This window comes from Lactuca saligna, chromosome 7, assembly GCF_052625555.1.
Source record: "Lactuca saligna cultivar CGN05327 chromosome 7, ASM5262555v1, whole genome shotgun sequence".
NCBI classification, from domain to species: Eukaryota; Viridiplantae; Streptophyta; class Magnoliopsida; order Asterales; family Asteraceae; genus Lactuca; species Lactuca saligna.
In genome coordinates, this window is record NC_136423.1 from 175,852,141 (window position 1) to 175,924,229 (window position 72,089).

General features: G+C 37.7%; 3 protein-coding genes and 1 pseudogene across 3 annotated transcripts; 1 reads left to right on the plus strand and 3 right to left on the minus strand.

Annotated features, from left to right (window-relative positions):
* The first annotated feature begins 15,989 nt into the window (after nt 1–15,989).
* On the plus strand, nt 15,990–17,993 carry LOC145005243 (Ribosomal protein L7Ae/L30e/S12e/Gadd45 family protein). The gene is made up of 7 exons (XM_078964304.1): nt 15,990–16,262; nt 16,538–16,650; nt 16,804–16,851; nt 16,990–17,047; nt 17,133–17,255; nt 17,518–17,685; nt 17,787–17,993. Exons 2-7 carry the CDS (start codon nt 16,571–16,573, stop codon nt 17,853–17,855), a joined length of 546 nt encoding a protein of 181 aa, XP_078820430.1. The 5' UTR covers nt 15,990–16,262; nt 16,538–16,570; the 3' UTR covers nt 17,856–17,993.
* Nucleotides 17,994–18,004: 11 nt separating this feature from the next.
* LOC145005242 (organic cation/carnitine transporter 4-like) lies at nt 18,005–19,834 on the minus strand. Its single transcript, XM_078964302.1, has 2 exons — nt 19,279–19,834; nt 18,005–19,209 (listed from the first exon to the last, which is right to left on the minus strand). Exons 1-2 carry the CDS (start codon nt 19,685–19,687, stop codon nt 18,029–18,031), a joined length of 1,590 nt encoding a protein of 529 aa, XP_078820428.1. The 5' UTR covers nt 19,688–19,834; the 3' UTR covers nt 18,005–18,028.
* A 3,836-nt stretch (nt 19,835–23,670) lies between these two features.
* LOC145007470 (organic cation/carnitine transporter 4-like) lies at nt 23,671–28,571 on the minus strand (annotated as a pseudogene).
* A 2,986-nt stretch (nt 28,572–31,557) lies between these two features.
* LOC145004451 (chitin-inducible gibberellin-responsive protein 1-like) lies at nt 31,558–34,244 on the minus strand. Its single transcript, XM_078963376.1, has 2 exons — nt 34,087–34,244; nt 31,558–33,533 (listed from the first exon to the last, which is right to left on the minus strand). The coding sequence occupies exon 2, from the start codon at nt 33,486–33,488 to the stop codon at nt 32,046–32,048; it is 1,443 nt and encodes a 480-aa protein (XP_078819502.1). The 5' UTR covers nt 33,489–33,533; nt 34,087–34,244; the 3' UTR covers nt 31,558–32,045.
* Between the last annotated feature and the right edge of the window lie 37,845 nt (nt 34,245–72,089).

Sequence of the window (72,089 nt, forward strand, 5' to 3'; positions counted from 1 at the left end):
AGTTATAGAGGCTTAAATATGAAGGGAACCCTAAAAATGTCATAGGATTGGGCCTGATCAGCTGCCACGCTGTGGCTTTCCTTGGCCATCCCATGGTGATCCAAAAATCACGCGACCCATTTAACCATTGATATGTCATGGCCTCCCTTGGCCACACCGTGGCACATAGTTTCCTTCAAAACTTCATCTTAGGTCCTTACTACAATTAAGTTTAACCAATCTTGACACAGGTGTTACCACTCTCCCCATTTAAATTAGATTTCGTCCTCGAAATCACTCCTTACCACTTTCCAGACGCCCAAAAACCAGGATGATACTTCCACAACCATGATAGGGACTAAGAAGATGACTCATACATATAATAACTTCCCAAAACTATAATCGAACCCAACATTAGTAGGTCTCTCATACCCTGACGATGAACATATAATTGCCCTACTAGCGTTAACCACTGGAGAATAACCATGATTACTATGCCTGAAATTCGAAATCCCAAAACCTTGTCTGGCTCCTCGACAGATAGACCATTCAGAAACACTAACAATTCGACTCCACTTCACAATCCAAACTGAGCATAAACCTTTCCAACCCTAGACTATCTTGTTGTTTCCACTAAGAAACAAAATCCCTGATCATTCATCGTTGTTGAAAACCTTTCACTTGATAAAAAGGTGAATCCTAACATGAGTCTCCGACATTAGTACCACCTCTGTCTCATCTTGTTGTCCCATAATTACATGTTTGATATAGCCGAGACCTATCTAGTCTCATACTTACCTACCAATTAACCGATATACCAGATTACTAACGGGTTGCCGAGGTTGATAGCCTCACACAATCATACCACACGACTCCTGAACGAAGGTCTATCTGGCAAGAGTTGTCCTAGCTTACTTTCCATAATGGCTCCAATGGCCCTCCTAGTCCAACCAAGGATATCATAACAAACCATCACACCGTTGCAACAAAATCTACTTTGCTATAAATGAACGCTACAAGCCTAGCTGTTGTCTTATATCACAACCGGCCTCATACGAACTACAACCTTCCTTAATTCCACGAATATTGTGCCCTTCGCGCAGTTTCACAACCTGTCCTATCATGGTATAATCCTACCTATAGGAACTTATAATCCAAATCATGGTTTCATCACACCCTCACAGCTGTTCATGGACCAAGTGAATGCTACGGGCCACCCCACAATCTTACAGTACTACAATACTACCTGCCAACCTAGTGAATGCTACGGTCACCCCACTGTCTTACAACACCTCTATACTTCCATCCTAGTGAATGCTACAACCACCCCCACAATATTACAACACTTATATCCTGCCATCTTAGTGAATGCTACGACAACCCTCGCAGTCTTACAACACTTTTATCCTACCATCCTAGTGAATGCTACAACCACCTCTGTAGTCTTACAACACTTTTATCCTACCATCTTAGTGAATTCTATGGCCACCCCCACAGTCTTACAACACTTATATCCTTTCATACCCCAAACCCATGGTCTTACCGCTCATCTACCATACAAATAATAATCATACTGGGTCGAACCCGCATCCGACTATACCCCAACCAGGTGTATGGGTTATGCTTCGAACTCCAAATCCTTAATCAGATAAGAATAAGCAGAGAGGCTCAAACACAACTCTTAACTTGTTCCTAATCACATACCCACCATGCGTCACTATTGATGCGTAATAAAATCTGAATATCCATTCTTGTGCAACCCTTAGTCCAAACGATTCTCCCCCACTTGGATTCGATTACGCTCTCCCAATCTACAAAAATTGATGGATTTCCAATCCATCGCACAAACTTACAATTTAAATTAGCGACAACTAGATCTTACAGGAACTAACATTCGATTACTAGCCAATCTTAGCAATCATACACATTCCAAAACCATATCAATACTTCCCAAAATCTCAACGAGCTCCATAATCCCAATTACTTCCTATTGTATCTACTACAAGTCCTTGGCAACTTATCAGATGATGAAGAACAACATATCAAATATCAAAATGAGTACCCAACCGATTACATGACTTACTTGCACTTAAAGCAACCACTATGCGAACCTGGAACTGACCATTATATGAAGGTATGAACTCATAAATTATTGATCTTACACCCATGATCAAACAAATTACTCCTTGCCTAGAAACCAGGAAAACCCCTACATACCCTGCATTCAAACCTGACGTGCCCAGCTCACGTATTTCTTTAATTCTTGATGATACCACCAAAGATCAAATCGGTTGCTGATCTTTTCTTTCTTTAAGCTTGATTCGATGATGAGAGATGCCTCCCATATCGATTTGTCTGAAAAGCATATGTTTTCCACTATTTCTCTTGAACACGTTATGGATATAGTCAACAGATGCAAATCCAATGATGATGCTTCAAAGAAGATCTTCAACGACATGATTCTGTGGTACATCAACTTCCGTCATACTATTCTAGCTATGATACTGTAGCTGTTCAAAACAGTTCAGAAGAATATTCAGGTTGTGCCACATTAATCTCTCACCTCAGTTGACGCAAAGGGGGAGAATGTTGGGTTTAAGATGTTGCGTTATTGGGCCTTTAGTTCGATCCATGATAGTCATGGTTTGGGCCTGTCCAGTCGTGTTTAGTTTATTAAGGTTTAGTATAAATGGTGAATACATGCATCGTTCTTAGTACACTTCTCATTTATTACTTTCATTATTGTACTGTAACCCTATCACACCTCTACAGTAGAATTTATTTATTGAGCTTTCCTGAGGTGTGATAGATTAATCATTCAGCACTTGTTTGATTCATTGTCTGTTCACGTTTTATTTTCTTTCTTGATTTAATTGTTAAGAATCTATTCGATCTTAAAAGAGTTTTCGACTCATTAGACTTGTTACCTTCAAGATGATGCCAAGATGAAATAGAAATCAAATCCACAAGCTTCTTTTTGCTCCAAGCTCCTTGGACTTCAAGTTCTCTTCACAAAATATACCTTCCAAGCTTCTTAACACACAAAAATACATAGTAGGCACGATTAGGTTTTTCTGAGCTCAAGGGGGACGGTAAGGGAGGTGAGGGAGGCTAATGACCCTTTAAATAGGGTGTAAAACACTAGAAATTAGGGTTTCATTCCCTAGCTCCTACTCATCGAGTCGGGGTCCTCCAACTCGTCGAGTAGACCTCATAAATCATGTAGGCTGACTCATCTCGACACGACGAGTTACATCAGATGTTACATTCCCGGAAATCAGATGTTACATCAAGCGATGTAGTAACTACGTATTTATGTAATGATACTCTAACCCTTATTGGACATGTATTAGGGTAGGAATCCCTTAAACAATACTATCTATGTGATGTAGGCGATGATCCTTTGGAAAAGTCCTTAGCTACAAACATATAAGGAAATATGATGTAGATAATGATAGGTAAATGTGATGTAGGCTATGATCCTTAGGATAAATCCTTAGGGAATAATAAATAGAGAAAACGAGGATGGGTAATTTAGTTAATTGTTTTATAATTAAACAAATTGACTATATTATTGTGGGTTGAAAACGCTATGTACTTACCAGGTTTCTCAACCTGACCCACTCAGTTTATTTGTATCACAGGTATCAATGTGAAGATACATTACACCGAGAGATTAAAGGAGATGTAGATCATTAGTATAAATTAATGTAAGGCCTGTTTATGCTTATGTTTTGTATCAGTTATGAAATCCGAAGTTTTGAAAAGACATCAATATTGAACGTGTCTTCGGAAATGTTTAATGTTAATATTATCTCACATTGAAATAATATTTAGGGATCAATTCCACAACAAAAAAATACTCTGCTTTAAAATAAGCATAAATAAATTTTTTTAAATGACCGTAAATTTAGGGATGTCACAGTTTTCAAAAATGTTTACGTAAACTTGTATACCTTAATACACATATGATATAAAAAACACATAAAGTATGGGTGCCTAGAATCATCGAGTAGGCTTCTTTAATTGCATGAAATCTCCAAAATCCCATTCCCGGAAATCAGGATGTTACATCAAGTGATGTAGTAACTATGTATTCATGTAATGATACTCTAACCCTTAGTGAACATGTATTAGGGGAGTAATCCCTTAAACAATACTATCTATGCGATGATCCTTTGGAAAAGTCCTTAGCAACAAACATATAAGGAAATATGATGTAGATAATGATAGGTAAATGTGATGTAGGATATGATCCTTAGGATAATCCTTAGGGAATAATGAATAGAGAAAATGAGGATGGGTAATTTAGTTAATTGTTTTATAATTAAACAAATTAACTATATTATTGTGGGTTGAAGACCCTATGTACTTACCAGGTTTCTCAACCTGACCCACTCAGTTTATTTGTATCACAGGTATCAATGTGAAGATACATACACCGAGAGATTAAAGGAGATGTACATCATTAGTATAAATTAATGTAAGGTCTGTTTATGCTTATGTTTTGTATCAGTTATAAAATCCGAAGTTTTGAAAAGACATCAATATTGAACGTGTCTTTGGAAATGTTTAATGTTAATATTATCCCACATTGAAATAATATTTAGGGATCAATTCCACCACAAAAAATACTCTGCTTTAAAATAAGCATAAATATATTTTTTTTAAATGACCGTAAATTTAAGGATGTCATAGTTTTCAAAAAAATTTACGTAAACTTGTATACATTAATACACATAGGATATAAAAAACACATAAAGTATGGGAACCTAGAATCAGACCTTGGTCATTTAGCATGAAAGAGTAAAGGCAGCACTCTTAGTTAACTGAACTACAAGTCATTTTAGAAGATGATTACATTAAGTAATATAAATTAACGTTACTAACTATATAATTTGGTTAAAATTCAGGCTCTATTTTGTTTTTGAACACTTCACATCCCCCCCCCCCCCCCCCCGGGATCGGGGTTGCTAAGCAGCACTGAAAGTTGATGCTTCTTGGTGGTTTTCACTTCAATAGGAGAAATGTTTATAAAACGGAGATGAAAGTCATGAAGGGCCACATCGACAACCAAGTATGCATAAGGTTACTAACTAGAAGCCATTTCTTTAAAATCCTTCAAATTTAAAGTATTAAAATTCATAAAAGGTTAACGACACAACTTGTTTCCTGTTTACATGCTACGTCGATATAAAACTTTTAAATGCTTTTTAATTTATGTGATTGATGGAGTGATGAAAGATGAATGGCAAGAACTGAGGAGATGATTAATTTGTTTTCCTGGATTAGTGATAGCTTATTTTATTTCCTTATTTTTATTAGTTTATTTTAGATTTTTAGATATTTTTATCATTATTGCATTGTATTTTATTTATTTTCTTTATTGTGGGTCATACCGAAGACTTTTTATGTTACATGAGGTATTTTGTAGGGTTTTGGAGCTTGTTGCGGTTATGGTTGAGCTTGGAAATGGGCTTTGTGGGTTTCCAAGGCATTATTGGGCTTTGCGGATTCATTAAGGGAGATTTGGGCTTAAAAAGCTAAAGACTTGGATGAAGTGGGCTTGTGAAGATGGATCATGGATTGTTATTTTGGGCTTGGAGCATCCATATTTGAAGCTAAAAGATGATTGGTTAATTTGAATCATGTGGGATATGGATGGGACCAAGGGAATCTTTGGTAGTGGGATAGTTAGTGGAGGAAAAATGAGCCAATAGCATTCCAGCAGCACTTGCACGGGTGGAATTTCCATCGCGTGGGTACCTGCACAACTGCCCAATTTTAGGCATTTTGGTCATTTGGCTTACCATTTACCTTGGGGGTTGGATCTATCAGCTATCACTTCTATTTTACACCATTAGAGACCAGAAGAAGGTGATTTTGGAGCTTGAAACTCATTTCTTTTCATCTTTCCAAGTTATTGGTAGTTTCTTTATGCAATTAGACTTTTGTGATTGTTATTCTATTTCCATGAGTGGCTAAATCCTCTATTTTGGTAGACCTTGGCTAAAACCTTTGAATTTTTGTGGGTTTTTGAAGGATTTATGCTTATTTATCATTTATCTTATGTCTATGATTCTAGTTCATATTTCCTATGCTTGTTTAATGCTTTGATCATGAGCTTGGTACTTTAATAAGCAATTGTTAGTTTATTTCTTTGGTTTGGAATTGAATCATTGAATTTTACTTAGAACAAGGGCTTTATGATGGTAGAAATCATCTCTAGCTTATGAATCATAACTCGTTTATGGATGTGTAAGAATTAACATCCTATAGGAATTGCGGATTCCTTCATTCTGAAGGCTAATTAACTTATTGGGTTCAATTGCTTCAATTGGATCTTTGATTTTGATTAAGAAGGTTTGTTGTGGGCTTCCCCAACCTCCATACAACTTATGAGGAATCTTGGTATATCGTGCTTCATGATTGTTATAACCAATTTGGGATGAATGATAAGCTTCATATTAAATCTTAATGATAAACACACAAATGTTCATTGTGTTGAATTGCTTTGGTTTACCAATTCTCTCCAATATTTGAGCATCTCACTTTCTTGCTTAATTGCAAGTTTTTAGTTATTCAATTCTTTTAGTTTTCAAGCAATCATAACACCCCCCTTTAGTTTAATTGTAGTTAATTAGTTTATTTACAATAGTTCTTTTAGATTGCATTGGTGATTGAATACAACCGTTTCCCCGAAGATCGATACCCCCTTTTTACCATTATATTACGTTTTAATTGCAAACAAAGGGTGTAATTTTCTTGGTGGACTTGACATCCCACCAATTGGAGAATAATTTTCGAAAGAAAAAGATTTTTATTTTTTAGAACGTAAAAGCTTTTATGCCCATTTTCCCTTTTAAAAGCTTCATTTTACTTAGGGTCAAGAATTACTTGGTTTGGAACTTAAAAACCCAAAAACAAAATCAAATCGAAACCAATTTTAGACCAACCCATATTCAAATTTGATTTTTTGGTTTAGTCAGGGACCAAACCAAATTTTAAATCTGGTGTTTGGTTTGAGTTTTGGTATTGTGGAATTTAGAACATACCAAACCAAAAAACCAAATTACATTTATAAATCAATTAAAGATTGTCAAAATCGATGCAGGGTTGTTATTGATTATATGCTTGTTGTTGTGCATGCATACCTTTAGACATTCTCTGTGTTTGTTGTTACATACCTTATGTATGATATATGTGTTAATATTGTTGTGTGTTATGTTGATTTTATGTTGACCTTCAGACCTTTTATGTGTTTGTCATTACAAGACATTATGTAGTCTATAATCATATTAACTCTCTAAAAGAGCCTTTGTTGAGAGAAGGGAGACTCCAACATATATAACTACTTATATTACCATGTCGCATCGCACCGATGTGGGATGCATTAACACTCCCTCTTAGAGTCGGAGGCTCGATGATGATAGATATGGATGCGATGAGCCACAGGGGCAAGATGCCGACTCTAATACCAGGTAAATATTTGTGGAGTCGCATATTAACTCTTCAAAAGAGCCATTTTAGAGAGAATAGAGACTCCAACATATGTAACCACTTATATTACCGTGTCACACTGATGTGAGATACATTAACATAGTCATCTTGACTTTTTATGACTTACCAACTAAAAATTCTTATTCCTGCTCTTACAAATGTATATGGACAGATAAGTGGACATACTAAATGCTTGGTGACCGGATTCTGGTAGCAAATGTATGTGACATACTAAATGCAAGAAATAACTATGTATTTTCTTTGTTTTGTTTGTTATAACATTCTACTTTTATTTATTCTTATTATATCATTGTCCTTTAAGTATTCATGTGACTTTTGATGATTTTGTTTATTTAATTCTTTATAAATTTACATTATTTATCCTATATAAAAAAGTTGATAAATTTTTTTCTAAAACCCATAGATTTTATTAAAACAAAATTTTTAGCATGATTTTTACACCGCGCTCCCGAGTTAAGCAAAGAAAAGAAGAGAAGAGAAAAGAAAGTAAGGAGAGAAAAGAAAAGAAAAGAAAGGAAAAGAAATTTCTCTTTTGTGCTCCCGAGTTTGAGAGAAATGAAAGGAAAGTTAAACATTTTGTCATTTCTTTCTAAATACTCCCAAATCGAAAGGAAAGTTAAAAAGGAAAGTGATCATTCCATTTTCTTTCACTTCCTTCATTTAATGAAACTCGAGAGCACCAATATCTGTTACTTTCCTTTCAATTCCTCCAATTTCTTCTGTTTCCTTTTTTTCTCTTTTTAAGATGAACTCGTGAGCTCTTACCTTCCTCTCACTTCCTCCTGTTTCCTTTGTTTTCTCTTTTTCAGTTGGACTCGTGAGCCGGGCGTTAGACTCAACCCCTTTATCAATTTAGACCATCTCCAACTCACTCCCATCCCCCCCCCCCCAAAAAAATGGAGTAAAAAACAGGGTAAATAGTGTTTCATCTCTAAACCTACTCCATTTTTTACCCATTTTTATCCCCAAAAAGTATATTCTATTTTTCTAACTTATATAGATTGTCAATTATACCCCATTTTTATCCCCAAAAAGTATATTCCTAGTATAATCAGTGTATTGTTTTAAGTTAAAAATCAGAAACAATCGGAAACACTAAATGGTGTTCAGGTTTACTTAAGTCTCCCTACACATAACAAAGTTATAAATATACATATTAGTAATGCCTCAAGTTAAAATCCTACTTTCATTTCTTTCCATCACAAGTCATTGTATTTCGACAAATCTACCCACTTATAGCATTGTACTTTCAACATTTCGCTTATTATGACATTATACTTAGAAAAAACAGCCCAAATATGGCATTGGGAATCACTGTCTGTCATAACTAAAAGTATAAAGCTATAATAAACAAATTAATGAAAGTACATTATTATTTCACGCATAGAGGCTTACATAGACAATAGTGGCACCCCGATCCTTGAGGAAAATGACAACTTCAATGATTAACACAGAAAATAGCAATGTACTTTCAATGTTTTGTTTATTATAGTATCCAATTGTCAACTTGAATTAGACCAGATACGTTGATCATAGGTTTCCTTACTCCATGAGCCCTAGGATAACAATGAAAAGGGTAATATCGTAAATTCTTCTACATATAAAATATTTTGAAATGAAAGTAAGCATCTAATATAACTAACTTACATAGAATGCAATACCATAGAGTCGCATGAATGAGAAAAAGGTAATATCATTATTTGTGTTGGAATCGACACTTACGTACCAACAATGGAAATATGCAGATGCAGTGAGGCAATACATTGCAAAAGTAGTAGCCGATTAGACTAACAGTTAGTAAGTGGAGTGGTGTGTATGCTTTTAAAACTTTTATTTCTTGTATAATGTTTATGTGTTGTGATTGGCAGTTGCTACCAATAAAAAATTGGGTTTTGCTTTTGCTTTAGTTTGTTGTCTTTCGGTATTCCGTTAAATGTGGTATTCTTTTCATTAGGTCTTGGAACTTCCTTATCATAATAATTTATTAATTTATTGTCACATAATATACTAAAATAGAAGCATGAAAATTTAATTTACTTTACAGTATGTAGCTCGAGACTCTACATTCCAATATAATAGAATGGCATAGTTTCTTAGTAAAACAATGTACTTTCAGTTCTATTTTCCATTTGAATCCATTGCTAGATGTCATTTACCAATACTCATGTGGATTTGACGTTTGAATAATTAAATTTAACTAATTTAATCCATAACCCATTTATACCCACTTTAGTCATCTACCAACAACCGATAGTTTTATCAAATATTATATTAAATTATTACTTAAACTAATACTTTAAACCATATTAATGGGTATTCTTGTTATTAAACGTTTGTGTTGAGCTTTCACCTTTTTCTACTTATTAGGAAATCATACTTTAAAGCTCTATCCATTCAAAAACGACAAAATTATGAGCCCATTCAAACACCTAATAAAGTACTATTTACCTTTGTAGGCCCAAGTGTATTGGTCTTCAGCTTCAAACTCCAAGAAGCTGAAAATCTTGTCATAATCCCATATATACTTCTCAGAACACCTCCATTTTTACAAACATCAATGGCGTTAAATTTCGGTGGTGTAGACTAATCATCCATTGATACAACATGTCTAATAAAAGTAAGTTTGTCATAATCATCTAATAACAAAAATATTCTTCATTCAAACACAAAATCTCAATCCAACATCTATAAAATATGTATATTAAGAAATAAAAATTAGTTCACAAATTCATTGTAAGAAAACTATATGAGAGTAACTGTAAAGCCCCGTTTATTTATTAAATCAATAAATAAAATAATGAGCGAATAGTAGCCCTAAAATCGATAATTATATAGCAAGGTGTTGATCTTGAGGAGCTAATCATTATAATTTTAGAGATTTGGGGGTTAAAATGTAAGTTTCGAATTTATTTTGTAAGTAATTGAGAAGGAAGGGACCGCTTGTTATATTATTGGGATTTATTATGAAAATATTTATGAAGACAGGGGCTCCGTTGTAATTATTTGAATTTAATTTGAAAGGAAGAGAGGTGGAATGGCTGAATATGTCATAATTGAGATATTGGGGGTTTAAAGGGTAACTTCTAGACCGGCTTTGCAAAGAAATTCAAGAACGGAGGGTTGTTTGGTAAATATTATACTTACTTTGTAAGGAATTTTAAGACTGAGGGTTGAAAAGGTAAATTTCGGACTCTATTGGAAATGATTTTAGAATGGAGGGATCATAGTTGTTATTATGGGAGAATGTCTTGAAGGAACCGGGTGTAAAGCCATAACCCACCGGTCCCTTAACCCTAACCCTAAAGAAGTGGAGCCGCCATCCTCCCACCCTCATCCCCCACAACCTCCGACTGTCGCCGCCATAACCTCCCCTACCGCCTTCGGCGAAGTCCTTAACGGCTGGAGAAGCCCCACGAAGAGCGAAGGCAGAGCTATGACCGGTGGACATGAGTCGTGTGCGATCAGAATACTCACAGTGAGACTGCCTTTCATCTTCTTCATCCATTTTTCTATCTGTTTGGGGTCGTAACCATTGTTGGTCGCCATTTCAGTGGTTGTCTCTGCAATCCTCTGCTATGTCGCCGCTTGTGTTGTCGCTGCCATCGCGCTTAGCTGGAGAAGAACCGCCATGACCGGTCGAGTATGCTACTGGTGGGTTCGTTATTGCTGTTGCCGTGACTACTCTACCGCCGTCGAAACCATCGCTGCCACCGCCATACGCCATTATCGGGTGGTTGGTTTCTCGTTTCGAGCAAAGGATGTGATGGTGTGCGTGTTTTTGTTTATGGGAATGATTTGTTTGACCGGAAATCACAAGAGTCGCCGCTGCCACCACCGCGAGGTGGTGGCTGCCGCCAAGGACCACCGCTTGTGTGTGTTGGTATTAGTGTAGTGTGTGTGTTGTTTTAGGAATTCATTGTAAAAGTTGTAAGAGCCAAGAATAATAAAAGAAATTAAAAACCACCACCTTAGGGTGGTGGCTGCCGCCTCCTGCCGCCACTGGCCGCCGTGTCGGGTGGCGGTGCGCTTTGCCTCTTGTGATAGATTCGTTTGGGGTGCTAGAAACCCTAATGGGCTCAAAGGAGCTCTAATGGACCCAATAAAACTCATATGGGCTTAATAAGATTTTAGTGGGCTTATTTGGCCCAATAAAGCCCTAATTGTCATAAAAGGCCAATAAATTGATAAATAGGCTAATATTTCGATTGGAACACCCTAATGCCAATGAAAACCTAACTTTAAGAATTAATCGGGTCACACACACGAGAATTATTTAATAACTTGAGATATTAAATAATAATCATTGGCAAAGATTAATCTAAGCAATATTGGACTTAATGGATTAAGTCCTTAATGGATTAAGTAGGAAACTTAACCCTAATCATCATTTTATGTGAAACCCTAATTTCACTTGGGTTTATTGATGGGCCTTTCTTTTGGGCCTTGATGATTGGGTTATTAAATGGGCTATCCAAGATCAAGCAATTAGACTAGAATAATTTAATGGGCCTAGGGTAAGGCCCATGTAAGGGGTTGGGCCCAATTTGGAAAATTGGGCCATAGTTGGGCCTTAATGATTATATGATGTTGGGCCTCAGAATGAGACCATGTATAGGCCTATGCCCAATTTGGAAAATTAGGCCATGTGTTGGGCTTTGATTCATAATTGACTTTGGGCCTATGGATCGGACCTTGGGCTTGAATAAGCCAAGCAAGGGGTAACGTAGTAATTACCCAAAGAATGTACTTATGGTTATGTATTGGGACCCAATTATTAATTGGGTGTTATTTTGGTGTTGACAGTTCGGGAATCTGTTAGCCAGCAGTTGGGGTCAGGTCTGCGGGACTTCAGCAAGTGTGGGATTGTGTCTTCGGGACTTCAGCAATGTGAGGTGAGTTACCTTCCAGTAACGGTGGGTCTACGGCCACAATGCCGACCCACCAGTAGGAGTTGTATGTTAGATGATTGTCTTTGTGATATCATCTAGGTTTGCTACTACCTGATATGTTATATGTTGGCATGATATGTTATATGTGATAGTAGTAGAGTTCGGTTGTAAGGACCAAAGGGTAGGTCAGACACCCCAGATATGTCTGACAGTATGTAATGATATGTTTATATGCTGGCGTGATATGTTATATGTGATAGTGGTGGTAGGAGGGGAATAGTCCCCAAGTTCGGTCATTAGGATCGAAGGGTAGATCGGACACCCCAGATATGTCTGATAATTTGTTATGCTATGATATATGTGAAAGTAGCAGTAGGGGGTGAAATAGTCCCCGAGGATCGGTTGTTAGGACTGATGGGTGGTCAGCACCCCAGAATGGCTTGACATGGGTAGTCAGCACCCCAGAACGGCTTGACACAGGTAGGTCGGCACCCCAGAATGGCCGTACCGGGTAGGTCGGGCACCCCATAATTGCCCGACAGTATGTAGGATATGTGATTGAATGGTATGTGGTATGATGGGGGAACTCACTAAGCTTCGTGCTTACGGTTTTCAGTTTTGGTTTCAGGTATTTCATGTTTAAAGGAAAGGAGACGGCTTGATCGCAGCGCATCACACTATGTTTTCCGCACATGAGATCTTTGGGATTACACTCTGATATGGCTTTATGATAATATGTTTTGATTATTGACACTTTGGTTTCGACATGAGATATTAATATGAATGTTTTTATACAGATGGTTTTATATAATAATGTATTTAAAAATGAAATTTTTAGCCTTGAATTTTGGGATGTTACAGTAACTATATGGAATTATATTTTATTTTAAAAAAGATTTCATAAAATTGATGATGTTGAATTCAAAACTTAGATTGGTCTCTTCCTCCCAATCTAGATGAATTAAAAGCAAAAACCTGACAATTTGTGAATATGAGGCTTGTCCTTTTGGGACAACCTTTTTCTAAATAAAATGTTCATCTATCATATAGAAATGAAATTCCATTATTTTTTAATATTGAAGTATCATGTACAAAGACACATAATTACAACATTACTAAAAAAATCAGATGATATTTGATGCCTTCATAGTTTTTCTTCTCAATATCCATAGTCTTTTGTCTCGGCATCCAGATAAGAATCGGGTACCACCCATATGGAGTTTCATTGAAGTAATGGAATTGAATTGTTGTATATCTCTTGTGTTATGTCTTAAGGCCAGTTTCACCATCTAGGGTAACTGTCTACATAATATCTTGTATGGTTAGAAGGTATGATATGAAATATATAGTAGAAAGAAACAAAGAAATAAAAATAGAATGCCAATTTGTTTCTTTAATTTGAATAGAAACAAAGGGAAAGAATCAAAGCTTTCCAATGCTTTAAGGACTGAGACATAAACCTAGAATATTATTATTGTGATGACTGGGTGAGATCAAAGTATTGAAGCATAAATATGTGAAAGGAAAAATCTGGCATAATCAAATACTTACAGAGTAACTTACATGATGGGACAAACCTTTGTTTCTTCCATATCCCTCCACATATCTTGAGTTATGCCTAAAACAATTACCACCCCAATATGAAATATGACTATAGATTTTGTGCTTCCAATAACTGAGTACACCAACATTACCTGAAAAACCTGAGATAGTTCAAGGATAGAGTTCGTGGAGGCTGACTTGAAAGAAAAAAACATCGTCCAATTATCGTCGTGGCGGTGGCTGGGTCCGGTGGTGGTAATACTGAATATTGATTTTAGAGATCAAACCTAGAGATTAGGAACATCGCACAAAAAAAAAAAAAAACAGAAGGAAGAGCAATTGAACAGAAAATCAAAATCAAATGGAAACAACTTACAACATACCGAAATTCTAAACATTAACATAGCACAGGTGGTTGGTGGCGGCAATAATCTACTTCTTACTGATCATTAATCAAAATCCTGAAATAAGAATTTCAGAATATCACTTACCAGAAATTAGAGTAAAAGCAAAAAAAATATGAGATTTCTTTTTCCGGTTTCCACAAACCGCAGCAGACCAGCCACGAACCACTACAATTATTTGCAAGAGGATGAAGACTATTTTTGGCGTGATTATTGTGCATGATCGAGTCCAAAAAAATGTTTGAAAGTGGAACTGAAAATAGAAATTCAAAATGGAACAGAAAAACAATACGGAAGTCGATATCCTAACTTTTTGGTCGAGATGGTGTCATATACGTCATACCCAGAATTCGAAGTTCTTGATCGACTTGGTGTAAGAAACATTATACCTAGAATTCGAACGTGAAACCCACAATGTTGGGAAGGAAGAAATTCGAAATTGAAAACATAAAATCAAAAGGATATACAAACGACAGAGAACATACCGAGACTTCAAATTGCAACAGAGACGGTTGGAGGCGGCCATAAAGCATAGGCGTTTGGTGGAGACGGAAGTGGAAATCCTCAGTTCTTGATCGAGACTGTGTCTGAAACGTCAAACCCAAAATTCGGAATCCTAAATTTTGATCGAGAAGACATATAAGATGTCAAACCCACACAGTCGGAGAGGAAGAAAAGTAAGGAGTCCGAAGCAATTGTGAAATGCCAATGATGTTGAGAATTTTAGATTAGGGAAGGAGAATAGAAGCCAGAAGGATGAAATTTTGAATATGTGAAAAGTATTGTGTAAAATTTGAATATGTACGAATTTTTGTGTTAAAAGTATGAAATTGGTCAATCCTACTATTCATAAACAAGAGTCTTTTTAATATATATATATATATATATATATATATATATATATATATATATATATATATATATATATATATATATATATATATATATATCTTTACTATCTTATAAAAGAAATCTAACTATTTCTAAAAATAGATTGATTATAATAATATTATTTTTTTAAAACGTCTAAATGATGAAGCTGATAGTACAAGTAACCATTAATAAAATAATATTAAATTTTAACTACATTTTGAATTCAAATATTTATCATCAAATCTCCTTATATTTCTCAACAATTTGATATGGTTCCCTCAAATCCCGGATTCATTCAAATTTTGAACTCTTTTAGATATCCTTAAATTTAGCATGTTGATTCAAATATCCCTCCAATCGCATATACCTCTTTGTTCCCTCCTCTGCTATAAAGCCCACCGTCCAGGAACAAAAAATGACTTCATCTCCCAAATAACACCATAGTTTGATTATTTTGTCTTCGACATGTACTTTCTTTTGTAAAATAACATTTTTGTAGAGGAAACATATCACCGAAAGAATTTACACGCCCCGCCGCTTTGCACGGGTACACTGATAGTGTGTATATATATATATATATATATATATATATATATATATATATATATATATATATATAGTATTATAAGTATTAAATAATACATTTAATAGATAAAATAAATTAATAATGTGTAAATATATAAAAAAATATATTAAAATTAACAACTCAAAGTTTATTCGTATGGAAATGAATAATATAAAATCAAAGTTTATTCCTATGGAAATGAATAATATAAAATCAAAAGTTAGAAAATCAGAGTGGGTTTTAGGGTTTTCATTTTTCATAGTCGATCGAGCATTAATCCATCACGATTCCGACCTCCACACTCCACAGCAGTTACAATCGTCGGTTCCTCATTAGTCATTCCCGCACCCGCTGTAGTCTAGCAGCGCAAGGCTGCAATCAACGGCACCGCCGGTAGTCCAGCAGCGCGTACACCTCCAAATCGCCATTCCAGCAGTTCCAGCCGCGCCAGCTGCAATCGACAGTTCGACACTAGCCAAGAAATCATAGGTAATACTCTTTGACTTCATATACATTAGCAAACCTGACCAGCTTATGCAACTTCAGTTAACTTTGCTAATTGCTTCCATTGTTGAATGGAGCGAGTATTCGAGCTTAAAAGCACACATAATTCTGTCTTCTGATTATTGTATGCAAATTTCTGATCGTTCTTCACCTAATTGTTAACTACAACTATTTTACTGTGTGTGTGATTCTCGATCCTAAATTATAGTTTTTCTTTGAGTTTGTTTACTGAGTATAATTGTTTAACTGTTCTGTTGAAGGGGATTTACATCGAATTATTTGTTCAATGCAAAATGCGGATGAAAAACAGAAACAAAAGTTCAGTAGTATTGCCTCAGAAACTCTCTAACGACTCCATTCTTCAGCAGCCAAAGTAAATTTCCGTTTCTTCTGTGTTCGTTTTAGGGTTCAAGTAGTATTTCCGTTTCTTATATGCACACATCAATAACCTACTTTAAGCCAATTCTTGTTTTCCACCAATGTATTACTAACTAACTATGATTTCATTTGTCATGTGTTCATTTAGTTCTTATGAAGGTGAAAGTCTACTCCATCTTCTTAACTCAATTCAAAGGTAACAAATACATTGCATTACAATTTACAAATTATAATGAATTTAAAGTATAATACATTACAGTATATACTTTTATGCCCTCACCAAAATTTCTACATTCATACACACACTAAAACAACCTTATTGTGTTTGCACCAGAGAAATCAAGTTGGCTAGACGTTCAGATGAATCTTTACCTTACAAAATTTGGCTTAAGGTTTTATTTTTCTCTTTAAATCTAGTTTTATTTGATAAGTTGTTTCAACTTTGACTGATGATGTTTTGTATATGTTCTTTATTAGCAACAATTTTCAATTGGTGTCAATGATGTGACACGTGTGCTTGAACGGATCCCACCACTTCATGGATCTTTAAGTTCTCCCACAGAAAGTTCTAATGCTAAAATGTCTCCCCTTCATTTGCAGGTTATCTGGGACTTTAAAATTGTGTAACATTGTAAAATTTGTTTTTTTTGGCATGCAAGGGTAAAATGGTCATTTAGTCTCGTATTCAGTATAGAAAAGAAACATGCTACACTTTATCCAGGGCTTAATCTGAAAAAGAAAAGAAAAGAAACAACCCGTAAATGCTTTATGGACAATGGCTGTTCCCTTTTTGGACTGAAAATGACAATTTTACCCTTCTATGTAAAAATGATGCTAACGAAAAACTGAATACTAAAAACAGGCAATACTTATAGCAACAGACTGCAACCCTCGATCGCTTACAAAGCACCTACCTAGCCTGGCCTCTTCTAGGGGCGTTTCCGTCATTTTTGTTAAAGATAAGAAAGGGGGCTCTTTTAAATTAGGTGAAATTGTGAATCTTAAAACGGCTATGGCAATTGGAGTCAAGGTAATATTACTACAAAACTTGAATTAGTAGTACTCTTCTAGGGGTGTTTCCGTCATTTTCATTTTTGCTCTTTCTCTCATATATTGTTTTGCTTCTTTTAGGCCAGAGGAAATGCAGTTAACAAATCCATAGCCGAGATTTTGGGAGATAACGACGTTGTTGGGCCATAAAATCGAAGTTCAAGGAGATGTGTGATGTGTTCATAGTGTTGGCATAAACTTGAAAACATTTTTGTTAAGAGGGTGTAATTGAAACAATCATGGAACTTCAGGGGCTTGTTTAGTCTATATATATATTTTTTATATCAAGGACAATCTAGTAATTTTAATGCTTACAACTGTTTTCATGCAACCACCAATAGCCACTTATTCATGGTGTCATACAAGGGCTTATTTAATGTCTCCGGCAAGTATAATACAAGAATCCCTCCCACAATCCCACATGCCCCAAACACCATAAACGGAAAACCACCACCAACAACCACCACAAAAGGCACCAATATCGCACCTAACTGAATCATCTGGGTCCCACATCCAAGCGCGACATTTCTCACCACAGTTGGAAACAACTCCATTGCGTATATAAACATCAAATTAAAAGTCCCTGCCATCCCAAATATTCCCAAAACTCCACACAACATCGTAACCTCCTTCCAAATCCCTCTGCTTCCCAATATCCCCCCGATAATACAGAACACCCCACTGAACCACTGTGTTCCAATCCCAAGCGGCTTCCTCCCAAATCTATCAATCAAAATCGCAGTCAATAGATACGCTGGCATCTCCACAATAGCATTTAGTAACACAGCCAAATAGAGATTCGTTTTTAGGTTCACAACATTTAAATTCAATCCATAGTACACGATTGAGCATGTGAAGTCGACTCCCATCACAAGAAACAATCGTTTCCTCGTTAATGGTGACTTGATCACATCTATCACCGATCCCCTAACCACAGTTTCACTGGTTTCATTTCTGATAGTATTAGAAACTGTGTCATGGTCATGATCATGATCATGACTATTGCCTTCCTCGTTGAGGGCAATGTAGACATTTTTAGGGAGGTGTTTCCCATTGGATTTGGCTATACTATGCATTATCTTCATGGCTTGATCGGTTTTCCCTTGAATAAGGCACCAACGAGGGGATTCGGAGATGAAAGGGAGAATGAAAACGATGTAGAGGATGGAGGGTATGGAGGAGGCGATGTAGAGGGAACGCCATGAGTATCGGAATATGTAAGCTATGCCGGAGAGAAGGGCTATTCCGATTGAGAAGAAATAGAAGGTGGACATTCCGGCAATACCACGCTTGGTGGGACCTACTGGTTCGGTGGCTAGAACAAAAGCGCAGAGTCCGACTCCGCCAGTGCTGAATCCGGTGAGTACACGGAGGAGGACGTAGGTCCAGTAGTTGGGGGAGATGGATGTCAGTAGACCGAAAACAAAGCTCAAACTGCATACGATCGTCAACGACCCTTTTCTTCCCAGTTTTGAATCCGATAGATGACCGAATATTCCGGCACCTGTAACGTAAGATTTAGTAGAGAGAGAAAGAGTGTATGTGTGTGTGTGAGAGAGAGTGAGTGTTTTACCTATCATGCAGCCGGTGAAGAACAGAGCTTGAACCAACCCAACCTTGTATTTTTCTCCACAAATCAGACCCCACTCAGCCACCGTTGACCACCCTTCACCATCATCCCAACGCCATGAACCTGGGTCAAGCCCACAAACGCTCTTGTCGGCGTCCCATACACATCCAGAACCTGGTTCGCATGTCCAACCCTGTTCACAATCGGCGAAGATCATAACCATGGTGTGGATGGATTGGAGAGCCCAAGCTATACACGTAAGAATGAAATGCTTGAGCTGCCAGAACCCAAACTCGCCGCAGTATTTGGTTAACATTTGGTCGACGGAGAGCCACTCGAGTGGCAGTTCATGGTCGTCTGGAGGGAGGAGAGGTGGCCGGAGATCATTCAACGCCTCTGTATGGTGTGACATCGGCAGTAATGAGTTTGTGAATTAAGGAAGATATTTTATTTTTGTCATATAAGGGAAAGGATATGGGTGATTTCTGAACATACGGTGCTAGAAAACAGGTGTTCTTGGAAAATTAAAAACTGAGCCACTTGTTGATGACATCATCACATGTTCTTTTGATTTCAAGTTGTTAAGGGGTAAAGTTTTAGAATTGGAATGATTAGATGCCGCCGGGGAGGGGCTACCGGTTGGGAAGAGTGGTTGACTGTTGTTGAACATGTTGTACAATAATTGAGTTCAATTCCAAAAATGACAATCATCTTTCGTGATAGAAGTAGATATCTCACTTAACTCATTTTGCCCTTCCTGTAATATCCAAATTTTATGGATCAGTAATGTGATCTTATAGCTTTTTCAGGAAATAAGTTTAATTGTTGTTTATATGTTGAGTTGGTATTGATTTTAACTTGATGAATCAAAATGTTAACGTAGAGTGCTTCGTTAGTATGTCGTTTGTACATTTTTTTAGAACGACAAAAATTATATAAAACTAAACTAGCAAGAAACTAGAAAATAACATTATAACCAAAAAATGATTTTGCAACCACCCAACCCAACTAAAAGAAAACTTACACCTATTTTGACACCAAGAGTACCGGTGAATGACAATACTGTCAAAAACATATTTTTTTAGGATGATTCTTATAAAAACCCGACCTATTTCTAATGGTATGTGCAGCGTACTGGGGTCTTAAGTACTACGCGTGGCGTACACTGGGTTACGCCCAACGTACAACCAGTTTGAGCACTTTCCCCATTAAGTGCTTAATAATCGTTTTCCTTTACGTCCAAAAGTCAGATCTAAATCTGTAAAGATGTCCTAAGACATAAAGTTGGCAACTTTATGCCTTTGCATGTCTCATACACACCCAACCTCTCCATTGAGACCTTTCAAAGGTCTTTAACCCATGCATGAGGCCAAAACTCCCATCAAGCTCCCATTTTTATGACACTAAAGGACCAAGGGACCTCAGATCTTTCTTTCCCATCTTTTGGAGTTGCTTAACTCACAATAGAGGTCCAAAATCAACCAAAAAGGGACAAGGTAGAAAACCCTAGATAAATCTAGAGATTTAAGATGAAAGATCCAAGATTTTTACCTCCAGAAGCTTTGCAAGATGACTATGATGTAGGATCTTGAAGCACCAACTCGTTCCAAGCTTGTATAACCACCTTTTCTTCTTGGAATGAACACTAAAAGATTCACAATACACTTATCCAAGCTCAAAATGGTCTCACACAAGTTCTCTGGAGTGTAAGGGCGTTCTAAGGTAGTGGGGGCTCTCTAGCGATAAGTCCAAGGGACTTAAGGTCGCTTAAATAGGTCTCGTGTCTGAAAATTAGGGTTTTGAACCCTGGTACGTATGCCCGACGTACGACTTGGTACACCCAGCGTACCTCTAGTTCCTCCACGACCAACCAAGTGTACTTATGCTAAAATGCGATTCTTGAGGGTTTCAAGACATACCATATTTAGGGTGTTACATTCCTTTTCTCCACGTCACCATCATTAGAGAAATTCCTTCTCATCGCCTCGAAGTTTGATAAAATACCAGCTGGTACCTTATAGGGAGACATATAGAATGTTTGGATAGAACCCAAAACCGACTTGAACAAAGTAAGTCGGCCGCCAATAGACAATGTTTTGACCTTCCAACTAGAAAGACGTTCTTTCACCTTATTCACAACATCGGACCACGATTGAAATTTTGACATAACCATAACTCCCAAATATGAAAAAGGGGGTCTTAGAAGCAAGTCACCAAATCAAAGAAGCAACATTCTCAACCTTTGAAAATCTAACTCCAATTCCCATAAATCTACATTTCCATAAATTAATTTTAAGACCTGAAGCCATAAAAAACACTATAAAATATGAACATATTTCAATGATTCAAATCAATCCACTCTCCAATCAAAATTTCATCATCAACGTAAAAAAGTTATGTAATCTAAATAAGATTAGAAGGTCCAACATAAAACCCATGAAATAAACCTTAGGCCTTGGCTCTAGAAAGCGTAATATGAAGAGTTTCCATCACTAAGATAAATAAAAAGGATATAGTGGATATTCTTGTCTAAGACCCCTATAGAAACAGAACTCCTCTGTAGGACTGCCATTAACCAACACTGAACCCATAGATTAATAAAGACAACCTCTAATCCATTCCTGCCAACAAACTCCGAAACCGAAATTATGAAGAGCATTATCCAGGAAATCCCATCTCACAGAATGATAAGTCTTTTCAAAGTTAACTTTAAAAATCATAGCTTGTTTCTTTTTTTCATTACACCAAGAGACCACTTCATTCAGAATTATTGGCCCATTAAGAATTTGACAACCAGGAATAAAAGCAAATTGTTCAACGCTAACTAAATCACCCACCATATTAGAAAGTCTATTACCCACAATCTTGTATTGACAACCAATCAAACTAGTAGGCCAAAAATCTCTGACAAATTTAGCATCCGACACCTTAGGGATCAAAGAGATAAAAGAAGGATTACAACCTGAAGGAAAGACACCCGAACTAAATGCCAAAAACGATGGAAAAATTCGAATGTAAACCTTTTTGGCCTCGGGTGTTTATTAGAACCACAGTCCCAAACAACCATCTTAATCTCTTCTACTATGATAGGATCTTCTAACCACTTTCTCTGGTCCTCGTGAAATTGCTTGGGAAAGTGTAAATTGAGAGGAATACTACTAGTAGCCAGGGGGAGAAAATTGGCTTTTAAAATGGGAAAGTAACACTTTTTTAATGGCAACTGGCTCATCAATCCAATCACCATCGGAGAAAATACCACGAATAGCAAGTTGACTGTGTTTTTTTTGTTTATGATACCATGAAAATATTTAGAATTCTCATCACCCTCTATAATCCACTGCACCTTAACTTTTTGAGCTAACTCAAGAGACTCAAGCTTGTCAATATCTGCCAAAGACTTAAGTAACGCCATTCTATCATCAAGATCTGACATAAGACCCTCACCATGGTCCAATCTCGATCAATATCAGCTAACGTCGATTGAAGTTCCATCTTAACCCCTTTTTTTAGCAAGATTTGAAGTCTTAGCCCAATCTCAAATTTTAGACTTCAAAGATTGCATTTTTTTTCTTACACAACACCATGGCACTAGGATGGTCAATGACTTCACTCTACCAAGAATCCTTCACAAGCTTCTTAGAACCATCCATATAAAACCAAGAGTGAAAATTCCTAAACGTGGAATGCCCATAATCAAAATTAACCTCTCGTAAAAACAATAGGTATGTGATCCGAGAGATTTTTATCGAAGATAAGACCTGAAATATGAGGAAAAGAATTCAAAACACCTTCAAAAATTAAAAATCTATCTAACTTGGTCATTTTCTCTGCAACACAATCAAACCAAGTGAACAAACAACCCCCCAAAGGGACATCAACCAATCCAGAATAAGCAATAAAATTATTAATCTTCAGAGCTCCTTGAACATTAAACTCGGAACCATATTTGTCAAAGACCACATGAACTTTGTTGAAATCACCCATAATAATAGCATTACAATCCGACCTATCGATCAAGTTGCATAAGTCATCCCACAACATGCATTTTTCCAACAAATATTGAGAAGCATAGACCGAAATAAAAAGAATAGAGGACCCTATCGGTTTCCACACACCCTCAACAAGTAAAAAGTTATCAGAAAAAGTAACGTTCGTTTTTACAAAAAACGAATTTATCCCACACACAAAGAATACTGCCCGATCTCCTCACCGAAGGACTACACATATAATTAAAATTGGAGTTTCCCTAAACCTCTCTAATAGAAAATAAATCAATATTCTCTATTTTACTCTCCTGTAAAGAAAGAATGTCTACTCTATGTTTTAAACAAAAATCTCGAACCCAATTATTTTTCTCCTTTTGGCCTAAACCTTGAATATTTAAAGATAAGACATTCATTTTACTCCATCCAACACTCTGTGAGAATTAATAATCTCCTCTATATTTTTCATACACCTTTCCATGTTATATCCCATAGCTTGCCCTACATATACAAACTCTTCCAGTGTATTGAGCAAGGAAGGTATTTTTTCTAAAATTACAACGGTAAGAGCTCTACTAGAGCTATGTAAATCATCTTCATGCTCCACCTGAATTGATTTTGAAGACCAACCCACCTGAATAACTGAGGTTATCTTCCCATGCTCTTGCATAATCCTCGGTTTAGAATGAGAATCAACAAACACCTCTGCTTCCACATGATTACCTATAAAAAAACCACCATTATCTGCCAAAGGGAATTCAAATTGACTCCCAATACAGGAGAAGCTATCACAGGTGTAAAACCCAAAGGATGCAAAGATGTAACACTCACTCCCACATCTCAGGTAGCCTCCTTAGAGAACACATCATAGATACCAAAATGGAGGCAACTACAATGTTAATAGAGAAAGAAACGACTAAATATAAGAGGTTTTCCTCCAGAGAAGATTCCATCAGAGGGAGGCAACAACAACATTGGAAGGGGCTAAATCAGAAAAGAGATCTAAAGAAGTGGTCAGCCGAGGAGGAGGCATAAGGCATAGTGGCAGGGTTCATCTGAGGAGGAGGTAGAAGTTGACGAGGCAATGGAAGAAACCAATGAAAGAGCTCTAGTTTGGTAACGATGGTTGTTTTATTATTTAGAAGAAATAGAGAAGAAAAAGAAAAATATGGAACATAATGAAGGCACCTCCGACGACTATTAGATAAGGTCTTCAGAAGTGGAAGGTGTTGGTTGTGGGTTGTTGTCAGCAGTAGGGTTTTAACCTAGAACTCTAATACCATGTTAGATAATAGAATATATTAATTGTTGATTCTCAAAAGACAATTACATAAGAATATATAGAGAATACCTAAAGCCTAATAACTAAAACCTAAAGGGCTTAGGCCTAAACCCTAATCACTAACAGCTTCCTCCCAAATCTATCTATGAAGATCATAGTTAAAACAAACGTTGGCACCTATATAATAGCATTAATTAACATAGTAAGATAAATATTCATTTTCAGGTTGACGACATTTAATGTTAGTCCATAGAACACCACTATGTATGTGAAGTCTACTCCCATCACAAGAAACAACCGACTTCATGTTAATGGTGACTTGATAACATCTATCACTGAACCTTTCTTGATAGTTTTTATGGTTTCATTTCCGAAACCCATGTCATTATCAAAGGCAATGCGAACATTTTTAGGAAAGGTGATTACCAGTGGCTTTGGTGATTCTATGCATAATCTTCATGGATTGATTTGTTTTCCGTCGAACATGTTATCAATGAGGGGACTCCGAGATGAAAAGAAGTACACAACAAGGAAGAAAATGGAGGTTATGCAAGAGATGATGTAGAGAGAACACCATGTTTGGAATACATAAGCTATGCCAGAAAGAAAGGCGACCTCAATGGAACTGAAGTAGATGGTGGACATTCCGGCGATAACACATTTGGTTTGACCGACCAATTAGGTGGCCAGAACGAACATGCAAAGGCCGAGACCGCCGATGCTGAATATGGTGAGTACACGGATGAGGACGTAGGTCCAGGAGTTGGGGGAGATGGACGCCATGATGCCAAAAAAACAAAGCTAAAAATGCATGTGGTCATGAGTGACCCTTTTCTTCCTAGTTTAGAATCAGAGAGATGACTAAATATTCCAAGACCTGTGACGTAAGATTTGGTTGAGATATTTAACACAATTTTAATTTTAAAGAGAGAAGATCTTGATGTGCATGTGTGTTACCTATCATGCAACCGGAAAAGAACAGAGCATGAGCCAACCCAAACTTATATTTTTCTCCACACACTAATCCCCATTAAGCCACCGTCGACCACCCTTCACCGTCGTCCCACCGCCAAGAGCCTGGCTCAAGTTCACAAACACTCTTGTCGGCGTCCGATACACATCCTGAGTCATGTACGCATGTCTATCCCAGTTCATGGTCTGCAAAAATGATAACCATGGAGTGGAAGGGCCGGAGAGCCTACATCATACAAGTGAGAATGAAATGTTTGAGCTGTTAAAACCCATACTCACCGCAATATTTGGTTAACATTTGGTTGATGGAGAGCCACTCGAGTAGCGGCTCTTGGTTATCTCCGGTGGGAAATTCGTCTCGGGAGAGGAGAGGTGGTTGGAGATCATTCAAAGCCTTTGTATGAGATGACATCTGGTGATAAGTTGGTCAATTATGAAAGATATTTCTTTTATTATAAAATAATTATGAAACTCGTGTATTACATCAATTTATTTAAAAAAACTAAACAAACATGAAGAACTAATAATTTAGAAAAATCAAATTTATAAGAAAAAGGTAAAATATTTAATTATTAAAAATGAAGTGTTTATTTATCTTTTAAATTTAAACTAATAATTTAAATAAATAAACAACTAAAATAATTGGATTCAAATTAAAATTTTAGAAAATTTTTAGAAATTATAAGAAAAGTTACATTAATGAATTAGATATACATTTATTATATATTTTAAGGTGTTGGTTAAAAAGACATTACTTTTCTATATGGACACCCTATTCGCTTTTTAAGATATTTTTATTGGTTAATTTGCATTGTTTTCCGAAAAAGTAGGTTATAAATAATTAACTATAGGTTGAGTTTTAATAAAAGTGTTTATAAGTTGTTTAAGGGATATCAATTTAGAACCCCCTTAGACACATTATAAACACTTTTATTAAATATCAACCTATAATTAACTATTTATAACCTATTTTTTTTGAAAAACAATGTAAGCTCAACTAATAAAAATATCTAAAAAACCAAATAAGGTGTCTATATGGAAAAATTGAGTATCTTTTTAGCTAACACTTTTAAATATTATAAGGAATTTAATAAAAAATATAACATATTGATATAATTTAATCAAAATTTACTATAAAATAACATGTGACATAATATCTAAAAAAAATAATAAGTGATAAAATTATTTTCATTCATTAGGAAGGATAAAAAAGAACTGGTAGGTGGTTTATGAAAATATGGTGCGAAAAACGAGTGTTATAATAAAAATTCATCCGATGTTCTTTTGATTTCAACGTGTAATGCAAATTGGAGTCATTTCCGAAAGAAAATGGGGTAAAGTTTTAGAAAGGTATGAATTTGGCTGGATCTATATCAATTAATTCATTTTGTCATTTATGTAATGTACTATTAGAAAACAGTGGGTATTCCAGACATAATTTTAGCGCCAGTTTGGTTCCCTTGATAAAATTACTATTTTTTAAAATTCATTATATTTCAAATAATTAACTTTGACTAATATCGGTGGCAGTTTATACACAAAAATACAGCTAAGTAAACAGGAAAGCAAAAGGTATGGTTTTGTAGACAGAATACGTCCAAGTAAATAGAACATAGGAGTTTTGTGAGAGGAAAGAGTATATTCCCACCGCATAGTGAGAGAGAAAAACAGAGACAGTGAACAAGAAGGGTTTGGCTAGGTTTAGGTATAGGGAGTGGGGGTGGGGGAGGGGGAGGGAAGGGGGGAGTACTGTTTATTTTCTTTTTTATTTATTTTAAATAGTTTTAATTAAAAGAAAAAGATAAAATAAAATAAAAAAATATAATATCAATAAGTTTTAGAAACTATTAGGGACCATATTTATATAAAAAAATAACAAGGATCGAAGTTGTGACTTTTGATAAATTATAGGGACCGTTTATAATTTTGTCTATTATTATTATTAGTATTATATTATTATTATTATTATTATTATTATTATTATTATTATTGCAACAAGCCAACAATTCTTTTGGTTTTAACTTTTAACTTTCTTTATACATCAAACTATTAAAATATATATCCAAGTCGAACTTAACTTAAATTCCTATTGAGTCTATATGCATGTACTAGACATGTTAATCAATCACGGAAGTAATAGACAATTTCTTTACGTTCTTAAACTAATATGCTTTATTATAAATAATTTTTTTTAACAAGCAAATACAAATGTATAATTTACTCCTAAACTAACACCTAATTTCACTTATATCTACAACAAGAATTGAACCTTCGACCTTAAAGATGAAGGATATTACGATTGGGCTTGAGCTATCGATCTCAAAGATGATACACAGTTAATAACAAAAATTTCAAGCTATTCAAATTACCTAGTTCAGCCAAATTTCAGGCCTACATCAAAAAACTCATCAAAGTTATCAAAACGTATTCGAATTTAGCCTAATGTAAGTACAGGAATTCAATATTAGGCCAAAGGGTATGGAAGGTTTTTTTACGCGTAAGTGGTGACGTGTAGGGGGGTTTTCAAGCGTGAACACCCCCCCCCCCCCCCTACTGGTGAATGTGACGCGGATTGATGTGTGCTACGGACGGTCATGCAAACATTGATTGATTATTATTTTTTTGACCGTTTTTTTCTTCTTTTTTACTGTTACCTTAATTCAACAAAAAAAAAAAAACTTTTCAATTTATTTCCTCTACTATATATACACAAACACATAAACACACTAAACACATCTTTCTCTACAAATAATATCTCTCCACTATCTCATTTTCTCTCAAAAATATGGAGCAAAATCAAAATACCTCTACCACTCCAAACACCCCAGCAACCCCATCCACTCCAAATTATCAATATCAAGGTTACATTCAAATGCTAACATCTCCAATCCCGCATCAACCTCTATTTACCAACATTTCATTTCAACCAAACTACTTCTAATAACAATTACCACAATCTCAATTCCAATGTTTTCAACAATTTCGATCCCAACAATTCCAAACACAACCATCTCAACAATTCCAAACACCACCATCTCAACAATTCCAAACACAACCATCTCAAATCCCTTGTTATCAATCCCCAACTATAAACTTGGACAACGACGAAGACGACCGGGTCGAAGAGACACAACCATCTAGGCGTAGGAAATCAAAAGGAAAAGCTACAAATAGAAGAGGAACAACTTGGATCGAAGAGGAGGAGGAAGCTTTAGCTAAAGCTTGGATTTCTATATCGTGTGACTCAAGGACGGGCAACGCGCAAACGAGAACCAGTTTTTGGGTTCGTGTTTTAGATCACTTTCACTCGCTTTTGGGAAGGCAAACGGGTCGAACGTACAACGCGGTCAACGGAAAATGGCGTGAACTACGAGCGGCGTGCACCAAGTTTAACGGCATATTTGAAAATCTGAAAAATATGCATAAAAATGGTAGCAACGATTTCAATATTTTATCAACCGCATGCCAACAATTCAAAGTTACCACCGGCGGGAAAGCGTTCTGCCACCAAAAAGCGTGAGAAATTTGTCGTAAGGGTCCAAAATGGGTTCTTAACTCGGAGACTTCGCATTCGGAATCAACCACCGGCTCCAACAAAAGGCCAAGAACTTCGAAATCTGATGTGGGTTTTGGCGTCGACCTCAATGACGACTTCGATGGGACCGAAGGGGAGGGTCCACCGGAAGTCCAACTCCGTTGGCCACCGGGAAGGGATAAAGGGAAAAAAACGGCGTCTTCAAGCGGAAAAGGGACTAACGAAGACGTGCTTGCGGACAAAATTGAAAAAACTCTAAGTTTTTTACAACAAAAATTCGGCGCAGGAAACAAGCACTCACCGATCTTCAAATTTTAAACATGAAGCCGCAACCAGATACCGACCCGGAAAATTTAGCCGCGTTTCTGAAAATCCAAAAAGAAGTTCGGGAAAAGCATGGATTTTAGGTTTTAACGTTTTTAATATTTATGTTTAATTTCTATGTTTTTTAGTTATTTAGGTTTTAAGTTTTATTTTTAATGGTTATTCGGAATCTAGATTTGAAATTTTATGTTTTAAGTTTTTACATGACGTGAAATATCTAATTATGTTATTAATTTAGTTTTTTTTTTTATTTTAATCTAAATATATATATATATATATATATATATATATATATATATATATATATATATGTGTGTGTGTGTGTGTAAATTACACAAATCGTCCCTCGTGCAGGTGCCAAAAAGCGTCTTTAGTCCCTATTTTAAAAAATTAACTCGGACCGTCCCTAATTTCTTTAAAACTTGCACACTTCGTCCCTGATATGTGTTTTTGTTGCAAATGTAGTCCACACCATATTTGAAATGACCATTATGCCCTTGGATATTTATTTTTAATTAATCTAATATTATTTATTAATAAAAAAATAAAATAAAAACAAATCTCTTAAATCTCTATCTCTCTCATACGCCAGAAAATACCACAACCACTGATCTCTCTCTCTCTCTCTCTCTCTCTCCTATACTCATCCTCCTCCACAGTTTCACTCTTTTCTCCATTTTCACACGAAGGACAGTGATGGGTATTTCATTCTGGAATCTCGACCTTCTCTTCCGTGATGAACCTCCCGTCGTCTGTGTAATATCGTTTCATCACCATCGACGTTTGAACTGGTGACAATAGACAAAGTTCCTTTGTTTATTTCCAGTCACTGATGATCTAGTACTCATCCCCCATCGTTTTTTATTCTCCAATTGATGATCACCGCCTGATGACAGTGTCGCAGTCTTCGTCTCCAAATCAACACAACTCTCCATGACTAGGGTTTTGACATATCCCATCAACGGCGGCTAGGGTTTCGACATATGTGTCGAGCTCCACAATTGCCACCGACGGTGGCTAGGGTTTCGATCTTTTCCTGCATCATTGCAAATTGGTAGAGATATGGAGATCATCAAGCTCCACAGTTGCAATCGAATCTAGCGTGAAGGTGACGGGTGGATCGATCGCAGATGTATGTTTTTCTATCTCCCACCTTTTGCCCATGTATCTCTCAATCAGAGATTCTTATTCACCATTCTTCTATCTTTTAAGTTACAAGTTTGATCATGTAAAGATCAGCAGATAAAGTAAGGTAGGTGATGATCCCGATGGTAGTTTTTGTGGAGATTGGTGGCTGTGATTGGTGATAATGGTGGTTTTCTGTGAAATCGATGGTCGTTTTTGTGAGATTAGGGTTATGGATAAGGCGATAAACAGGGGAATAGCTAGCTATGATAGGTGGTGGTGCCGGAAGAGCTGGTGGTGATAGGTGGTGGTGGGTCCGAAGAATCTTGTTGCAGGAAATGAAAAGGAGAGGGGCGGGGATATTTGTTTTCTTATTTTTTTTTCTATTTAAAACTAATAAATAAACAAAACAAAATAAAAAAAGAAATTATTAAGGGTAAAATAGTCATTTTATGGTAATAGGGACTAAACGTGCAAGTTTTAAACAAACGAGGGATTGTCCGAGTTAATTATTTAAAATAGAGACTAAACTTGCTTTTTAGCACCTCCACGAGGGACAACTGGTGTAATTTACCCTATATATATATATATATATATATATATATATATATATATATATATATATATATATATATATATAAACATTGTCTAGTGATAACCATTTCCAAAGCTAGTGAGTGAATGTGTAGTGAACATGTAGTGGGAGGTGATGTAATGCATATATGACATCACTTTTCTAGTGAACATTATTATAAGCTTTTATTGAGATTATAAAAAATTAATATTTTATTACTAAAATCCGGGAAATCGTAGGTCACATTAGAGAAATCGCAAATGATCTGTAATTCAAAATAAAATTGAGTTTTTATAGTTGTGCTGAAATTGTATCTTTATTCACGAGATAGCAGCAGGAGAGTATGAAATCGAAGCGGAAGAAACCGATTTTATAGCTGACAATAATCACCTGTAAAATGAATGAGTTTTTTTTTTAAACGCTAAGTTCTTGATATTTTTTAAAAATCGACTATATTTATAAAATTCTCTCGTTAAAATATTAAGTCTAAAAAAAAGGTTAGCATTGTGAGGGCCGGAGAGATCGGGGCGGCCCAAAACGCTTATCCAATAATGATTTCATATTTCCACATACATCACTTACTTAAGTTCTCAAACCAAACATTCATTGTCAAACATTACCCTAAAGAATATTTTCATACAACTCTACTAACAATAAACAAATGTTTTAATAACTAACATTACTAACCATCATCTTAACCAATGAAAAAAAAACCATCCAAGTTATACCCAGAACTACCACATCTTATTTTAGGCTTATTTGATTACAAGAAAAAAAAAAAAAAAACATGCTCTAACACTTGCCCCTTCGATCTCAGTTGACACTGCACATGGACAAAGCAAGTGTATCATCATAAAAAGACATGAATAACATGTCTCATCTGTTCTCGATCCAATTATATTTAATCTTGTTTCATCCTGTCGTCAAGTATTATTTGATTCTGTCTTGTCATGTCCTATATAACAAACCGCACTCTCAATGCCAGGCAGATGCCGAAATAAGATTCCTCTCTTTCCACCCCAACAACATAGCTCCATCTTTTTCAACCAACATATAATTCTCTGAATAACGCTTCAAAAGATTCCTAATAACCGAATTCACATACGGACTCAACGAACACTGCGTAAACCCCGCCATCATAAACCTCGACCTCCACTTCATAAACAACTCATGTCTTTCAACTCTTTCCTTCCCTTCACACGCAATAATATTCACAATATCTCGCGCCAAACAATGTTGTTCAACCTTAATCCTTTTTTTCCTATCGATTGGTAATGTCACATCCATACTTTCAAACATCGCAGTGTAATAGTCCAAAACCTCCAAGAATCTTGGAAAGAACGCCGCAGTATTCGTATTCGATTCTTGTTCAACTAACGTAACAACTTTCGGGTTCAAAGATTTCACCATTCTTAACCTCTCGTCTCTAGGGTTTGACAAGTCGACGCTCTCATCCGCCATGTGATGCAATTGAAGGGCAAAATTGACTGCGAGAGCCTCACCGGGCCTCACATCGAGCATTTCTTTAGTCACAAAAGGTGCAAACACTTGAATCGGATGAAACTGGATTGGGATTTTGAACTTTTGTGAAACCGATTCCAACCGTTTCCCGACCAATTCCAGAGAATCACCACGTGCGTATCTGGAAACGGGATCGTCGATTCCGGTGATACGCACGTGTGGGGGCCCACCGGGCCGGGCCGCTAGGGCTTGTAAAAGGGTCATCCATTGGGTGCCTTGGGCTATTTGGAAGTCAATGATGTGGATTCGGTCTTCGGTTCGAACCGCTTCGGCTATCGCCCCGTTTGCAGCCATATACCCGAATTTTAAATACGGGCAAATTTCGTATAAAATATGCATGTAGGAAAGTAATTCTTTACCTTCGGGTTCTTTACACCTTAAAGCCCGATAAATATTGTTCCCTGAACATTCCTTTCTTGCTACCAACCCTTCGACTATATACGCGCCTAAACGTTGAATTGGGTCGCCGCTAATTGACACAAATGCCCTTGCTTGCTCCACTAATTTTTCAAATTCGTCAAGCTTGTTGCTTGCTAAAGCACTTGCGCATGCGATAAGCAAGTTGTTTAGATTGGATCCGGGTTGACCCGTACGGGTCATTGGCATGGTGACGTCATCATCGGGAGCCATTAGGGTGGTTTCTATATCGTGAAGAGCATTTTTCATGTAAGCAGTGCCACTGTGGTTAAAAGAGGTGCAATCTTCAACGGAAGAAGGGCTGTTGTCGCTTAATGTGGTGAATGTTTCTGAATCGAAAGGTGTTAAAAATGGGGATTTTGGGGAGTTTCTTGATTCGAATTTTAGGGAATTGATTAGTTTTGTGGGGATTGGGGGAGTTTGTGGGTATGATGAGGTTTGACCGGTTGTTCTGTAGCTGAAAATTTGTTCTGAGTCCATGCTATTTGTTATGCATCAGATGGTGTACATTGTTTTCTTTCGAATCTGAATGAATTAAGAAGAAAGAGATGATTGTAATCCATATAAACTATAAAGATTAAAGATTTGATAAAAGTGTGTTGAATATGATAAAAGAAATTTATAACAAATTTCCACCAACCGGCCAAACCTAAAAAATCAACTCTTTGACTCGATTTTATCCCTTTATTTAATGAAAGTAAACCATCCGGAAATAAATGAGAAATGTCTCCTCCGTACAATAAACATGACTTTCAGTTTCTTTCTCTCAAGCATTTCAACAAACGGGTAACAGACGAACCTTGAACTTAATCATTTCAAGCGAAAAAAAAAAAAAACATACTCTTCAATCTTGTTGCAGAAGTTCCGATCAGAAAAAAAATTAAGAAGGTTCACCCAGCAAGAAAAAGATCTAAAAAAAACAGAATTTTTTCTCTTGAGCATTTCAACAAACAGGAAACAACGAATCCTGACTCATAATCTTTTAAAAAAAATGAACAAATCCCATCTGATAGAAGAAAAGAAAGACTACAAAACTTTGATCAAGGTGAAATTTAAGAAGAAAAGTCCTTGGGCGTACCTTGAAGAAGACGAAAGACTAGGTCTCAGTTGACACAGCTGAAAGATAAGATCGTAGCTAAATGTTGGGTTGTATTTATATCTTTTGGTGCATGCAACGAAACTCGGGACTCAGGAGACGAAACCGATAGGGATTCGATAAAATAAGCGGCTGAGGAGCATATAAACAGAGCTGGGAGAGATGACGGAAGATAACTGAGCCGTCAGACGCGGTATTGTTGACAGCGTAGGGGGGATAAACGAGTTCACGGTGATTTAACGGATCCCGCCGTCCACAGCAATAGTATGATGACGTTATTGCCTATTTCATACACCAATTTATATTCTACTATACTACATTCACGCGACCAAAGACAGTGTTGTACACGCTCCTGTATAAAATTTAAGTGTTAATTTCAATTAGACGTACAACTTTCATGTTTTGGTTAATAAGGTCCTTTAATTTATTTTTTTGCTCTCTATGTACTTAAATTCGGTTTTTATGGGTTAAAAAGGTCATTCATTGAATAAGTGGAAGAGTAATCCGGTTGCCTTTGACTAATTAGATAGCTACGTCTACGTGCCATTATCCCTCATATTACCAATGCTTTTGTAAATTACTTAAACCAAGTTTCTCGATTAATGCTTTTGTAAATTACTCAAAACCTCAAGTATGTTCCCCACGATTTTAGAAAATTCTGATGAGCCACATCATGCAACAAGAAACCGAGAAACATGTTCATCAATGATTTCTGAAAATGTATTATCCCCATATCTTCGATTTTAGAGATGAATTTGTTGATCATCCACAATTTCAAAAAAAAAAATGGTATGTGGTATATAATCTGTCTCCCAGGTTTGTTCATAACCAGAACTCAAAACCTCATATGTGTTTCTCCACGATTTTAGAAAAATCTGATGAACCACATCCAGAAATAAGATACTGAAAAAAATGTTCATCAACAATTTCTGAAAAATGTGCTCTCTTATCTTCGATTTTTGAGATGTATTTGTTCATCATTTACAATTTTTCTTACCATCCACCATTTTAGAAAACTTGGTATGCCCTAGGACTCAATTTCATAAAACCTCATAACACATAATTCGAATTAAAGAACACACGATTTCAGGAAATACTAGAACGCAAAACAATTCAGAACATCCTAGAATACAAAACACACGATTTTCATAAAACACATGATACAAGAAAACCCTAGAAATTGATCTTAAAAACTCAAAAATCACGTTTTCGTTTTCGATTTTCTGGTAATCCCATGACGACACCGCAAAACACCGACCTTGTGCTACTCCTCACATGTCTCCTATTCCAACTTCGATTTCGCTTAAATTTTGAAGATGACAAGTTAATGCTGATTCCAAACACATGTTTCTTCACTCTTTTCATCATGATTACTAAGATTTGTCCGACTCTTCAACTCCATGAATAGTTGTGGATTGAAAGCAAAGAAGTAGATGATTAAGGGTCCCTCTGGTTTGCATTTTTTCATGAAATGTTTCAAATGATTAAATTTTTGGATTGATGATCCTTTTTAGCAAGTTTGCTTGCGATTTTGGTCCCGATCCAAACTAAAAAAAGACTATTATACACTTCTTATTCTTTTTAAGATTTTTTAAAATATTTTTAGATATTTAATAAATATTAAAAGGAAATGGATCCATCTCTCTCTACATCTATCTATCTATCTATCTATCTATCTGTCTGTCTCTCTTCCCCTGTTGTTTGCATCTGATTCACAACACCAATAAAGTGAGAACATGAAACATTTGTTTATAGATTTCATTTGATATCATCTCTAAATTCTCCTATAACTAGTGACATACATATTTTGCTGGTGTTCATCTCCAACAACTCCACCATCGGTTAAGAAGGTAGTAAAGAACTTGGTGTCGACAGAGCCCCATGATGCACACCTCCGATAAAAGAAAATTACAAGCCGCTCATGCTAGTGGATAATATGAGATTGAACCGGATTGTATGGAGACTCTGATGGTGTTGTTCGTTTTGCAAATGGATGGTCAGAAGTAGCTTAAAATGGGCAGCATTAGGGTTGCAACGAGGGGCTATCCTACCTATTTTTTCGGTGAGATATTAGAGTCCACCCCCATAACAACTCCCTCTAATGGGTTGATGTTGTTCCACCAGTGACCTATGATTCCATCGTCACTGACCCAAACACCATCGTCAACTATTCATTCCAACCCTAGCCCTTAGTTGTGATCTCTGTGATTCCATCCACCCACCGCTATTGGAAATTTGTAGCTACCACCGAACACCTTCGCTCTCCACTTTTGCTGGCTTGTAACAATTTGCATTAGGAGGAGCAGTTGTAGCAACCTTGCCGCCGGAAAACACTCTTGACATCGAGTTTTCATTTTAGAAACCCAATTTGATTTTGGTTTTGGTTTTAAATTTTGATACGTTTGAGTTTGTTTCAATGGTGAATTGGGTTTTATTTGAACATTGTATAAATGTTTTAATAGATGTCGATTTTGATTTTAATTTCATCAGTTTTGGTTTTAAATTGTTTGATGTTGATTTTGGTTTAGATTTTAATTAGAGGTTTCAAGGTTTGATTGGATTTGTAGAAAAAAGGTTTAAAGATTTTGAAGCTTACAAATTTTGTTCGGTGGTTGAACCAATTGTGGGGGCACAAAGATAGATAGATAGGTGTGTGTGTGTGTATATATATATATATATATATATATATATATATATATATATATAGAGAGAGAGAGAGAGAGAGAGAGAGAAGGGGTGGGGGGAGAAAGAGAGAGTGTGGGCCCCATACTTATTATTAATAAAATTTTAAATTAAATTGAAAAAATATAAAAAATGTATAACTAGGAAAAATATGCTTTTCAGTTTTTTGAGGGGCCAAAACACATACAAACATGCTTAAAAGGACCGCTAATCCAAAAGTTTAATGGTTTTAACATTTTTCCTAAAAAATACGTGCCACATGGACCATTTTTGTAGTTTTGTCTATATTTTATATATTAATATATGATCAATATAATCATTTTGAAAAACTAACATAAAAAGAATAATAAAGAAAATCAAGAAAATAGTCATTATTACGAAAAAAAAAAGTTTAGGTTGACTGTGATTTATTTATTTTTGTAGATTTTTACAAGACACATTTGTAGTTGGATGAACCTAAATAGTATCATGATTGTTATAAGGTTTGTATGCAAAACATAGAGAGTTTTTTTTTTGTCATAATTTCACCGAATAACCTACTTTGAAGTTAAAAATAATATGACTTCCTGACATCCAAATTGGGAGTGTAATATGTCCATAAAAATATCTTATTACAAATATTACAAATAAAAAAATCCAAATCAAATGGACTTCATATGTGAAAATTATGAATGGTCAATTTTTTTTTTCATATTTTCATGGACTATCTTACTTTGGAGTTAAAAAAGTATAGCTTTCTAGCATCCAAATTTGAAATGTAACTAGCTGGGAAACCCCCGCTCCGCGGGGTTCGGTTAAGACCAGTAAAGTATGTTGCTATTGTCTACACTCCGTGGGGTTTGGTTTTGACCATAGTTTTTGTGTTTTGATAAGCGAATCAGTCAAGCCATCTTTAAAATCACATAGAGACCAAAGCTAAAAGGGCTCAAGTTAAAATTCTAAATTTTATATAATCCATATAAAATTTACAATTTAGTCCCTCTATAGAATCAACTCGGTAGGATTTGAATTTGAAGGCACTAAATGTATCTCCCAAATTTACAGGTCAACATACACTTGACTTGGTGCGCACATTTGTTCCCGAAGCTCCAATCCTGTTTAAATATGTCAAAAATGAAACTGGATAAGGAAAGGAAAAGACTAAAGAGTGTATAAATAGGGCATAAACTACAAAAACTCCAATCCTACAACACCAAACCATCCACTCTAGCCGCCTCAGACCCAGAGGGGCCACCAGAGTCTCCCCCATCCACAGGCCCAAAAACCCAAATTTTTTATTACTGTAATATATAAATAAGGCATAAACTACAAATATCTTCATGCATATAAGGATAATATATAAGATGTATTTATGAAAAAAAACACAAAGTCTAACACATCGATTATAATATAAACAAAATAAAAACTCGAGTTGTAGCCACAATCCACAACAAAAAAGCAGAAGATACAATGAAAACATGCTTGCATCAATTCACTTCACATATATTATACACAAAAAATAGCAAAAAGTTCCTAGATTAGGGAACCCCAAATTGGGTGTTTCCCCAATTTCATTAAAACATCCTAATCTTACAACAAATTACTAATTAAATGAAAGGTGATTTACAACCCAATAAACAAAACCCTTTGAAAGCAGGAAACATAAATAAAACTTAGCTGCAAAATTTCTTATCAGGACTTTGTCATTTTAGATTCCAAATCTTCGTAGAAAGTTGTTTCAGGTTCATACATATCCAATTTCTAGCACCTGTTAAAATTACAAATCTACAAAGGAAGTTATGTTTCCTTTTTTATATTGAAATCAAGATACCTTTATTAAGATAGGAAACTTACCTTTCGCTCTTCTTTGAGGTAAAAAAACCTTCAAGTTTGGCATAAACCTTTTAGCTATCTTCGTTGCTTCATCATCGTGTGGTGGGGCTGCAGACACAAAGGCAATAAACCACACCCGCTGATCATTTTGCACGATAATTTTGAAAGATTAGGGTTACTTTTGTCCAAAACTGTTTAAAAAAAATTAACTGTTCAAACAGTATGCGAGGGCAGTTTCATCTAAAATTGTTAAATACAAATTTTTTAAGTATAAAAATATTATGCAGGGGCATTTTCATCCAAAACTGTTAAAATCAAAAATTTTAAACTATAAAAATAGTATGCAGGGGCAGTTTGGTCCAAAACTGTTAAAACCATTTTTTTTAAGTTTAAAAACAGTGTGTAGGGGCAGTTTAGTAAAAAAAAAACAGTATGTATGATGAAGTTATAAACCTAGATTCTTCATTATCAATATATTTTGATGATATGAAATCATAAATTTACCTATTTGCATACATGATACATACACACAACAAATAACTCAGCATTCAACATTCTACCATATTAGATTATTGACTAAATAACAATTTTGGTCTGTGGTTGTTATTCTCATATAGTTTTTTGCTGATAAAATACCAACACTATTCTCACTTTCATAAAGACTGAAAATCTTTTGCAAAAAGTTAATTTTAATGAATTTTGTTTAAGGCAAATTTTCACACTTCTCATCTGTAGAATACTCCCACCATGGAAAACCATGTATTAAAATAAACTTAAAAAATACAATTTTATAAAAATTAGTTATTTGTGAAAGTTTGTTTTGTTAAACCTTACCATGGTATTAATTAGTGTAACGCCCCGTTCTTGAAATATCCATTTATGGGTTCCCGAGATCAAGAGTAAGGGCGTTTAGGTCCTTAATGTGGATAAAGAGTTGACGAGAACGGACTTTCGATGGAGGAAATGTTGTAAATTAAAGATATTGGCAGCAATGGTCCTTAAGGGGGAAGTTTAGCAAAGGGGTCACATGCATGCCAAGCATGCATGTATGAGTTTGGTTGGGTACGCCCAACGTAAGCTAGACGTACGCCCAATGTAATGAAGGAAAGGAACACGGGGGTCTCTTGACGTACGCCCAACGTACTAAATGTACGCCCAGTGTACGTCTATCTTCCAGAAATCCTAAATTTAAGGCTAGCCACTATATAAGGAACATAATGGCTCTCACTCTAGCCTCCATAAACACTCTCTCATCCTCAGAAGCCCTAGATAGTCGTTCCACCTCCATTAATGGGTGTGTTTGACCTTGGAAAGCTTGTTTTAGCAAAGGAGAGCTAAGAAGAAGAAAGTGGAAGTTATCAAAGAAGGAGTGGGGTGGCTGGAGCTCGTAGATCTAGAAAGGAACCATCTTCTGGAGCCCTTTTGAGGTAAAAAGTCTCTAGCTTGACAATCATATTGTGTGGATCTATGTGTTGTGAAGTTTTGACACCATTCTTGTCCCCAAAACCTCATCTTGATGCATGAGTCGAGTTGGTTGAGATTAGCTGTCCTTTCAGACCTTAGGAGAGGTCTTGAGTAAGAAAAATGAGGTCCCCAAAGCTTTGGTTGTCTCATGTGTGATATAAGTAAGTATTAATGGATTAAGACCTTGGATTAAGAGCTTTATGGACGTCCCAAGTAATAAAGTTTGAGACTTTATGGATCCTATGCACATTTGGTCTATGGATCTGAAGTATGGGCTTAGAGCTTAAGCCATTAAGAACATATTTGGAGTTGTAGTTCAGCGAGGTTATGCCCCGCGTAAATGGGAGTACGCCCAGCGTAGTGGGTCTATGTCCCGATCCCAATTCGCAAAGCATCATTGTACGCCCAGCGTACCAAGGAGGGTACACCCAGTGTACTCCCCATGTTGGGTTTTCATTTTGGGCTTTAAGAGATTGGGTTGTTATTGGGCTATTAGAGCCTGGGCCGTGACTGGACATTATGGATGGAGTATTTTGGACTCACTAATTATTATGGACCTTGGATATAGGCATGTTTGTAGAGGTGGGCCCAATTTAGTAAATTGGGCTAACATTGGGCTTTGTATGAGAATTTGACTTTGGGCCTTGGCCCGATAAGAGGATGATGGACTTGAAAAGTGTTGTAGGCCTTAGTCATGGACTAGATTGAGTTAAGGGTGATTGGTCAATTTACCCTTGGAAGGATAATATGATTGATCTAATGGTTATTTCTGCTATGTTGGCTAGTTTGGAATTTTCGGTGAGTCGGGAGTCTATTTTTCAATTCAGAGCTTCGGAAGTTGCGAGGTGAGTTATCCTCACTATATCGACAGGGTCTAAGGCACCAAGGCCGACCCTTTATCGGATTGTAATCCGGGTATTTTTGTTGTGTTATTGCTTTGCTATGTTTGCATCCTGGTAGTTAGGATGGTATACGTTAGTGTCCGGTTAGGTCGGTATCCTATTTAGAGTATGATATGTATGTGATCTGCTAGATCAATTGACTGATGATTAATTGTTATGTGGTTATATGTTTATGTGCACATGGTTGGTTGATTGGGGTTGGGTTGAGGTGGATCCTGCTTTGTGCTGTAGGCCAACATACCCAGGGCGGACTGGATATCCCGAAGGCCCAGCGAGCGGTCCGGATAGGCTGTAGGCCCAACGAGGGCGGACCAGACGTGCCGAGGCTCGGAGAGTGGACCAGGCCGACTGAAGGCCCGGTGCGGGCGGACCAGTCATACTGTAGAATCAGAGAGTGGACCAGGTGGGTTGAAGGCTCGGTGCGGGCGGACCAACCACATTGCAGACTCGATGGATATGGCTAGACTCGAAAGGTGGACCAGGTGGACTGAAGGCCGGTGTGGCGGACCAGTCACATAGTAGACCCGATGTGCATGGCTGTTCTATGTTCTGTTATGATATGGCATGTTATGTGTATGGTATATGTGGTTAGTATCTTGGGGGTGTCTCACTAAGCTTTCGGGATTATAGTTGTGGTTTTAAATGTTTCAGGTACTTCAGGAGACCGTGGCAAGGCAAAGGCGTGATCGTACCGCTCCTCATGTTTTATGTGTTTATGAGGTGGTTCTAGGAAATACTCTAATAATAATTGTATTGAAAACCTTTTTGTAATAACTTTATGAAATTGGGTTGTTTTTGAAAAGTTTAAATTGGCTTGAATTTTATGGTCGTTACAAGTTGGTATCAAAGCCTTGGTTTGAGTGAATTGGAGGAACATTCGTGTGAATCCAGTCTCAAATCAAGGAGAGTTTTCAAAATAAAAAATTAAAATGGTTTTCAAAATTAGTAAAGGAGGACGTGGAGATACGATCAGCCGGAGCCAGTAAGTAGCCCCAAAATACCATGCAAGTTATTTGTTTATGTGATATGATAGAATAACATGTTAGTACTAGGCTAGGAATCTTCAGGAATTGCATGATAGAGTTGCTTGATTTATGATGCCTGCTAGCCTAGGGTTTCTCTTTGTATGAGATTTCCAGTGTTCCTTTAGGAGTGAGGGTTGAGTGCTTGTTATGTCTGTTCTTCTCTAGGGTGTTGTGGTGATACTTGATATAAATATGGGTAGGTGTGGAAGGTAGTATGGGCCCGTACTACTGAAAGCACAGGACCCATACGCGTATCAAGGAAGTCACAACCCCTAGGGCTGGGTTGAGAGTCGGTTCCCGGGTTAGTAGGAGGTTTCTGATGTTTGCGGTGTTTTTCAGTATGGTGGTTACGAGGCATGCTAGGATTGCATCCGGGTCGGGATTGGGAGCAGGAGAGGGCAGTCAGGGTGGATGAACACCACCCGAGGTTATCAGTCAGATGAGCACAGACGAGTTGGATGCTAGGATTCGTGAGATTCTGCATGATGAGGTTGTTGCTATGTTCCGGGCCGAGTTGTCGGAACTGTTTGGGTTGATCAAGACCGCCATGGTCGAGTATTTTGATGAGCATTATGCAACTCTTACAGAGATGGCTGTCGCGGCAGCTACAACGGCTGTAGCAGCGACATAGGGAGGAGCTGATAGAGGTTTTCAGTATTAGGACTTCGATAATACGAATCCCTTCCTTCGATGGGGTTCAGGATCCGATTGTTGCTATGCGATGGTTGTCAGATGTGGAGGGATGTTTCTTCACATGTTCATGCGCTGCTGATCAGAGGGTGAGGTGTGCTCTGAACCTTTTGAGGCTCGGGGTGAAGGATTGGTGGAGGTTGACCACGGGATCATATTCTGATGCGCAGCGAGCTGCGGTTTCTTGGGATCAGTTCAGAGAGATGTTTAGTACTTTCTATGTTCAGCGAGTTGAGAGGGAGAGATTAACGTAGGAGTTCCTGGAGCTGAAGCAGGATTCCGAGTCGGTGACGGAGATCATTAGGATGTTCACTGAGAGGGCGATGTTTTGCCCTGAGTTTGCTTCCGAGCAGGCTCAGAGGTCCCGATATCTGAGTATGCTGAAGAGGGATATCAGACAGTTTGTGTCTACGTAGAGGTGCGTGAAATTTTTGGAGTTGCACGAAGCCGCTAGGTGGCGGGAGTTGGAGATCGAGTTACAGTTGAGAGAGCAGATCAGGCTCCGGTACAGTCGCAACCGGCATCGAAACGGTCCAAGATCGTTGATTTTAGTTTGGGCAGTCAGGGCAGCCGCACTTGTGGGAAGTGCGGGAAGGGTCACACCGGAGTTTGTAGGTCTGGAGGTGCGTGCCGCAAGTGCGGGAGAGAGGGGCATTATGCGAGGGATTGTCGTCAGTCAGCCCCTGTTCGGGATGTGAGGATTTGTTATCAGTGCCACCAGGTTGGTCACATGAGGGCCAACTATCCACAACTCACTGCAGGACTAGTGCAGGCTCTAGCACCGGCCACTTTGAGGATTACAGGTGGAGGTCAGGATGGAGCAGAGCCCCCGAGGGCTTAGGGGCGTGCTTTTCAGCTTACTGCAAAGGAGATCAGGGCAGAGCCAGATGCAGCTACTGGTATGTTTTCATTTTGTTATCTTGTTATCTTATGGTTGTTATGATGTATTATATCTTCTAGTCTTGTTCGCATAATTCATGGTATTGCATTCGTTCGGTTTTTTTTTTTTTTTTTTTTTTTTTTTTTTTTTCCAGATTTGTGGTATTATTGAGGAATCGGTTAGTACCCAAGGGATTGATAGTCAAGATTTGGTTGTATGGTCTTGTTGTTGAGTATAGCATTCGCAATGTGAGAAGTGATCAGCTGGAAGTGGGACTCCTTTGGGATTCGAGATGTTAAAGTGTCGGGAGAGCAGTTTTGTGAAGGTTACTTGTTTAGAGGAAAGCAGTTTATGGATAAGGAAGGTTTGGGATAGAGATGATTGTTCTCGGCCGGATGAGTCATCTGTATTTGGAGGTCAGTGTTCTAAGTGGGGGAGAGTTGGAAAATTCTCACGAGGATCGACAAGTATTTGAGTTCGATTAGCCGTTGTGACAACCCGAAATTTCTAGCTTACATTCTTCTTTTATATCAAAGTTAGCTTCGTTTTGCTATTTTATAAATGAAGTTTCGGGTCTAAAAGAGTGCTTAAAGCTTAGTATAATTGAGTTACGTGTCGGAGGATGGGTTAGTTTGGTTGTAGCATTGGAAAAACGAGCCAAACACACCAAAACTGGTGTGTGCGGCCAGCCAGCCGCACACAGGCCAGCCACACACACCTCCAACTGCAAACACCCTCCTATATGTACTATCCTTGGTCATTTTGATCATTTCTTACACTCTTGCAAAGCTAGGACTCGAAAATCCTCTCAAGTATCATCCGGAAAGGTAACATCGTTCACCAAGAACACTAAGAACAAAATGTTTTCTGGCAGCACACCTGGCCGCATACATGTGCTGGCAGCACACCTGGCCGCACACATAGCCGCACACACATATAGTGTGTATTTTGGCCATACACTCTCTTGTGTAGCCTTTTTAACCCTTCGTACAATCATTTATGGTTGTAACACTTCAATATAAGTGTTTACTAGTCCCAAAGGTGGTCCCAATTCTTTAATTAGTTGTTCATAACACTAATTATATTCATGTATGTGTCAATATATGCTAAATAGGATTTGCGTGTGTACTCAAGTCACCACTTGATACTTAGCAACATATCCAACATTGTCATCAGAACCACTCACTACAGGTGAGTTCATACCCCTAAAATAACCTTTGAAATGTTTTTAAATGCTTTTATGGGGGGGGGGGGGGGGGAATACAAGTTGAACAATTATAGTTATTATATCAATCACATGTGATTAATGACTACCAAGCAAATGGTTTACTTACTTTCCAAACTATTTATCAAACTGTTTTACCTCAAATTATCTTACAAACTCCTTCAATGGTCAAATACTTTTACTTAAACTCTTTTAAACTTATATTCTGTGTATTTGTATAAATATAGTTATATAAGTAGGATTGAAAGGACTTAGGACTGCTAGTCTACCCTGCTTCCTGTTCTTGTTTGATGTGGTCTTAGGGTATCAAGGTTAGTTGTCCGAAGGTCATTTGAATCCTAGTTATATATTATGTATATGTATATAGATATAAAAGGTTATTTCTTTCATCCAAATCCATGCCCTTGGGTAGCAAAGGCATACAGACATGTTCATACTTTACTAATAAGCTACCATAGGGGTAGTTTAGGAAGATACTATTACTAGAACAATGAAACGTACAAAGAGTCAGTTCATCCATGAGTCAGTACATACTATGATGACAATCAAACATGAAACAGAGTGAGGAGAAACAAACAATAGACACTACGACGAGAAACAAACATACATGCTAGATAGAGAAAGAACGCACAATACAACTAACACACACATACATTACATATACATTAACACAGTTATGTGAGCCATTAAACAGGGCATGGCACTACCTGCCATGACTGTTTTTGTATCAGAATCTCCTTCATTGGGGAGCATATGATTTTGAGTATAGATCTATACTGGATTGACTATCCTACACCTTGCTGCTCGCTACAGTGGGACTTGCAAGTCTACGGGTGCCAAACGTCATTTTTACGACATCTTGCATTGTCGTTTTACTATTGAGTCGGTAGCAAGATACAGGCCGATCACATGTTACCTTAAAATATACAATTGGCTTAAGGTAATTAGTATAGCAGTAGTTTACTTAAAACTACGTTACAGTACTAAAACATTTTCCCTTTACATTTTACTTTGTGATATTCACACGATGCACGGTAATGTAGAAACTATATTTTTGGTTAATGATAGTCGGAATTGGGAAAATACACACTTTTACAAGAGATACACACACAGACACTAGATGCCTTGGTAGAAGGCTACTTTTAGTAGGAAACATAGGGTTTTCTAGAGTAGATCAAACAAACACAAAACCTTTACAAACATACACAATACAACTTACAAAACATCTTACAAATGCTTTCATAAAAACTCAGACACTAATATACTTATGAACTCACCAACTCTAAAGCTGATAAACTCTTTCAAAATAACTTGTATTCTCAGGTCGCCAATAGATGGGTACCGGAGCCGGACTTTTGAGAAGACGGAGCTCGTTCAAGACTCCTCTTTTATTTTTGATGTATATTTTTGGTGTCTATATAACTTGACAGAACACACTTGTATGAAATTATATTATTAATGCAATGGATGATGTTGTTGCTTGTTTACTACTTGCATTGTTGTGATACTGTACATGACGTCCTCCACCCCAGAACGTTTCCACCGTTCACCGGTTTTGGGGGTGTGACAGATTGGTATCAAAGCATTGTTTATAGTGAATCGAGTGTATCAACCCATAAAAGATATACGAACTATAAACACTAGCGGGATTAAAATACTCTGATAAAGAGTTTATACTTTTAAATAATAAAATATTTAATTAAGTATACGTGCTTGCATTCATACTAAAATCAGTGTCACTAGGACAGCACAAAAGTATTATGATTGTTGGACTGCACAAGTAGACTTAGAGACATATGGTCAACCCTAGGAAGATGTAGCCTGATCAAATACATTATCCGAGGAGTGATTAGCATGTGCCTAAGTATGGTTGTGAAGTTGCAACAAGTCTAAAAACTTACCAACACTACTACAACGAGAACAGTTGAACATAACACTAAACTTAAAATACTATAGGAGTATTTTGTGTTACAATAATCGCTTATGTGAGAATTAAAGATCTTTATTTGTATGTCAATAGTTGCTTAGTGGATACGTTACGGGTATATTTGCCTAGGATGTCATAGCCTAAGAATCTGTAAATCTTTTCTTTACTTCCTGTTCTTGTTTGATTGTGGGCTTAAAGTTAGGATTCACTTATTCGAAGGGCTATCCTATCATGAGTATATATAGTTGGTATGCGCTAAACAAGTATTGGAGTAACTGATAAATATCATCTAATAACTATCTAGTTAGTTTGTCTATTACTTATTTCCTTATCCCTATTCTCGCATAGATTAAATGGCCGGATTCCATATCCCCGGAGACCCGTACTTCCCCAACCACGGCAATGCATGATGGCTAGAAGAGGAACCGGAAGATGATCACCCGATTCCTTTGGATGATCATGAAGCTGAAGGCTTTTCTGATGGTTCTGACTCGGAACCCGAAGTCAACAACCTACCTCAAGTAGGCCAAGCCCCGAATAACAATCCCCGACCTGCATTTCAAGGACCCACACCTCAGTGGGCAAAAAACTTGAATACCTGGAACCATGAACATGGTCAACCCATTCCCTATAATGGAGACAAAAGTTTCTACAACCTCACTGATGGGGGTTTTGCTGACAGAATCCTACCCATTATGGTTAGTAAGATGTCTCGGAACAGGATATTGGGTCAATCATCTGTCAACCGAATCCTGGAGATTGATGCCAACACGGGTGTTAACACTGTCTATATTCGCCAACTAGAGTCTGCTCAGGAAAGGGCTCAGGTCAGCAATGCAATGCTTCAGAGGGAGCTTGCTGAAACTCGAGCAAAAGTCAGGGAACTTCGAACTCAGCAAGCAAGATCGGATAGGCGTATAAGGGACATCGAGCGTCTTCTGTCGGATTCGAGGACTCACTCTAACGGTTCTCGTCGCCGATAGGATCTTATTAAATTTTCTTTTGGATATAAACTAGTTATGTAAAAACTTTAGGCTAATTTCCTATCCTTGTAAATCTTAGACCCGATAGGTCTTGATTAGGTCGAAGTCTGTCAAAATTTTCCATTATGGTTGATGTAAGGCCTCTTTATGTCGGCCATTTTTCCCAAACTTGTTACATCTACAATTCCAGTAATATTGATAGATACCTAATCTTATGGGAATTATTATCCAAATGTCATCATCTATTATTTCTAGACCTACATTAAATCGTATTGTTGCGCTATGTAGAGTTAGTCCATGAATCATATTCATAAATTCTTCCATTAAATTCTTATCAATGTTTGCATCTTCATAAACTTATAGATCAAAGATGCCGCCTCGCAGAAATCCAAGGAGAAACCCTAATAACGAAACACCACTTCCTCAACCACCTACTCCTCAGTTCGACACGACAGCCTTGAATGTTGCTGTAGCTGCAGCTGTGGCTATAGTCGTGGCTCAATACCATTCATCAGGTTCCACTGGAGGAGGAACCCCTATTCAGTCTATTCAAGTTGAACCCCCCTGTGCGCTCGAGAGAGTGCTCCTATAAGGACTTCACGAACTACAAACCATTGTCCTTCAATGGGACGGGCGGAGTCATTTCCCTCTCGCAATGGTTCGAGAAAACCGAATCGGTTTTCAAAATCTGCTCTTGTTCCGAGGATAGCAAGGTGAAGTACGCTGCTTGCACCTTCGAAACTAAAGCCCTAACATGGTGGAATAGCCATGTTAAGTCACTATCTCTAATAGTGGAAAATGATATGGGCTGGGGATCTTTAAAAGACCTCATGATAGAGGAGTACTGCTCGAGAGGCGAGATCCAAAAGCTGGAGCAAGAACTATGGGGCCTAACCATGAAGGGCTCCAACGTAGTCTCCTACACCGCCAGGTTTTGTGAACTGGTGGCCCTCTGCCCCAAGATGATTCCTTCAGAGGGAAAGAAGATCGAGAGATACATATGGGGACTGGTGCCCCCATACCAAGGAAATGTATTGGCTTCACATCCAGCTACATTTGATAGTGCCAAGCGATTGGCACAACAGCTAATTGACCATGGGGCTCGTACCCCGACTGCAAAAACAACAACTACCCTGGCCATCTCAGAGCCTGCAAGAACCACTGAGTCCAAGCAGAAATTATGGGATGACAAGAAAAAGAATAAGGCTGCCATGAAAAGGCAGGTCATGGCAGTACATGCGGCGACAGTACCTGCCACTGCTGCTGCTCCGATAAAGCAGTATTCTGGAAGCCTACCCCTCTGCAACAAATGTAACTACCACCATGTGGGAGCCTATCGGGAAATGCAGTGTGTAAACTGCAACAGGAAGGGGCACACTACCCGTTTCTGCAAAGCTCCAGCAAGGCCAATCACCCAAGTCCCCGATGCTGGAGTGGGCCAAACTTGCTACGGATGTGGCGAGGTAGGCCACTTCAAAAGAAACTGCCCGAAGGCAGGGTTTGCCGGTGGATCGGCAAGAGTTCTGGCCATAGGTCATGAGGAAGCGATTGCCGACCCCACAGTGGTCACTGGTACGTTCCTCCTCGATAACTCTTATGCATGCATTATATTTGATAGTGGAGCGGAGAGGAGTTTCGTGAACCAAAATTTTGCTCATTTACTTAGGCAAAAATCATGAGCACTTATTGAACCATTCACTATAGAGATGGCTAATAGAAAGACAGAAAGCACTAGCAGCATATTCATAGGGTGTACCCTAACTTTAGATAGCCATTCATTTTCGATCGATCTCATGCCGGTCTCAATTAAAAGTTTCGACGCCATTATCGGCATGGATTGGTTGAGTCGTCATCGTGCCGATATCATGTGTTACGAAAAGGTTGTTCGCCTCAATCTTCTGTCTGGCGAAACCTTAGTAATTTATGGAGACAAACCCGACACGCACCTTCGTATCATCTCGAGCATCCAAGCTTAGAAATTCTTGCGAAAGGAAAGTCGTGCATTCCTCGCTCATGTGGTCGATGTGAGCCAAGAAACGAAGGACATTCAGAACATCCCAGTGGTACGCGAATTTCCCGACATTTTTCCCGAAGAACATCCAGGATTACCTCCGCAACGTCAAGTCGAGTTCCGAATTGACTTAGTTCCAGGAGCTACCCCAGTAGCCAAATTGCCCTATCGTCTAGCACCTACAGAGATGCAAGAACTGTCCGGTCAACTTAACGAACTGCTCAGCAAGGGCTTTATAAGACCAAGCTTCTCACCATGGGGAGCTCCAGACTTGTTCGTCAAGAAGAAAGATGGATCATTTCATATGTGCATCGACTACAGGGAGCTCAACAAGCTGACGGTCAAAAATCGTTATCCGTTGCCTCGGATCGACGACTTATTTGATCAACTTCAAGGGGAGAACTTCTTTTCAAAAGTTGACTTAAGATCCGGATATCACCAATTACGAGTGCTAGGGGAGGATGTTCCAAAGACAGCCTTCCAAACTCGTTATGGGCACTATGAATTCGTAGTGATATCGTTCGGATTAACAAACATGCCCGTAGTATTCATGGACTTAATGAATAGGGTGTGTCGTCCTTACTTGGATCAGTTCGTCATCGTCTTCATCTATGACATGCTTATCTACTCTCGAAGTAAGGAGGAACATAGCCAACATCTACGATTAGTCTTAGAAACCCTGCGCGCGGAGAAGCTTTACGCGAAGTTCTCGAAATGCGAATTTTGGATCCACCGAGTCGAATTCTTAGGGCACGTGGTTAGCGAAGAGGGAATACACGTGGACCCTTCCAAAATTAAAGCCATTGAGAGCTGGTTAGCACCGAAGATTCCTACAGAAATTCGTCAATTTCTAGGCCTCGCTGGCTACTATCGTAGGTTTATGCAGAACTTCTCCCGCATAGCTAAACCTCTTACAGCACTGACCCAGAAGGGAGTGGCCTTTGACTGGGAAGAGAAGCAGGAAAGAGTGTTTCAAACGCTCAAACGAGCCTTGTGCACCGCACCAATACTATCCCTTCCCGAAGGAATAGAAGACTTCGTGGTCTATTGCGATGCATCGAATCAAGGACTCGGATGTGTTTTGATGCAGCAAGGTAAGGTCATCACCTATGCCTCGAGACAGCTGAAGACACATGAGGTTAACTATACGACCCATGATCTTGAACTAGGAGCAGTTTTTTTTGCTTTGAAGATTTGGAGACACTACTTGTACGGTACGAAGAGCACTATCTTTATAGACCACAAGAGCTTACAACACATCTTCGACCAAAAGGAGCTCAACATGAGACAACGACGGTGGGTCGAGCTACTCAGTGACTACGAATGCGAAATTCGTTATCATCCCGACAAGGCCAATGTAGTAGCGGACGCCCTAAGTCGGAAGGAATATTCTGGTCGTAGGGTTAAATCATTGACTATGACTATCCATTCACACTTATCCACACAAATACAGGCGTCCAAACTCGACTCTTTGAAGCCTGAAAATATGGCGAGTGAATCCCTGAGAGGAATGGATAAGAACTTGGAGGTTAAGGGTGGCGGAGCTTATTATTTCACGGACCGGATTTGGACCCCGAAACTAGGTGGTTTCAGAGACTTGGTCATGAACGAGGCGCACAACACTCGTTATTCCGTTCACCCAGGTTCAGATAAGATGTATATGGATCTTAAAAAGTTATACTGGTGGCCTAACATGAAAGCATAGATTGATACCTTCGTAAGTAAATGCCTTACTTGCGCCAAGGTCAAGGTCGAATACCAGAAACCCTCAGGCCTCCTACAACAGACAGAGATCCTGGAATGGAAGTGGGAGCGGATCACTATGGATTTCATTACCAAGTTGCCCAAGACAATGGGTGGACTTGATACCATATGGGTCATCGTCGAAAGATTGACCAAGTCTGCACACTTCCTGCCGATCAAGGAAACAGACAAGATGGAGAAACTTAAAAGAACTTACATTAGGGAGATAGTACGACTGCACGGTGTTCCCATATCCATTATATCAGACAGAGATAGTAGGTTCACTTCTAGGTTCTGGCAGTCACTACAGAATTCCCTTGGAACTAGGCTGGACATGAGTACAGCCTACCATCCGCAGACAGACAAAGTGAGAGGACTATTCAAACCTTGGAAGATATGTTGCGAGCCTGCGTGATCGAATTTGGGAAGGCATGGGATACTCATTTACCCCTTGTCGAATTTTCCTACAACAACAGTTATCACACAAGCATAAAGGTTGCTCCCTTCGAGGCCCTCTATGGCCGCAAGTGCAGATCCCCTCTGTGCTGGGCTGAGGTGGGTGATACCCATTTAGCTAAAGGACGAGTTCCTGAAAACACTCTCACAAGTCCGGAGATCATATGGGAAACAACAGAGAAGATCGTTCTGATCCGTGAACGATTGAATGCCTCCAGAGACCGACAGAAAAGCTACGCTGATAAACATAGAAAAACTGTTGGAATTCCAGATGGGCGATCGTGTTCTATTGAAGGTCTCACCCTGGAAGGGCTTGATACGCTTTGGAAAGCGTGGAAAGCTAAATCCAAGGTACATTAGGCCTTTCGAGATTCTTCCCAGAATCAGCCTAGTAGCTTACAAACTCAATCTACCGAGCGAACTTAGTAACGTACATTCTATCTTCCACGTATCGAACTTGAAAAAGTGTCTGTCTGACAAGACTCTTGTAATCCCACTCGACGAGATCGAGATCAACGAGAGCCTCAACCAGTAGAGATTATGGACCGAGAGGTCAAGTAAACGAAACAAATCCGTATCCCAATAGTGAAGGTTCGTTGGAACGCCAAGCGAGGAACCGAATTCACTTGGGAACGAGAGGATCAGATGAAACTGAAATACCCTCATCTTTTTACTTGATTGCTTGTAATTACTTATTTGCTTAAATTCTAATTTCGGGACGAAATTCCTTCTGAGGAGGGGATTATGTGACAACCCGAAATTTCTAGATTACGTTCTTCTTTTATATCAAAGTTAGCTTCGTTTTGCTATTTTATAAATGAAGTTTCGGGTCTAAAAGAGTGCTTAAAGCTTAGTATAATTTAGTTACGTGTCGGAGGATGGGTTAGTTTGGTTGTAGCATTGGAAAAACGAGCCAAACACACCAAAATTGGTGTGTGCGGCCAGCCAACCGCACACAGGCCAACCACACAATCTTCTTGTGGAGAATAGGCCAACCGCAAAATTTTAAAAAATGTCAAGTGTCCAAATTAAGGAGAATAGGACATGTGGCAAAAAAAACCTTCATTTATTATACTAGATTGTTTTCAGACTGCAAAATTCTTCTTGTTGTTTTGTAAAAATGGATAAGATTCAAAAGGTTTTCAATTTGCATACAAGCTCCAATATCATAAATTTTCTGTGGTTTTGGTCTTGAAAAAATTAGACAAAAAATATTTTTTTTTGCCTTTTCCATTTATTTTTTTCACTTATTTATTTATTTATATTTGTATTTAAATAATTATAGAAAAAATTCCTCTCTCTCCCTCTCCCTCTGTGCGTGTGTTTGTTTGTGTGTGTGACAATCTTTATCTTCTCTGACGGTTTTCTATTAAAAATGACAAATAATCGATTATACATGTAAAATGAATGATTCAAAAAACAAAAGCCCATAAACAAACACTTGTTACAGCAAAACACATGCACACATATACACACCTTTTATTTGGATGAAAAAACTTCGATTTGTGGGTTCTTAAAGCATCTCCAACAAACTCCAAATCTCATTTTCCCACATTATTCTCCAACTTTATCCCACTTTCATCTTCATCTTTTGAGATATGAATAGTATTCCTCGTACTTTATCAGAGATTACCCGCAATATTCTTGAGCAGGCTCCTGTGATCTTCAGTATGATCAAGGAGGGTATCATGGACATTTTGGATGAGCGCATGGGCGCTTTTCATTATGAGATGGTGGCAATGATAAGATCTTGCACTTTGACTTTCCGTGAGTTCTGGGCATGTGGGGATCCAAAGTTCTTCGGGAAGAAGGACACAGTTGTGAGCAGGCGTTGGTTAGCAGATGTCATGAACTCCTTCCGTACTAGTTGTTGCCCCGAAGGGGAAAATGTCAGACTTGCTTCCTGTCTTCTGAATGAAAAAGCCCGAGAGGTAAGGCGGTTGAGTCGGTGACTTGGGAGGATTTTTGACGAGGTTTCAGGTTGAGTTTGCACCTGTGATTGAGGTCAAACAGTTGGCGAGTGAGTTTTAGGACCTTCACCAGACTACCGAGACGATGGCAGAGATCATTGCTATATTTCGTAAAAGGGCGTTATTGGTTCCGCTGTATGTGGCGGACGAGGAGGTGAAGAAGGCAAGATAACACGAGATGTTGAGGAGCGATATCAAGCAGTTTGTGATTCGATCCAGTTGCAAGACACTGGAGGATATAATAGCGCAAGCCAGGGAGAGGAAAATTGACTAGGAGATGGAGAGGAAGACGAAGTCAGACCAAGTTCATAGTTCAAAGGGTTCGGGCAAGAGGCCCAAGGTTTTTGATTCAAGATCAAGAGGCCAACAAGGTCGGGCCGTTGTGGCAAGTGCGGCAAGATGCATAGTGGAGCTTGTAGGGGTGGTGGTTCAAACTGCTATAAGTACGGCAAGACTGGGCACTTTAGTCGGGATTGCACAACAACTACCCATGGATCGAATCTGATTTGCTTCCGTTGCAATTATAGGGGACATAAAAAGGCCGATTATCCGAGTCTAGCAGCAGAAGGACCAGTTGCAACACCCGCTCTGTTGAATTTGATGATCACGGATGGCCGCCAGGGCAAGGTGGATGCGCCTATTATGAGGAGCAAGTCTTTTCAACTAACAACCAAGGAGGCTCGTTCAACACCTGATATGGTGACGGGGTCATTCCATGTGAATGGTATCTTTGCTTTGGTTTTGTTTGATTCAGGGCTACCTGATTCTTTGTATCTATTGCGCTTAACAAGAGGTTTGTAGAGACTTCGGGGGAGTTGGACTCTCCGTTAGAAGTTGAGATTGTTGATGACCATCATGTGCGATTGATTTGGTTCCGATTCTCCTGCATGAGAGCAAGGTTATTGTAGGGATGGATTGGCTGAGCCCCAATGGGGTAGTGATTGATTGCATGGAACAATTGGTGCTTATCTAGACCCCAAGTGGGGGAGAGTTGGTGATTCAGGTAGTGGGTGTTCAGTGTGGGCTGATTCTACATTTGGTAGCTGTAACATCTTAATCTTCAAGTATGAAATTAAAGCTTTATATATATATATATATATATATATATATATATATATATATATATATATATATAGTTTCAGGGTAACTCGACGATTTGCGAGGTGCCAACTCGTCGTGTTGAGATATATTGGCAACATACTTGTTTTGTATCAGTATTTTGGGGGAAATCACTAAGCTTTGTGCTTACGGTTTTCAGTTTATTGTTTCAGGTGCTTAAGATGTTTTGGCAAGGTAGAGGCGTGACCATACACATCCCCACGTTTTGTACTTATGGTTTCTGGGAAACTCTGATAATGTGAATGTTTTGAAATCTATGAGTAAATGATTTCGATTTTGAATAAACGTTTTGGAAACAATGGTTTTGTAAAGACTTCTAATAAAAAAGGATTGTTTTGGAAAGTTTAAATTTTACTGAAATTTTATGGATGTTATAGTAGCTAAGGTCAGGCACTATCTTCAATAGGTTTGTTCTATATTTGTGTCCTATGTGTGGATACTCGGGAGAATGGTAAGACAACTTTGGATGATGTACCGATTGTTCGGGAATATCCACATGTGTTCCCGTAAGATTTTCCTGAAGTGCCACCTGAGAGATAGGTGGAGTTTTGAATTGACTTGGATCCTGGTGCGGGTCCGATAGGCAAGGCATCTTATCGGGTAGCATATACAAAGATACAGGAGTTGTCTAGTCAGTTGCAGACTCTTTTAGATAAAGGATTCATTTGGCCGAGTAGTTCACCATGGGGAGCACCGATTTTGTTCGTGAAGAAGAAGGATGGGTCGCATCGGATGTGTACCCATTACCAAGAGCTTAATAAGCTAATGATAAAGAACCGTTATCCACTCCTGAGGATTGACAATTTATTTGACCAACTTCAGGGTGCGTCTTGGTTTTCCAAGATTGATCTGCGGTCGGGTTATCATCAGATGAGTATCAGAGAGGAGGATACGTAGAATACGGAATTCCAAACTCGATATTGTCATTACGAGTTCGTGGTGATGCCCTTCGGGCTCGCCAATTCTCTAGCCACATTCATGGATCTCATGAAATGCGTATGCAGACCCATGTAGGATCGGTCTGTGATTGTGTTTATTGATGACATCCTAGTCTATTCCAAGACCCTAGAACAACATAAGTAGCATCTAAGGGAGGTATAAGAGACTCAGATGAGGGAGAGATGGTATGAGAAGTTCTTTATGTGAGAGTTCTTGTTATGTGAGGTGCAGTTTCTGGATCACCTTGTCCACCAAAACAATATTGTGGTCGATCCGGCCAAGGTCGATGCGGTGATGAGGTGGAAGGTTCTGAGGTTTCCATCTAAGATTTATAGTTTCCTTGTATTGGCAAGTTACTATCGGAGATTCATTCAAGATTTCTCCAAGATATTGGTTCCCTTAACCCGGTTGACGAAGTAAACTGTCACATTTTGTTGGGGGCCTGAGTAGCAGGCAACATTTGAGACTCTGAGGTAGCAATTATGCGAGGCTCCGATTATGACATTCCTGGAGGATGTTGAAGATTTTATGGTATATTGTGATGCGTCAATCATAGGTTTGGGAGCAATATTGATGCAATGGGGTCATGTTATTTCTTGTGCTTCGAGCCAACTGAATCCTCATGAGTCGAATTATCATATGCATTATTTGGAGTTGGGGGCTGTGGTGTTTGCCCTCAAGATTTGGCGTAACTACCAATATGGGGTCCACTATACTATCTACACGGGTCACAAGAGCTAGAGATATTTTATGGATCAACCGAATTTGAACATAAGGCAGCGTAGATGGTTGGATGTGGAGAAGGATTGTGATTGTGAGATCCTTTATCCGTCGGGGAAGGCCAACATGGTGACCGATGCTCTCATCTGCAAGGAGGTTTTAAGGATGACAATGATTACTCTACTTTTAGAGCAGATCCGAGAGGCTCATGTTAAGGCTATGAAGGAAGACTACCGTAAGAGTAAGCGCATGGTGGATCAAGTGGCTTCCTTTGATTATGATAGGCTAGGGTTATTTGACCCTTCATCGGAGGGTGTGGGTTACGTATTGTGACATCCCCATTTTCACAGCTAGAAAATACCGATTTGTTATGCTTTATTTTAAAGATTTGAGTATCCTTTTAAAGAAAAGTGTTGCGTAATTTGTTCCCAGAAAAAATGATAAACATATTATCAAATCATTCTTAAGAAATGTATTTTGTTTATATTAAAACTTTAGGACGTCATTGTCAATACAAAAACATAACCATAAACAGACCTTACATTCATTTACACTAGTGATCTACATCTCTTTTAATCTCTCAGTGTAATATAGCTTCGCATTAACACCTGTGATACAAATAAGTTGAGTGGGTCAGGTTGGGAAACCTGGTGAGCACATAAGGTTTTCAACCCACAATAATATAATTATTATGTTTAGTCATCAAACAATCAACCCAATTACCCATCCCCGTTATCTTCTTTATTTCTTAAGGACCTACCCTAAGAATCATCTATCATTCACTTTTTCATTCCTAAGGATTCTCTTAAGGAATAGGCACGAAGTCCATCGTTGCCTATGGCACAACTTCCATTGTTATCTACTAGGCACAAATGCCAATATTATCATTTAGGCATAGCTGCCAGGATTATGACATTTTCTATTAGGTGCAACTGCTAATATTATCCTTTAGGTGCAACTGCCAGGATTATGACATTCTTTATTAGGCACAGCTATCGATATTATCCTTTAGGTGCAGCTGTTAGAATTATGTTGTATCTATTAGGCATAGTTGCCAATATTATCCATTAGGTGCAACTGTCATGAGAATACATGCTCACGTCGTGAGCTCTAACAAATTAGGGTTTCTGCCACATGTCACGCTCTTAGACAACTATATCTTCAGACGGTCATAACTTTTGCATACGAGCTCCGTTTTTGACTTTCTTTATATCCACGCATAAGTGGAGACGTATTATACAAATTCATTTAGATCAATAAGGCTAAAATGTAATCTATCATAAACTCAATTTCTTTTTACGTTTCCCATTGTCGTGTCGGTTTTGTCACAAAACTTCGACAGGTCATAACTTCTTCGTTATGACTCGGATTTTGGCGTTCTTTATATATACAGAACCCTTGTAACATATACTATAACATGGTTTATATTATTTTTTATAAATAATCTTCCATCAAAAAGTCATTTAGATGCATATTGTCTCTAAATTAACTAGCCCGAATCTGCGAGAGTTACACATATTTGGGTGGTGCATGCTAGGTTTTGATGTAGGAGTCACACATGTCGAGGTTATTTATTCATCCCAGAGCAAAAAAGATGTATAGGGATATTCAGCTCGACTATTGGTATCCATGCATGAAGCGAGATATGGCATGATACGTGGAGAGGTGCTTGACTTGCAGGAAATTCAAGGTCGAGCATCAACGACCTCACAACAAGTTGGAGCCGTTAGACATTCTCGTTTGGAAATGGGAAGAGATTACCATGAATTTCATCATGAATTTTCCATGGACAACACATAGAGTGGATTCGATATGGGTCATTGTGGATCAATTGAACAAGAGCATGAATTTTATTCTGATTCAGGAGAGTATCTCTGTGGAGAGATTGGTTGTTATTTACATCAGGGAGGTTGTGGCACGACATGGGGTGACAGTTACAATGATTTTAGATAGGGATGTCTAGTTTACTTATAGGTTCTGGAAGACATTTCTTGAGGAGCTGGGTACTCATCTGCATTTCAGCACAACTTCCCACCCGCAGACCGATGGACATAATGATTGGACAATCCAGGCATTGGAGGATATGCTTCATGCATGTGTATTATATTTTAGTGGGAGTTGGGATACGTATCTCCCTTTTGCGGAGTTTTCGTATAACAATAGTTATCATGATAGCAGTAATCTACATCCTTTTGAGATGCTCTATGGGAGGAAGCGCAGGACCTCGATATGTTGGGGTGAGGTCGGTCAGCGACTCATGTGGAGTACTGAGGTGGTACTCAAGACTACTGAGTTGATTCAACAGGTTACGGGTAGACTTCAGACAACACACAGTCGACAGAAGAGCTATGCAAACAAGCGCCAATCAGATCCAGACTTCCAGATTGGGGACATGGTTCTCTTGAAGCTGTCACCTTGTAAAGGTGTCATCTGATTCAGGAAGAGGGGAAGTTAGGCCCTAGATATATCGGTCCTTTTAGGGTTTTAGCCCGGGTGAGCAGGGTTGCTTATTGCTTGGATCTACCCGAGGAGCTTAGTTAGATCCATAGCACGTTTCACATCTCTCAACTACGGAAATGTTTGGTTGATGATTCTACGGTGATTCCATTAGAGGATATTCAGGTATATGATCGCATGAATTATATTAAGATACCAATTTCCATCATTTATAGGAAGGAGAAGGCGCTACAAAACAAATCAGTAGATCTATTAAAGGTGCAATGGCAACACCGCAAGGGTTCATAATGGATGTAGGAGCCCGAGGTTGCAATGAGGGAGCATTATTCGCAGTTGTTCGTAGTGAAAAAATCCGAGGATGAAGTCTGATTCAATCGGGGAAGAATTATAACATTTTCATTTCAAGTATTTTCCCTTCTGGACCTCAACTTAAAAATCTTTCATTTTTGGTCCCTAACCAGTATGCTAGGAGTATGCTAGGTGTACTAGGTCGAAAACTTAGTCGTGGAGGCATCTACATATGTTGGGTGTACATGAAGTACGCAGGGCATACGGCCACCTGGGATAAACCCTAATTTTTAGGGTTTGAGCCCTATTTAAACACCTAAAGTTACTCTTGGACTTTCTTATGACCAACCACCACCTTTCCAAACCCTAAGAACGAAACCTTAATTTCGATTTGAGTATTTTGAGATTTGTAGTGATCTTTGAGAGTGTTTTTGGTAATCTTGAAGGATTAAGAGCTCTTGGAAGTTGCATTGTTGTGGTTGGAGCTTGTAGATCCAGAAACATCACCAACTTGGAAAGATTTTGGAGGTATAAAGATCTTAACTTGATGGTTCACTATGATAGATCTAATTAGGGCTTTTTTGTGCATTTTATGGTCCCTTAAATCATGCTTGAGAGTATGAGCTACTACGGAAGCTAGGGATGGTAGATCTTAGCATTTTTTAGGTTCCTTATTCATAAAAATGCAATCTTGATGTGTTATATTGGACCATGCATGCGTTATGTAACTCCCGTAGATCAGAGCTAGTCAATTTAGAGAAGATAGGCTTCAAAAATGAATTTTTGATGAAAGATTATTTATAATGAATAATCTTAACTAAGTTGTAGTATATGTTACAAGGATTCCGTACATATAAAGAACACCGAAATCCGAGTTATAACGAAGAAGTTATGACCTGTCGAAGTTTCGCGACAGAACCGGCACGACACAGCGCGACGTAAAAAGTGAATTTACGTTAGAGCGATATTTAGACTTAGCAATCTAAATTAAAGTCTTAGAATACACTAAACCATGAGCGTGCATAAAAAGAACGCCCACATCTGACTTCGTATGAGGAAGTTATGATTTTTCGAAGTTTCGACTTAGCAGTACGCAACCCGAATGCTCGATTTGAGACCGAGCGGTTTTTAGCCAAAACAATCTAAATGAAAATTGAATATTTCATTAATTTTAGTAAAACGATAAAAAGATATGCGAAAAAGGACGTCATATGAAGAAGTTATGATTTTATAACGGAGTTTTCCTGTCCCGACCTACTAAAAATAAATAATAAAAATAAAGTCAAAATTAGCCGACAGAGTCTAAACGAAAGTTGTAGATCGTAGTCTCACCTACGCTTGGATATAAAGAACATCAAAAACGGAGTTTGTATGAGGAAGATATGAATTTTTGAAGTTTATTAAATATTTTCGATATTTTATTTAAATATAAATTTTCGATATTATCCAAGGGGGGGTCACCGGGCTTATCCAGGTTACGCCCCGCATAACCTAAGATTACGCCCCGCATAAATCGGCCTTCCAGCCCCTATAAAAGGGTGTCGAGGGCAACCGAGTAGTTTGCTCATTTCTTCCCGTTTTCTCGCGTTTTTGCATCGTTTTTCGTGCAAGAAATAGCCCGAAGCCCCAATATCATTCCCGAGCCCCGAAGCAAGTCCCAAGGCCCCCGAAGATCCCGAGAAGTGCAATTCCCGAGCCGAAGCTCTGCCCGCGAGGAGTCCGGTTTTTGTGAAGATCTTCCAGATCTACCGAAGAATACTACTTCTACAAGCCGTAGTCCTGTCCGATCATCTTCTGATCAAGTGAGTGTGTAGTTACTTTCTTCTAACGCATAATTATGAAGTATTTTATACGAAATACGTGTTATGTGTATATATATATTGTTGTTTATATGTATGAGTGTGTGGTTACTCTCTTCTAAACACATACATATAAAGTATTAGCTATGAAATACGTGTTATGCGTTATATATTAATTGTCTATATGAGATGGGCTTGAAATTGATGTTTTTATATGGGTGTTAAATGATTTAAACTATATATGTAATTTATATCTACAAATATGTTGGGTAGAACATGGGTTGATGAAATATTTGATGTGTGTTGAAAGAATGTGATAAGAGAAAGGTGAGGATATAATGGTGATGATAATTAGGTGATGATAGATAGGTGATGAATTACGAGTCCAGGCGATGTTGTGGCTACGTATTCATGCGATGATAGTCTATCCCTTATTATGAATTACGAGTCCAGGCGATGTTGTGGCTACATATTCATGCGATGATAGTCTAACCCTTATTATGATTTACGAGTCCAGACAATGTTGTGGCTGTGTAATCATGTGATGATACCCTAACCCTTACTAGACATATATTAAGGGAGTGATCCCCGAATTAGTATTGTCTATATGATACAGGCGATGATCCTTAGGAAAAAGTTCTTAGGAACAAGCATATAAGGATATAAGATGTAAGGAGATGAGCGGTAAATATGATATAGGAGATGACCCTTAGGATAATATCTTTAGGGAAGATTAAAAGAAGATAATGGGGATGGGTAATTGGGTTGATTGTTTGATGATTGAATATAATAATTATATTATTGTGGGTTGAAAACCCTATATGCTCACCAGGCTCCCAAGGCTTACCCACTCTGTTTAATTGTATCACAGGTATCGATACGAAGCTACTTTGCACTAAGAGATTAAAGGAGATGTAAATGATTAGTGTAATTAAATGTAAGTTCTGTTTATGCTTATATGTCTGTATCGGAACATGACATCCCGAGGTTTTATTATTAAATGAAAATACATTCTCTTTGCGAAATGGTTTGATAATTTATTATCATATCTTGTTTTGTAAACAAATTCCGCAACCGTTTTCTTTAAAAGATTACTCTGATTTTATAAAACAAAGCATAAACAAATCGGTCTTTTCTGGCCGTGAAAATGGGGATGTCACAGTTGGTATCAGAGCATTAGTTTAAGCGAACTAGGAAATTGTAGGAAATTTCTAGACTTAAACTTAGAATGCTAAGTAATGATTGTGAGGAGTGTGTCTAAAATATGTTAGGTAGTACACCTAAATTGACACAAGCACTATTTTATTTTAGGAGTGATGCCTAAAATGCTTTTATATGCTAAATGTTATATGTTGCCATATATGATATTATTTGTTCGGATCTATGGTCTGTTGCCGACCGGATCTTGAAACCTTATGTGTGTAGGATTCTAAGCGTACGTCTATGATATTAGAACTAGCATGTAAACGTTTCGGAGTGATAAGGATGATTTGAATATCTAACGTGAATAAGGATCTAATTTCACCTTATTTGGTGTATAGATAAAAAATGACAAGAACCAGGAGTGGAGCTGGAAACGTGAACGAAAATAGGAATCAACCACCTGTGGTTGAGCGAGTGGCTGTTGTAGCAGCAACACCTGAACAAAATACAATGGATGGAGTGCGAACCATGATTCAAGCCATGATGGTTGAACAAAAGGAGGAAATGAGACAATGGTTGCTGAACAACAGGAGTGAACCCTCAATACCATTTGAACAACATGAGCTGAATGAGGGGCAGTCAGAAGAAGGGAACTATAGTGGGACCATTGGTCAAGCCAACCCACCAATAGTTCACCGAAACAATCAGGATGGAGACAATGATGGATGTGGATGCAAGTAAAAGGATTTCATGGCATCCAAACCACCATGTCTTTCTGGGAGCCCGACACCAGTGCAAGTCATGGACTGGATCTTCGAGATGGAGACAATGTTTGAAAGTTGCGAGTGTAGCAACAGACAGAAGACCGCTCTTGCAATCCCTCTATTAAAATCTAGAGTACTGACCTGGTGGAAGTTACTGGCCGGTTCAATGCCCAAGGGGGAAGCTAGCAATATGTCTTGGGAAGAGTTCGTGGAGCAAATGAAAATGCTATACTACCTTGAGCAGGATCTTCTGGAAATCAACAATGAGTTCCAGAATTTAAAGAAGGGAAAATTGAGCGTCACTGAATACGCTACAAGCTTTACGGAGAAGATGAAGCTTATTCCATACCTAATTCCAACTGAACTTTCCAAGGTCAACAAGTTTGCCAATGGATTACCAGCGAACTTTGGTCCGATAGTCAAGCAAGCAACCACTCTGAAAGCCACCATCTGGGCAGCCAAGAATGTTGAGACCCAAATAAGGGAAAAAGGTCCAGAGAGAGTTGAAGTTGGAGGGAAAAGGAAACACGAGGGATCTTCAATGATCGATAAAGAAACCAAACTCTCGAAATCCGGAGGAAAAGATGAAACCAAGTGGTGTGAAAAGTGAAAGAAGAAGCACTTCGGAAGATGCGATGGAGAAGTGACCTGCTATAAGTGTGGTAGGATCGGTCACTATTCTAGAGATAGTACGTTCGATAATAGGAAGTGTTACGAATGTGGAGATGGTGGTCATATTTCGAAGAACTGCCCAAAGAAGGACAAACTGCAAAGAAAAATGTACCGCTACAGCCAAGGGCATTCCACATGATTCTTGATGAAGCGAATCAAGGATGAGGATTTTATATCCAACGATCAAGTTATGAAGTAATAGTGTGAATAGTAACTTATGATGTAGCCTATTAGAGGCATAGTATAGGGTGAACTTGAACTTTTGTGTAATAGTTTCAAGAATTAATATAAACCCTGGTTTTGTTATCTGGTGTGTTGAATGATTATATGATTTATGTATGGTGACTTGGTTAACTGCGAGACAATACTTGGGATGAGTATGAGTAGGTGTGAATGGTAGTAGACATCTATACTACCGGAAGCACAGGACTCGCACTTGGATCAGGGAAAGTCGCAAGGTTACCAAGAAGCTAGTGATTGATTCCATTTTATTCTGGTATGTCATTACCATTGTTTCAGTAATGACTAGTAAGATGGTTCTTGTTCCGACCCTAGTGGTCATGTTTAAATTTGAGTTCAACTACGAGGAATATGTTACGTGGTCTAGAGGACCAAGTTAGATGTAACATCTGACTTAAGTCAGAAGGTTGAAGTTAATGCGATTGATAATGTCGTGCTCGTTGTTAAAAGAAGTTTGTGGGTAGAAATGCTACATGCTGAAATGTGATTATATCACATTAGAATATGAAGGAAGATATATTCCATTTTAGAATTTAACTCTAAGAGACCTGAGTCTAAGCATTGCATCATTCGATGAGAGGTCAGTAGAGCACGACCCATCAGTTTGTTACAATAGATAAAGGAAAGTATTTATCCTGAGAAGAAGAAGGAGTCCATAATAATGACTTATTTGGTAGCTCGAAGGTTACGATCGAATGTATAACATAGTACGATAAGCAGAGGCAAGATTGAGCATCGTATGTGATCAAGAAATCCATAGAGTTAAATACTCTTTCGAGGAAACATAGAATTTACGGTTATTACCTACGATGAAGAGATAGCGTATGGAATCATTATATAAGTTCTATTTTCTTTGATGATTCTGGGACGTAATCATCTTAAGGGGGAGATAATTGTAACGCCCGTAGATCAGGGCTAGTTAATTTAGAGACGATAGGCATCAAAAATGAATTTTTGATGAAATATTATTTATAATGAATAATCTTAACTAAGTTTTTGTATATGTTACAAGGATTCCGTACATATAAAGAACGCCGAAATCCGAGTTATAACGAAGAAGTTATGACCTGTCGAAGTTTCGCTACAAAACCGACACGACACAGCGCGACGTAAAAAGTGAATTTACGTTAGAGCGATATTTAGCCTTAGAAATCTAAATGAAAGTCGTAGAATACGCTAAACCATGAGCGTTCATAAAAAGAACGCCCAAATCTGACTTCGTATGAAGAAGTTATGATTTTTCGAAGTTTCGACTTAGCAGTACGCAGCTTGAATGCTCGATTTGAGACCGGGCGGTTTTTAGCCGAAACAATCTAAATGGGAATTGAAGATCTCATTAATTGTAGTAAAACGATAAAAAGATAGGCGAAAACGGACGTCGGATGAAGAAGTTATGATTTTATAACGGAGTTTTCCTATCCCGGCCTACTAAAAATAAATAATAAAAATAAATTCAAAATTAGCTGACGGAGTCTAGACGAAAGTTGTAGATCGTAGTCTCACCTACGCGTGGATATAAAGAACATCGAAAACAGAGTTCGTATGAGGAAGATATGAATTTTTGAAGTTTATTAAATATTTTCGATATTTTATTTAAATATAAATTTTCGATATTATCCAAGGGGGGAGTCACCGGGCTTATCCAGGTTACGCCCCGCATAACCTAAGATTACGCCTCGCGTAAATCGGCCTTCCAGCCCCTATAAAAGGGTGTCGAGGGCATCTGAGTAGTTTGCTCATTTCTTCCAGTTTTCTCGTGTTTTTGCATCGTTTTTCGTGCAAGAAATATCCCGAATCCCCGGTATCATTCCCAAGCCCCGAAGCAAGTCTCGAGGCCCCGAAGATCCCGAGAAGTGCAATTCCCGAGCTGAAGCTCTGCCCGCGAGGAGTCCGGTTTTTGTGAAGATCTTCCAGATCTACCGAAGAATACTACTTCTACAAGCCGTAGTGGTGTCCGATCATCTTCTGATCAAGTGAGTGTGTAGTTACTTTCTTCTAACGCATAATTATGAAGTATTTTATATGAAATACGTGTTATGTGTATATATATTGTTGTTTATATGTATGAGTGTGTGGTTACTCTCTTCTAAGCACATACATATAAAGTATTAGCTATGAAATACGTGCTATGCGTTATATATTAATTGTCTATATGAGATGGGCTTGAAATTGATGTTTTTATATGGGTGTTAAATGATTTAAACTATATATGTAATTTATATCTACAAATATTTTGGGTAGAACATGGGTAGATGAAATAGTTAATGTGTGTTGAAAGAATGTGATAAGAGAAAGGTGAGGATATAATGGTGATGATAATTAGGTGATGAATTACGAGTCCAGGCGATTTTGTGGCTACGTATTCATGCGATGATAGTCTATCCCTTATTATGAATTACAAGTCCAGGTGATGTTGTGACTACATATTCATGCGATGATAGTCTAACCCTTATTATGATTTACGAGTCCAGGCGATGTTGTGGCTGTGTAATCATGCGATGATACCCTAACCCTTACTAGACACAAATTGAGGGAGTGATCCCCGAATTAGTATTGTCTATATGATACATGTGATGATCCTTAGGAAAAAGTTCTTAGGAACAAGCATATAAGGATATAAGATGTAAGGAGATGAGCGGTAAATATGATATAGGAGATGACCCTTAGGATAATATCTTTAGGGAAGATTAAAAGAAGATAATGGGGATGGGTAATTGGGTTGATTGTTTGATGATTGAATATAATAATTATATTATTGTGGGTTGAAAACCCTATATGCTCACCAGGCTCCCAAGCGTGACCCACTCAGTTTAATTGTATCACAGGTATCGATACGAAGCTGCTTTGCACTAAGAGATTAAACGAGATGTAAATGATTAGTGTAATTAAATGTAAGTTCTTTTTATGATTATATGTCTGTATCGGAACATGACATCCCGAGGTTTTATTATTAAATGAAAATACATTCTCTTTGAGAAATGTTTTGATAAGTTATTATCATATCTTGTTTTGGGAACAAATTCCGCAACCGTTTTCTTTAAAAGATTACTCTGATTTTATAAAACAAAGCATAAACAAATCGGTCTTTTCTGGCCGTGAAAATGGGGATGTCACACGTTAGGGCTCTTATTATTGTTCTATTGGTAAAAAACAAGTATTGGCTCCCACTAAGACATGCAAAGGAGTAAAGTTTCCAACTTTATTTGTTATGAAATCATTTAGGATCAGATATGAGAAATGGACTTAGTGGCTTAACCAATTAAGCACTTAATGGTGGGTTTGGGTTGCTATAGAGTATGTTGGACATACCTATCTCGTACGTAGCGCGTACATGCTAAAGGTGACGTACGTCGGGCGTAAGTCTGAGTATGTTGGTCGTACTCAGTAGCTGTTGACTTTTGTGGTTTGGGCCATATTTGGACTATTAGGGTTTTGGGACTTGTTGGGCCACTAGTCTTTCTAACTTTGGGCCATTGTTAGGCTTTGGTCCTTCTTAGATTTAGGCCCATAATAGGCTTTGGGTATCATATAGGAATTTGGGCCATATTGGGCTTTTGGTGCTGTAACGTCATGTTCTTGGTATGTATTTTATTAAGAATTATTCATTTTTGCGAAGGGAATCGACGAGTTGGAGGCCCCAAACTCGTCGAGTAGAAATAGATTTTTGGGACGCGGGACTTGAAGTCTACTCGACGAGTTGAGAAGCCTCAACTCGACGAGTAGGTCTGCCAAAGTGAAACCCTAATTTTCATCTAATATAACTGAAAAGTAGTTTTAATACCATAAAACCGTTCTATGTAAGTATTGTTGTACTATGAAATAGTGTAACATAGTTTTAGTTCACAATAAAACTATAAGAAGACTGTTTTTCTATAATGTTTATGTTTTCCAAATTCTGTAATTGTACTCTTTGAAAACGCTATAAATGTGAGTGTGCCTGGCTCGACCAGCTATAATTGTAAATCGTAATGCAAACATTGTAAATCATACTATTGTAAAACCAGTACTTTGTATTCGTATTCTTTAGTTTAATTATTTATACACTAAACATATTGTTTAATATATTTTGTGAGTTGTTATAATCGTACTAAGACTAGCTGGCCTGATACAACGGTTTATGGGCGTTAGAACTATGACGACATTTGTCACTCATTGGCATGCCAGCCTAACTGTAGCGAACAGTCTGAGTGCAGGATTGTTAATCCCGTATGGATCTATACACATTTGTCTCGCTCTCTGTTGGTAGATTCTGGTTATAATCATTAACACTTTAATAGTATTGCTTAAATGAATAAGTGACTAAACTTTGTCTCACAAAAACCATATTGATGTTTACATGAATAAAAAATGATAAAAAAATCATTCTGAAATAAATGAACTGATAGTATGATCTTTTTCTAGTATACTTGAATGTAGAGTATTTGTACGAGAGTATACCTTTAAACTTTTTATAACTGATTAGTGATAATAGTATGATAGTTCCATAAATTATACCTATTATAATTTATATGTGTGCTCTGTTTGACATGTAATATTCATGAAAGTATCCCCTTTGTTTGACATGTTACAAAGGGTAATGAAACTAATTGAAGTACTTTTTATATTTATATATATATATATATATATATATATATATATATATATATATATATATATATATATATAGATATATAATTAAAATTGAAACGACAGTCACACAAATAATTCCACCCTAAGCCCACATCCAAACAAGGAAAAAGGAAATAAAGCAAATTATTAGTCTTAAGCCATTTAAATCTTATATATATATATATATATATATATATATATATATATATATATATATATATATATATGATTTTAGTAAAATATAAGTTTAATAGAGTTTATAAAACATTTAAAGTTGTTTAGAAATATTCAGAAAATCATTTATTTGTAAACACAATATTCTTGTGTTAGACTTGTATCCCCCTCCCCCTCCCCCACCCCCCCACCCCGCCAGCCTAAACAGTGATAAATTAGTACAAACACAGGGGTATGAACTCACCTTGTATGTGTGTTGTTGGGTGATAACGGTGTGGTAGTGACAATTTCCAGGTTAGAACACGTAATTTATTATTGCAAAACACTAGTTTGTAAAGAAGACTTACTAACAGTGAAGAATTTCCTGGGAAATCACTTGAGTTTTCTTATGAAGTTTGAAGGTTTACTGGGTGAACACTTTGATACTTGAGAGAATATGAAATGAATAAGGTTGGTTAATCTAAGAGAGAATGAAGGTGTTTGTGTTTGTTGAATGTGCAAATGAATTCATTTGTACTTAAAGTATGGAAGTAAACTCATGACGTGATGATGTGATATGTTCTTTGGTAACTGGAATATATCACTTTGGGAAGTTAAATTGGATAAGAATTAAAGATATTTAGGAGTGTTTACGGATAAATTATGTTCTAGAAAGTGTGTTTCCGGATCTACAGTAAAAAAAGAAATGAGTTTTCGAATCCTTAATGGGCTTTAAAGTGGTTTTTCCCCCTACCTTAATGATTTTTCGGATCTAGGCTTAAGTGAAAAGAGTTTTCGGCCATATAGCAACCGAAAACCCTAATGTGAACAATCCCAAATCCGTAAACCCTATTTCCTTTAATTACTTTTGGTGAAAACACATATATGAGGGTTATTTATGTTTTAAACCCTTAGTCTTTCAACTTATGTTTATTCATAACACCCTAATTTAGTTTTGGTTTCAATCCATACTTCTTTGTTAGTTCTATTCACAAGCCCTTAAGGCTATAGATGATACAATGCATCAAGGATTGCAATGTAGTATCACTTGTGTTTCATTAGGGTTTAAGCTTCACTGGGTCTAAAATTTTGAGTTGTGGCATCAGCTTTTTTCTCAAAAAGTGGCTGATGATTTTAACTTTTTTATTGGTGATGTTGGCCTTTGTAAGATTCCTATGGGTGGGTATTCTTACACTAGAGTTGGTAACAACTTAGCCAAATCCAGTATGCTTCATAGATTTTTACTATCTAAAGAGGTGGTCATTCAGTTCCTTGATCATTATGTCATGGATTTGGAGTTGATTATTTTAGATCATAGACCCATCTGGTTCTATCCAATTACTTTGGATTATGGTCCCCATCCGTTCACGTTTTTTAATTCGTTGATGTTAGAACTTGATTTTGATTATACTGTTACAAGTTATTGGACCAAGGAAAGGGTAGTCGAGGGTGAGAGTTTAACACCTTGATTTTCAATTATTTACCTTTTTACCCCTTAATATGAGAATTGGTTTCAAATTGGTCCATTGTGGCATTTTTGTAATTTTGGGCAACGTACGCGAACGCTAGGCGTTCCCCCAGGAACGTTGGGCGTAAGTGGCCAAGGTGAAACCCTAATTTTTAGGGTTTGGACCCTATTTATACATCCTTAACTCCCATATCCTTTTCCTTTCATTAGCCTCCAGCCCATTTCGACCACTTTGCAAACCCTAATCCATTTGAGAGCATTTTTGAGCTATGGAGTGTGTTTTGGTGATCTTCAAAGAAGGAGAAAGAAGAGAAGATCATCTTGCAAAAGTGGAAAACTTTGGATCCAGAATAACAACATCATTTGAAGGTACAAAGCTATGAACTTGATGAAGTATTGATTAGATCTTATTTAGCCATGTAATTATGCTCTTTTGGTCCTATAAGATTGGTATTATGAGTATGGGTTACTCTAATCCATATAAGTTATCCTTTCAGATGTTTTGGAGTATTTAGAAGCATAAAAATGCAATCTTGATTGTTGGTTTCATTCCATGCATGAGTCATAAGGCCTTTACGGGTTGAGAAGCTAGGATTTTTATTATTGGGAACTTAGAAGCCATGCAAGACCATAAAGTTGGAAACTTTATGGTTAAGGATGTTAATTTAGGGCTAGATCTAGAATATGGACAAAGGAGCTTAATGATTAAGCTCTTAATAAGAAGGAAAAGGACTTAGTCGCGTACGTTGGGCGTTCATGGTCAACCATCACCTTTCTGGTCAAACTCATATACGGCAAGCGTACATGTTGAGTACGCTAGGCGGACTCAACTGTGTTGACTAGGTTTGACTTTTTGACTTTTGACCTTGACTAGGATTTGACCAAGTTTGACCTGAGGATATTTTTAGGTATTTTGACTTATATTTGAGATTGATCACTATTTGATGAATAGGTGATGGGTAGAGTTGATATTCGGAGCAGTGATCTATTCTGTAATTTGCTAAGATTGAGAGGTGAGTTTTCTCATTGTATCTATGGGTCGAAGGCACGATGTCGTCCCATTATAGTATTATGTAGAATGATAGATGCTATGTGGCTTATATATGTTTGTGTTTAGTATTTTGTGTTACATCATGGGCTTGTATTTTGTATATCCAGTTTGGGCCTGTCCAACCGTGATTAGGTTTAATGTAGTATTATGAATAGTGCATGCATGTATGCCTTTGATACGCTAGAAGTTTGATTATCGTTTTGCATTGTAACCCTAAACACCTCTACAGTCGAAGTTCTTTGTCGAGCTCTTCTAGGGTGTTAAAGTTTAATCATTTGACATCGTTCAAATCATTCTTGTGTTCTTATTGTTTTATTTATTGCTTTTCTAGTTGAATCTATCGACCATTAAGGAATATTATTCCAACAATTGGTATCAGAGCAGGAGACTGTGTTACTAATACGCATTCCTTCTGTGTGAAGAATTCATTAGGATTTCTGCTTTTATCTAATATATAAAGGCCGTCTTCTACCTATCGACAATAACTTTAGTGCTTGATAAAACCCTAATCTCAAGTTTACAAGTCTGATTCTAGCAGATCCAGAACACAAGATCATCATGTCGCACGAAGACTCTCAAAGCAATCCCATCAACATCTCGAATAGTATTGGATCATCCACAAGAGTTCCCATTCTTTACACTCAAGACTATGAAGTGTGGGCGCATCACTTTGAAGATTATGTGGTCGGATCTGAAGACAATGGGTATCTCATCTGGGTAGCTATTACAGTCGGTCCATTTGTTCATGCCAGAACAAGTAGGACAATGAAGATTCAAAAGGAGTACAATCAGCT

What these genes read in the sequence shown, in the direction of transcription:
- LOC145005243 (XM_078964304.1), top strand. Translation starts at nt 16,571, where the DNA reads ATGCGGATGAAAAACAGAAACAAAAGTTCAGTAGTATTGCCTCAGAAA. An exon ending in CTTCTTAACTCAATTCAAAG is followed by an intron (nt 16,852 to 16,989) that starts GTAACAAATACA and finishes TGTTTGCACCAG; the next exon opens with AGAAATCAAGTTGGCTAGAC. An exon ending in CTTACAAAATTTGGCTTAAG is followed by an intron (nt 17,048 to 17,132) that starts GTTTTATTTTTC and finishes GTTCTTTATTAG; the next exon opens with CAACAATTTTCAATTGGTGT.
- LOC145005242 (XM_078964302.1), bottom strand. Translation starts at nt 19,687, where the DNA reads ATGTCACACCATACAGAGGCGTTGAATGATCTCCGGCCACCTCTCCTC. An exon ending in CTTCACCGGCTGCATGATAG is followed by an intron (nt 19,210 to 19,278) that starts GTAAAACACTCA and finishes CTTACGTTACAG; the next exon opens with GTGCCGGAATATTCGGTCAT.
- LOC145004451 (XM_078963376.1), bottom strand. Translation starts at nt 33,488, where the DNA reads ATGGACTCAGAACAAATTTTCAGCTACAGAACAACCGGTCAAACCTCA.